Source organism: Schistocerca cancellata, chromosome 5, assembly GCF_023864275.1.
Source record: "Schistocerca cancellata isolate TAMUIC-IGC-003103 chromosome 5, iqSchCanc2.1, whole genome shotgun sequence".
Lineage (NCBI taxonomy): Eukaryota > Metazoa > Arthropoda > Insecta > Orthoptera > Acrididae > Schistocerca > Schistocerca cancellata.
The window spans coordinates 156956393-157028481 of NC_064630.1; positions in this window are offsets into that span (position 1 = coordinate 156956393).

The following is a 72089-nucleotide window of genomic DNA, read 5'->3' on the forward strand; positions in this document are numbered from 1 at the left end:
CAGATTGCGTTGCGCTAAAAATATTGTGTGTCAGTTTAGTGTTGATCAGAATAAGTAAAGAGCGGAATGTCTGAGTACGATCAGTTCTGCTCAGCTGTTTGAACATCAAATAACGTAAGGGGTTTATCAGCACAGTAATTCATTAATTCTTCTAAGGGGACGTTTCAAGCTCTGACGCCACATTCAATCACATTCCGGATGTGTTCGATCGGGTTCAGATCTGGTGAGTACATAAAATGAAACTCGTCACTGTGTTCCTTGAACCACTCCATCACACTCCTGGCCTTGTGACATGGCGCACATCTTGCTGAAAAATGCCACTGCCGTCGGGAAACATTATCATCATAAACGGGTTAGTGGTCTGCAACCAGCCTACGATACTCCTTGGCCGTCATGGTGCCTTGCACTAGCTCCACTGGACTCATGGATGCCCACGTGAAATTTCACCTGAGCATAATGGAGCTGCTGCCAGCTTTCGTCCGTCCCACAGTACAGGTGTCAAGCAGCTGTTCCCCTGGAAGATGACGGATTCGCGCACTCCCATCGGCATGATGAAGAAAATGTCGGGATTCGTCAGACCATGCAACGCTCTGTCACTGCGCCAATGTCCGGTGCCAATGGTCACGTGTCCATTTCAGTCGTAGTTGCCGATTTCGTGGCGTTAAGATTGACAAATGCGTGGGTCGTCAGCTGCGGTGGCCCATATTTAGGAGTGTTCGGTGCACTGTGTGTTCAGAAACACTTGTTCATTGCCCAGCATTAATGTCTGTTGTTAGTTCCGACATAGTTCACCGTCTGTCGTGTTTTACCGGTCTACTCAGGCTACGACGTCCGACACCTGTAATGACTGGTGACCGCCCATCCCCACGTCGTCTGGACGTAGTTTCACCTTGGTTTCGCCATGTGTTAAAGACATTCACCACAGCACCCCTCGAACACCCGACAAGTAGTGTGATTTCCGAAATGCTACTGCTGAGCCTCTGGGCATCACAATCTGCCCTCAGTCACACTCAGATAGATCGCTCGCCTTCCCCCACACTACAAACAGACAGCCCACTCACTGGTACTATATGCACCGTACAAACGTCTGACCACCAGTCATTCTTCGCCAGATGACGTTGCTATCGACTAGACGGGTTTAGGTCGACATAAGAAAAAAAAAAGCGACATACCACAAAGGCATTATCCGAATGGGATGGATGTCGGTCCATGTGACGTATAGACAAACAAATGATTAAAATTTCAGAAAAATTGATGAGTTATTCAAGAGAAAGTGCTTCACAAAGTGGGCAAGTCAAATAGCGCGCGGGTCCACCTATGATCCTTATACAACCAGTTACTCGGCTTCAAATTGATTGACAGAGAAGATACATGTCCTCCTTGGAGATTTGCCATATACTTCTGTCTAAAACAACTCTCGCGCTGCTGATCTATAGTGGGACGATGGTCTTTGGTGATGATTGCAAAGTGGGGCGAATGGCACTCCACTCTAACATAAGCAAATCTTCATCAGCGGTGTCATGTCTACGCCGATGTCTCTCATTCGTCGTTGCATCTGGCAGCGACTGTGGTTACTAGTAATTCTCTCACGAATCACCAACTTTGTCATGGTAGCTCGTTCTTCGGACAACACCACACCAGTGACGGGTGTTGGGACTACTGGCTGTTTAAATATTTGTGGAGTGACATTTTAATATCTTATCTTGCTTCTTCAGTTGAAACATCCAATCCTATTCTTACTGCTACATTTAAAAATATTTGTATCTTGTGAATTACAAATGGTTCATATGGCTCTGAGCACTATGGGACTTAACATCTGAGGTCATCAGTCCCCTAGACTTAGAACTACTTAAACCTAACTAACCTAAGGACATCACACACATCCATGCCCGAGATAGGATTCGAACCTGCGACCGTAGCATTAGGGCAGTTCCAGACTGAAGCGCCTAGAACCGCTCGGCCACACCGGCCGGCTGTGAATTACAACATTATAATTCACGTTAAATATTAACCTACAGGATAAGACTGAAACATCCTGGCAGATTAAAACTGTGTGCCGGACCGAGACTCGAACTCGGGTTGGTGAAACACTTGCCCGCGAAAGGCAAAGGTCTCGAGTTCGAGTCTCGGTCCGGCACACAGTTTTAATCTGCCAGGAAGTTTCATATCAGCGCACACTCCGCTGCAGAGTGAAAATCTCATTCTGGAAACATCCCCCAGGCTGTGCCTAAGCCATGTCTCCACAATATCCTTTCTTTCAGGAGTGCTAGTTCTGCAAGGTCTACAGGAGAGCTTCTGTTAAGTTTGGAAGGTAGGAGACGAGGTACTGCCAGAAGTAAAGCTGTGAGGACTGGGCGTGAGTCGTGCTTGGGTAGCTCAGTTGGTAGAGCACTTGCCCGCAAAAGGCAAAGGTACCGATTTCGAGTCTCGGTCCGGCACACAGTTTTAATCTGCCACGAAGTTTCATATCAGCCTACACTCCGCTGCAGAGTGAAAATCTCATTATGAAGACTGAAACAATTCTGCACATAGAAGAATGAATCTTCTGTCTGAGAGACAACGTAATTCCAATAATATAGTCGAGTATTGTATGTGTTGTTGAGAAAAAATAACGGAAGATCAACAGAGTCAATTGAGGACTGGGTAGAAACATGTGCTCTTTAGGTTGGATCTCGCACCGCAACTAGGCACCTATCACAGATGTCCAGCTCTTGTCACAAAGATTCCAACTAATGGAAACATCACCGCGGACTTATGCTCTGTACACACTGAGTGATGTGTGAAGTCTGCACCGACCTCTTAGACAAGAATGACTAAATTGAGGACTCATCGTATTTCGTTGTTTCCGTATTATAATTTGCATGCTATGAGAGCATGGCATTTCAAGGCAACGGCACTTCGAAGATTTATCACAAACACGTCACTCTACGTAAAATTTCTTGAAATATATCAGTTAATGACATATTGGCGATAAAAGCCCTTAGAAGATCATAAGATGAACGATAATAATGCTCAGAGTAGTATGAAATCGCTGTCTTCTTGTGGTTAGAGATGTCCATTGACGGAATCAAAGGAAGCAGGCTTGTGTCCTGGTAAATAATAACATACATTTTTTCGTCTTTGCATTTGTTACATGATCTTTTACTTTATTATTCATATAACAGAATTATGTTCTGCATTGTTCGATGTTATTTACACATAACAGCATGTTCTCTCAGGAACGAGTCTGTTCGATTCTGTGACTTTTGTCTGATTAAAAAACGAAAAATAAAACTGCTGCGATTGAAACAAACAGCAATGACATTTATATACTTTCTTGTCGTAAGCATTTGGCTGTTTTTTCCGAATTTATTGCGATTTATGAGGGTACGGTCAGGCAGGGACATAGGAATACAGCTTAGCAGTGACGTTTATATCTTTGCTTGTCACAATTATTTAGCCGCAGTCGAACTCGTAACATATATTTTGTAAATTTGGCAGTAAAGGTAAAAAAGATTGCACCACTTCAGGGAGCGAGGGAGGTAAAATTAACCGAACGTAGTTAGGGCGTCCTCATTTTAATTGCTCGTTCTAGACAGGCTCTGACCGTTCGCTTTTGAGCTAAGTGGAGTGGGGGTATGTGGAAGTTGAGTCGTTTTAGCACATTTGAGCATGAGACGCTGGGCAGTCGATTTGGTTGTGTGAATGCGGATACATAGTTGATTTAGTGACATCCCACCATTTCAGCTTAGTTTGTGTCTTGAAAGAGTTTAAACTATAATTTTCTGTCTTTTGAATTTAGGTATCTTTCTTCTTGTAGTTCATTATGTTTAGTTTATCTTTCCAAAATAAATTACTGTACAAATTACAAATGTGGTATTCATTCCGAGGAACACGGCATTCAGCCAAATGAATAATTAAATTTGGAGTCATCTCAACTCTCGATTAATGCTACGCATTTTTTATTATGTTATACTATTTAAAGGTACGCAAAGTTGTGCCACAAGCTCAACACTAGATTTCTTACCTAGTACCTTCGTGAGAATACATCTGGTGTTCACCCAGAATGCATAGGTGTGCTGCATTCTATGTTTGTATTAGTGGTTTATTTGTATAATACTTCCAGTACCTGTGCTAAATATTCTGGAAACGAGGAGAATCGTAAAAGCGGACTTTCAGTATCCCATGATTTGTAGGCAGTGTTGTTCTCAGTCATTGTCTAGTAGAATTGCATATTTGAAGCTTGCGGGAAGTGAGTTCTAAGGAGGAATGCGTGCTGTGCCTAAACAACAGTACATTTATTTAAGAATAGTACATTCAGTGTTCAGTTAGGATGAATGAAACCTCTTGTCTCTCCACTGTTCTGGTGGCGTTAGGATTTTGTAAACGTACTTTCATGCACAGTAATTTGGTCCTGATTACATTTAGATACACTATGTGATCAAAAGTATCTGGGCACCTGGCTGAAAATGACTTAAAAGTTCGTAGCGCCCTCCATCGGTAATGCTGGAATTCAATATGGTGTTGGCTCACCCTTAGCCTTGATTGCAGCTTTCACTGTCGCAGGCATACGTTCAATCAGGTGCTGGAAGGTTTCTTGGGGAATGGCAGCCCATTCTTCACGGAGTGCTGTACTGAGGAGAGATATCGATGTCAGTCGGTGAGACCTGGCACCAAGTCGGCGTTCCGAAACATTCCAAAGGTGTTCTACAGGATTCCCATTACAGGGATGTTTTGTTGGGTGACCACTCCGTCACAGGCCGTGCACTATGAACAGGTGCTCGATTGTGTTGAAAGATGCAGTCGCCATCCCCGAATTGCTCTTCAACAGTGGGAAGCAAGAAGGTGATTAAAACATCAGTGTAGGCCTGTGCTGTGATAATTTCACGCAAAACAATAAGGCGTGCAAGCCCCCTCCATGAAAAACACGACCACACCGTAACACCACCGCCTCCGAATTTTACTATTGGCACTACACACGCTGGCAGATGACGTTCACCGGCCTTCCGCAATACACACCCTGCCATCGGATCAGCACATTGTGTACCGTGATTCGTCACTCCACCCATCGTTTTTCCACTGTTCAATCATCCAATGTTTACGCTCCTTACACCAAGCGAGGCGTCGTTTGGCATTTACTGGCGTGATGTGTGGCTTATGAACAGCCGCTCGACCATGAAATCCAAGTTTTGTCGCCTCCCGCCTAACTGTCATAGTACTTGTAGTGGATTCTGATGCAGTTTGGAATTCCTGTGTGGTGGCCTGGATAGATGTCTGCCTATTACACATTACGACCCTCTTCAACTGTTGGCTGTCTCTGTCAGTCAACAGACGAGGTCGGTCTGTAAGCTTTAGTGCCGTACGTGTCCCTTCACGTTTCCACTTCACTATCACATCGGAAACAGTGGACCTAGGTATGTTTTGGAGTGTGGAAATCTCGTGTACAGACGTATGACACAAGTGTCACCCAGTCTCCTGACAACGTTCGAAGTCCGTGAGTTACGCGGAGCGCCCCAGTCTGCTTTCTCGCTACGTCTAATGACTACTGAGGTCACTGATATGGAGTACCTGGCAGTAGGTGGCAGCACAATGCACCTAATATGAAAAACGTATGATTTTGGGGGTGCCCGGATACTTTTGATCATAGTGTAGGTTCTTTCATCTTCACAGGGTTGCGCATTGTCAGATTCACTCTTTCAGGTTGGTCAGATAAAGTAACACGTTATGAACTCTGCTGCGTAGTGCAGGCTCTTATGGAACTTACTCATTAAAACAGTGTGTTGGAACAAGACTCGAACCCGGAACATTGCCTTTTACAGTCGAACTGAATGAGCTGTATATACACGATTCACTGTTCACCCTCAAGGCTTTACGTCTATCATTTTACAGCTTAAGACAAAAAGTCTCTATGGTACGAGTACCGGCCGGCCGGTGCGGCCGAGCGGTTCTACTGCTACGGTCGCAGGTTCGAACCCTGCCTCGAGCATGGGTGTGTGTGATGTCCTTCGGTTAGTTAGGTTTAAGTAGTTCTATGTCTACCGGACTGATGACCTCAGGTGTTAAGTCCCATAGTGCTTAGAGCCAGTTGATCCCTTTACATCCTGTCGCAAATCTGCTGTTTTCGTAATTTGTAATAACGCAAATGTGTTGTTGCAAAGTAGTTAGACTCTTGACTCTTATTGGTTTGGAAGGGAGGAAGGATTGAAGAAGGAACATTACACCGAGGTGACAAAAGTCATGGGATTCTTCCTAATATGTCGGACCCCCTTCTGCCTGTCGTAATGCAGCAGCTCAACGTGACATGGACTCAACAAATCGTTGCAAGTCCGCTGCCGAAATACTGAGCCATGCTACCTCTACAGCCCTCCATAAATGCGAAAGTTTTGGCAGTGCACGATTTTGTGTATGAACTGTCCTTTCGATTATGTCTAACAAATGTTCGACGGGACTCATATCGGGCGATTTGGATGGCCAAATCACTCCCTCGAAATGTTCAGAATGTTCTTTCAGACCAATCACAAACAATTAAGGCCTGGTGACATGACATCATCGTTCGCAAATGGTCTCCAAATAGCCGAACACAACCATTTTCACTCAATGATCGGTTCAGTTGGACCAGAGGACCCAGTGGATTCCATGTGAACACAGACCAAACCATTATCGAGCCACCATCAGCTTTCACAGTACCTTGTTCACAACTTGCGTCCATGGTTTCGCGAGATCAGTGCCACACGTGAACCCTACCAGCAGCTCTTACCAACTGAAATCGGGACTCATCTGACCAGGCCGCGGTTTTCCAGTCATCTAACGTCCAGCCGATGTTGTCAAGATCCCAGCAGAGGCGCTGCAGACAATGTCGTGCCGTTAGCAAACTCACTCGCGTTGGTATCTTCTGCCGTAGCCCATTAACGCCAAATTTCGCCGCACTGTTGAAAGGTCTCTGTTGGATTCCTTTCATGTGAATTTCTTAAATCTGTTGTCATTTACGGCATAAATTCCTCTTCTAAATTTACTGTGGCGTTTCTGACTATCTGGGAGGAGACTGAGTAGTGGAACGTGTTACTTTTACACATAAACAAGAACGATCTGTCACACTACTACACTTTAAAAACACAGTTTATATGTAATTCATGTCACACAGTCTCATACGGAACCTACATCCGCTTTCTTTTATATACTGTGTATGATAAGATACTGTCATCCCCCTTCCCTTCTATGTGAGAGGATGAATGAGCAAATGTATTTCTAGTTGCATGCTTGAGGGTATTAGACAAGCCTGTCTGCTAGAGAACAGTAGGACCAACGTCGGAACAGGTAGCTACGCTTTCTAAAAGCAAAGAGGTTTCTATCCGTAGTATGGTCCTGTCCGTCCGTTGTCATGTTGGTATAGGAAGCTGCCCCTCTGGCCACTTCCGTTTGTATTTGTGAGCACTCTCACGAAGGGGCCAGGGCAGTCGGTCCGTGGCGAGCGTCTGAAGTGGTAAGATCTCCGGCTAAGCGCGTCTCTGCTAAGTCCGCAGGACAATGGATTTCTTACGTTCAGCCTAAATGAAAATTTAATCACCTTTATTTCAGGTTTAGCTCTAAAATATCTAATGTTATCTTAAATTGCAGCGCAGTGTAATTCTCGTGTGAAGTTCAGAATATATTCCGGTAGTTGCTTTGTCACTACTTTGTGAGTAAAGTGGAACCACGTGTTGATCAGTAACTCTAACTAATTTCATCAATCTTAAATGCGAATGTGCGTGAGATTATAACGTCTCGTCTTGACAATATTTTTCAATATAGCAACTTTTCTTTATGTTCAACCCACGTGGGGTGTACTTTGTGAGACCACTAACACGTGCTTATACAATTGTTTGACCCATCAGGTTAATAGTAAGACGATAGTAACAAGTTCGAGGTTTTTCTTTTGTAAATTGCTTTTCGATCTAATTTATTTTAATTATCAAAATTATTGTGGAGTTACACTCTTTGTGTAAACCAAGTTGACCACGTGAAGCATGTGGTGTAATCATCAAAGTAGCCCTCAGCTATTCTTTTCGGGAAGATTTCGCAGAGAGTTAGTATGAATTTAGTATACCAGTGTGTGGTAATTACATGACGGACAGGATTGTGCTACGAACGTAACTTCTTTGGGTGAAAATGGAATCGGTTGGTTGTGGTTAATTTCCTCTTGCATATGTTTCAACGTTCTTCGTGTGTTATTTTATGAATGCACTGTTGTATGCAGTCTCCCAATCTTGGCTCCATATTTGATGTGTTCCGTAAGATTACAAACTCACATTTTCACAGTCCTAAATAAGGCACCAACTTAGTTATGACTCGCGTTTAATATGCTGAAATTTTAATGATCAATAAATTTCCAAATATAAACTGATTTATTTCTTTTTATTTAAATTCTCTTATATATATATATATATATATATATATAATCACCGGTTATCGTATGCCTATTAAATGATTATAATCCATGTTAGTCTGGTTGGGAATTTGGTAAGCTAAACTGGATACCTGGTGAAACAGTTGCTCAGTAATGCAAGATTAACTTCCCCAGACAGCTCACAGCTTTTAACTCGCTTTTATTGTCTATCAGTTCCGCTTACACCACAAAATAAAGCAACAACATTATACTGTCTTAAAGGATACGTTCGTCGTACATCCCACACTGATTTCTGCTGTTATTTGGAAATGGGAAATTTGTGGTAAGGACTATGGAACCAAACTGCTGAGGTCATCGGTCCCTAGGCTTACGTACTACTTAATCTAACTGAAACTAACTTACGCTAAGGACAACACACACACCAATGCCCAAGGGAGGACTCGAACCTCCGACGGGAGGATCCGCGCGGACTGTGACAAAACGCCCCAGACAGCACGGCTACCCCGCGCGGCTTGCGGTTGTTTCACGTAGTGCTTGCATGTCTTAGCGCTGACAGCTTAAGAAAACGTACCTGCTCTCGGTCATTAAGTGAAGGCCCTCGACCACTGCTTTGTCCCTGCTGAGAGATAATGCATTAGCCGGCTGGGATGGCCGAGCGGTTCTAGGCACTGCAGTCTGGAACCGCGCGACCGCTACGGTCGCAGGTTCGAATCCTGCCTCGGGCATCGATGTGTGTGATGTCCTTAGGTTAGTTAGATTTAAGTAGTTCTAAGTTCTATGGGACTGATGACCTCAGAAGATAAGTCCCATAGTGCTCAGAGCCAGCCAGATGATGCATTAATTTTGTTATTCTCGGCACGCTCTTTGACACTGTGGTCTCAGGATATTGAATTCCCCAACTATTTCCAAAATGGAATGGCGCTTGAGTCTAGCTCCAACTACCATTCCGCATTCAAAAGTCGTAATTCCCGTCGTGCGGCCATAATCAGGTCGGAAACCTTTTCACATAATCATATGGTCGCAAATGATAGCTCCGCCAATGCACGGTGTATTTGTGCATATCGCTATCCCATGACTTTTGTCACCTCAGTACAGACTGCAACGTCCTGTCGAGATGAGGTCATTAGAGACGGAGCACACGCTCGTATTAGAGAAGGAAATCAGCTGTGTCCTTTCAAATGAGCCATCCCGACGTTTGCTTTAATGGATGTAGGAAAATCACGGAAAACCCAAGTCTCGATGGCAGCACAGGAATCTGAACCATCGTCCTCCAGAATGCGAGGTACGTGTGATAACCATTGTATCATCTCGCTCGCTATTACTGTCGACTGGCCGTAGAAAGCAAATCTGCTTCAGCTCAATATTTGCGACTGTGCATGGTACCTCTCGACATGTTACCACGCGCACGCCACACGCGCCTTTCCAGCACAAGCTTCCATTAAAAACTTTCTGGCAGTTTAAAACTGTGTGTGTACCTGTTGTGTCTAGTCAAGATAGCCTAGACACAATGAGAGGAAGCCGAAAGGCACGCGCTTAAACTCACGCAGGCTGGCGTGAGGTCTGAAACAGGATACGTAATGAATGCTATAAAGAAAAGTACGTAGCTTCTGGAATACTTAACTTTAATCCACATTTGTAGAACATCGCTCTTGATGATACATTAATAGAATCTCAATATCACTTGAATACGGCGCGTTGCTAGGTCGTAGCAAATGTAGCTGAAGGCTATGCTAACTATCGTCTCGGCAAATGAGAGCGTAGTTGTCAGTGAACCATGGCTAGCAACGTCGGCTGTACAACTGGGGCGAGTGCTAGTACGTCTCTCTAGACCTGCGGTGTGGTGGCGCTCGGTCTGCAATTACTGACAGTGGCGGCACGCGGGTCCGTCGTATACTAGCGGACCGCGGCCGATTTAAATGCTACCACCTAGCAAGTGTGGTGTCTGGCGGTGACACCACAGTACCTATAGTCGAACCTGGAACCTTGCATTTTGTGGGCAAATCTCTTACCGGCTAAGCTATGCAAGCGCATCTCCTCGTTGTAGCTTCCCTTCTGCTGCTACCTCTGTCGAACTTCCGAAACTCCACAAAAGTTATCATAACTAGATGGATCGCGGAAGAAAGGATATCGCGGAGAAATGGCTTAGCTGCAGTAAGCACAATTTGCGTTGTTTGAAACTTCCTTACATATTAAAAATGAGAGCAACATCGGGACACAAAGCTGGAATCTTGTTTTTCTTCCGGGACTGCTGGTCTCTCTATGTACGTAGGAAGCTGTGAGGGTGGGTGATGAGTGTTCCCCAGATAGATCATTCGGTAAGAGCATCGCCTATGAAAGACAAGGTTTCCGTTACGATTAGCACAGTTTTAATCTGACAGCAAGTTTCAGAACAAAGCGCATCTTGTAAAAATTCCTTCTGGAAGTTTCCCTTGATATAGTGACAGATAGATTTTAGACATAGGCGAAGGTGGAGTACAGTGTACAAGATGGGGCACAGTGTAACACTTCTTTTTGTGTGTAAATTATCTTGTTGGTAGCCTTGTGTTTAATCTTTTTACAATTGTCATTTGTTACCAGTTTTGGCCAGTGAACTTTGGAAGCGATTAAAATTAATCTTTGGTGAGTAGCGAAAAAAAATTGTTTTGAGATATGTGAAGTAAGTTTTTGTGATGCTATAATATTCCCTCTGTTGTTTATGCTCATGACAAATTGCTGTAGTTTTATTATGACCATAGTCGTCTACTTGTGTACCATACTACACTGTGAAAATTTTTAATGTTTTACAGTCTACAAAATTATGTAAAGCTGCGCTATAGGGCACAGTGTAACATTTTAATGTGGGGCACAATGTAACACTGTTACAGTGATGTGAACAGTCCAGCCTCTGTTCTAGGAGCCACCGACAATGATGAGGGTCAAAGTGAGCACAGGAAGACCCTTCTACGTAATAATATATCAAGTGAGGAAGATGCATCATGCTAAGATTGGTTCGTTCTCATATTTTCCGAGGTTTTCCTAAAGCCCATGAAAGAATGAGCAACCAAAAACCGAGGAAGAGAGGAAAAAATTGCCTTACAACAGATAAGCCAGTTAAAAATGTGTTTGAAGATCATTCAAGACAGCGGGTGATCATACAGGAAAAGAAAACTAAAACCAACCAGAGAAAACTGTTTTCCAAAGAATCTGACTTGTCTGTAAATGAAAGACGAAATGTGTGATCCTTTAGAATACTCAGACAATGGAGTTATTAAAGGTCAAAATGAGGGCAGAGAAGAAAACATGAGACCAGCTGTCAGAATAGATTATTGTTTTAATAGGGTTTACTGGCAAGAACTAAGATCACTCTATTAGCAAAGCGATCAGGGATAACGATTATGATAGTGACCATGAAGTGATGTTTCTCCATAGCGGAACCAAAAATACAAACCCATCTGAATATCGACGTACAAGTGACGGAACATAAGTGCCAAAAAAAAGTGTACCATTGGTTTTTGTTAAAATATCCTGGGTTATTACGTCACGGTTGGATGAATTTATTGATGTTGGTTTAGAAAAGATATTCATCTGACCACAGAACAATGGACTGGAATATTTCAATGAGTGTGATATTTCCAGCCATGAAGGTACATTCTAGCAATGGTTTTACCAAAACCTGTATACTTGAGGAAAACCAAAAGGCACCAGTGATGCCTTAAATTCGATGAATATTGTAAAAGAATTGGAATTATTTTCAAAGATTTTAGATATAAATTTTGTCAGGCATTTATTTGTACCGAGTATTATAAAACAGTTGAATAAAACTTTTATCCATTATGGATGAGGAACACTGCGAGTGTGATGAATAAAGGTTACTTCAAACTACTGTGACCAGTCGCCTTTTGTTTTGGTCTTCAATTTTTTTATTATTCCATTACCGGATTCGAGCCGCCTAGAGCTTCATCATCAGATGGTGCATATTTGTTAATTGTCTGCTGCAGTGTGGGAGTCGTCGTAGAGTGATTAGTATGCGTTAGTTGGATGTTGGTGTACACAGTATTCTGGAAAACATAATGAATGTCTTCCAGTGACGTTAACTGTACTGCATTGTACACACACAGCCACAGGTAACACGTTCCACATGCTTTACAAAATGTAAATAAACCCAAGTGCTTATTTACGTTCTGTAAAGTGTTTTGAATGTGTTGTTTGTGGCTAAGTGTATAAAGTTCTGTACAATTAACGTCACTGGAAAATATTCATTATGTTTTCCAGAATACTGTGTAACCCTACACCAACATCCAACCAACGGATACTACTAATCACTCTATACGACTCCCACACTGCCGCAGACAATTAATAAGTAGGTAACATCTGATGATGAATCGCTAGGCGGTCCGAAACAGGTAATGGAATAAAAACACAAGGCGACAGGTTGCAGCAATTTAAAGGAACAGTTGAATAATGCAAGTTACGCAAGTATGGATGTAGTTTTTCATGCTTGATACATTTTACACCAGGATGTGTTACACTCTGCTCCAGACTGGTTCACATTGCTTACATTTAAAAATATATTTTTCAAAATTTAAGGAAACGTTTTTTTCTAATACATTGTGCCCCACCTTCCCGTACCTTTAGAAGCAGGATGCATTTCCGTGTGCTGTACAGTTGTTACTGTCGTTAATGCAGGAGACCTTGGCTGGGAGTGGAGGACGACTCCTTACCATCTCACGTCGGACGGGAGATCGGGTTGGCGCAACCACAGACGGCGTGGGAATCTGCTGAGTGTGCTGACGCTGCTGCCGTTGAAGGCGAGGTGTAGCGCGCGCCATTATGTGACAGATGGTATCAGCCGCCACCGTCACCTCGGCTCACCCAGCCGTGGGAGCCAGTCACCACAAGACGAATGAGGCAGTGAGACTTCCACGGTTCCGAGTCCACGCGGAGGCTATACAGCGCGTTAATGTCAGAGATAAATGTTTCTGTCTTACACCTCTACTCAAAGAGAATTTAGTAAGTAGATTATGCACTGCAATCAGTTAGTGAGTAGGTTTGGCAATGTTGTTGTTGTTGTTGTTGTCTTCAGTCTCAAGACTTCTCTGATGGAGCTTATCATGCTAGACTGTTCTACGCAAGCCTCTGCATAACTACTGCGGGGAGAGTTCAATATGTAATGCAACATATTTTTCTTCTCGGGCGATTTCCGTCGAGAAAATAAGGACTTTGGAGTGGACCACTGTGGAATATCCTCGCTTCTGCTCCCTTAGTTTCATAGAGTTTCGATAGATGGTGGCTGTAGCAGAGGGTGTAGGTTGCGGTTCCCACTCTCGGGTGAAGAAATTGGTACAGGGTGGGAATTCGTGGCGGGCCGCGTAAAACCAGTCATATCAGTGATGACGCAAAAAAATGAAATAACATACAATAAAACGAAAATAAAAAATAAAAATACGTAAATAGAGAAATAAATAAATAAAATAAACGGAGATGCGTCCCAAGCAAAGAGCTGTCATTGGGCTTCTTTTTGCAGAAAACAAGGGCATCGAAGATATTCATAGGCGTTTGTAGAATGTCTACTGAAACCTAGCAGTGAGCAAAAGCACGGCGAGTCGTCGGGCGAGGCGTTTGTCATCATCGCAACAAGGTGGCGCAAACCTGTCCAATCTTCCGCATGCCGGCCGGCCGCACACAGCTTTGACTCCTGCAATGATGGAACGTGCAGACACCCTCATTCGAGGTGATCGACGAATCACAGTCAAAAGACTTCGCTAAAAACTGGACCTCTCTGTTAGTAGTGCTGAGACACTAGTCCACCATTTGGGGTACTCAAAGGTGTGTGCTCGCTGAGTTCCTCGTGACCTAACAGTAAACCATAATGAGCAGCGAAGGGCCATCTGCGGGGAATTGCTTGCACCTTATCAGGCTGATCGTGACACCTTTTAATCGAAGAGTAGTACGTGGATAATGGGGAATAAGTTAATGCAGAAAGACGATGCCTCCGACGTCGACCAGCAGAGTGGTACCATGCAGACAGACAGGCATTCCCAGTAACGTGGCGTAAGGTCGTCGCATTGAACGGTGATTATATTGGAAAATAGGGTTTTGTAGCCAAACGAGCGGGGAAGAACATGGTGTGATGGAATCCTGAATAAAACAAACCTACTTTCAGAGAAAAAACGAGTTGCATAACATACTGAACGTTCTTGTACTTCCTGCATTCTTTAGGAGCAGTTTACTGTGGTAGAGCTTTAGTCTCCCTGTATTAATCTTATTCTATGCAGTTCCCTTCATTACCAAATTAACTATTCCTTGATGCCTTAGGAAGTCTCGTATCAAACGATTCCTTCTTTTAGTTGTACCATTAAAATCTTTTCGTCCAAATTCGATATACTGCCTCTTCATTAGTTAATCCGATCTACCATCTAATCTTCAGCATTCTCCTGTAGTACCACGTTACTATTCTTCTCGAACTGTTTATCGACCAAGTTTCACTACCGTACAAGGCTACACTTCGGACAAACACCTGCAGAAAAGAAGTTTTATATTACACTTTTTGCAAAAGTTCTCTTTCATATTTCTAGTCTGCATTTTATTTCCTTTCTACTCCTGTCACTGCCAGTTACTTTGCTGTTCAAATCGCGAAAATCATCAACTACTTTCAGCGTCAATTTACTAATCTGATTTCCTCAGCACATCGGCTTTAATTCGACTGTTTTCAATTAACCTTAATTTATTTTTGTTCAAATTCGTTTTTTAACGTTTTTTTAGGACTCTATCCATTCCAAAAGACGTGTGTACTGTCCCCTTACCCTCCCTGACTCTCTGAAAGAATTAGTGTCGTCTGTAAACATCATCTTTTTCATTTCACCTAGCTGACATCAGTTAACATTACTTTCAGATGGAGTTTGGTGGCGAGCCTTTATATTTTTCAAGTGTAGTGCTTCTGGCTCATTCTGCTGGGTATTAGAGACCAAAAGAAATTGACAGGTTTTACGTGGAAATGCGTGAGGCAGAGTTCCTCGACGTGGCACTCTACCAGCAACAGCTATGCGACCGCGCAATAATTATTTGATGCTGTGCTCTGCTACTGCAGACCCGTCCGCCTGGCCGATGCAGACGCTTCGTAGGTCCTCCAAGTGTGTCGCACACCTCGTACCCGCTATTGTAAACGCACGGCAATGATACCCCAAGTTATTCGTTGACAGAGCCCAGCGTGCCCTTGACTTTGCGCGTTGGATGGAATATGGTTCTTGTGTTTCGGCAGTGTCCCGGCAGCCCTGGATAAAGAGCTTACGGACTTCCTTAGGCCTCCAGCATCTCTCAACAGAACTGTTAGACAAAATTCAGTACATTTCTCACAATCAGCTAGTTTCGGCCTCTGTGACTATTTCGAATTGGTTATACGCAAAAAATCATCCAGAAAAATGCATCTGAAGTACGAGTTATTAATGAGTCTTTACATAGAGGTATCAGATTTTAATATTTTTGTGGGATCTAAAATTTAAAAACCTCTCTCACACCTGCCTGATTTAGCTTCACTGATCAGGATAGTAAAAAACATGCGTATATTAAGGGAATTTTCATTCAAAAAGCAGGCTTATCACATTCACACAGTTCAATACTGTTCTATCCTGATTAAATTGAGCTTAACTTAAATTCCATAAGGCAGTGAAGCAATTTCGAAGTCTCGGTGCGACGAAAATTGTCAGTCGATCTCCTGAAAACATTTGTAATAATTATTAACTTTCGGTGATCACTTGGGGAAGACCGGCGATCTGCTGGTAAGACCGTGTTAGCCTATTTATTGAAAGTAATAAGCTGGATATCTTGAGCATACAAAACGGCAGGTTCGTCCAGTGTAAATCAGACGTTCCCCACTGATCCCGTGGAACACAGCGTAGTAAGCAGACACTGTCAATAATAATCAGTTAAATAATACGAGAACACACTTACTTTAGTTTAGTTCATGTATTAAATTCCTTCTCATAAAGAATCTCATCAAGATGGCGGCTAGCTCAACAATACATACATATACATCTTCCTTCTTTCACGGCCAATCGGCAGGATCCCCTTCATTCTTTTCATAAGAGAAACCATAGATAGTAGAGAAGCTATTCCATGGAGTAAATGGGCGCTCCAAGGAATAATAGGGCTTGAAACTACTTTGCATTGATAATCATCGTATAGTAAAGTTTAGGAATCGGTAATATAAGAAGAGATATTTCGAGATATGTACTGAGTTATATAATTTATAAAATTTCTGAAAATATCGCGGAGAGACCGCTGCAAGACACATTACATCGCTCCTCGCAGCGAGCAAAGTTGATATGTATCCACTTTGCGAGCTAACTATTGGCTTAGCTAACTAGTTAGAATTTGTGGAACATACGTTCCTATAAATTTTAAGAAGTTAGTAAGATTTTTTGATTACAAGAATTGAAAGAGATTTGGTATAGGTAACACCAGATACTCAGGATTGTGGCATGAAACAATCGAAATTCGTCTAAGGAATGGTCAACTATTAAAGATTCCTGGAAGAGAAGGGTTAGTCGAATTTCTCCAGATTCATTCTGAAATATGGACCTGATCCATCCACTCTTCCATCTGAAGAATGGGAAAATCCATTCGTCTTATACTTTCCACACCTAGGTGTCTTAATCGATACTGTAGTTGCACAATATCACAACTCCAGATCGGAAAACAATTTTGAAAACACGGTTAATTTCATCCATCTTCTTGAGTAAGCCGAAAGGTACTAATCCTTTTTTTTTTTTTTTCTCCTTTCGTTGGCTTTTCCATGTGGAAGTAGATCTGAATCTTTCCTAATTTGGTTTCAAGTACGAATGTGGATAGCATGTCAGAATATTAAAAACTTTATTATTTGAGACAATTTCAAAAAAAATTATATCTTATTCATACATGATTACAATGAAATTTTTGCTGAAAGAGAACGTTTAATTAAGTCTTGCTGCATGTAATGTACAAACATATCCTCCAATAATTCCGGGCTTTTCATCGAAAACTGACTCATATTCTGTTAATATATTGAATAATTGTTCCCTCTGACTATCCGTTAGGCAATCTGACTCAGCAGTCTTCTGTTCGACTGTTTGTCTGAAATCCTCTGCTTGAATTGACTTGATCGGTAGTCGGTACTTATTATTATTTTCAGCACAAATCAACCGCACAGCAGCACCACGGAAATATCGCTCATACACTGCCTCCTTTCTCAGTAAGATCAGTGTTACAAATTGGTCTTCGATTTTAAAATGCACCTTTCCTTCTACCAAGTCCAACTATTATTTCACTAAGCTGTATTTATTGTCATATTTTCTGCCGATTTCGAAGCAGTTTACTGCTATGATCAATATGATACAAGCAACACAAGTGTATACTGTCATTCTGCAACAGCATCCTTTAGTGTGGTAACTTGTAAGACCAGAAGACTGTGCCTTATAGGGCGTTAGACAACAGCAGGAGGATATACTTCAGAGGTGTTTCACATTGATCAAAGTACTAAACTGCGTGAAGATGAAATCGTAGTTGCATCGATAGAAGCTAAAACAACAAACACAGTTCAGTGAAAGAAAAGTAACGAGGAAATAATCTAACTGGGAAATTCAAATAATTTAGGTACGAAATGAATCAAGATCTGTTTTCAGTCTCCGTTTTTCTAAGTCCCTCAGGCAGGATCGTTCTGTGTAGTCGTAGATACTTACTGTTTTACATGTGTAGTGACAATATGACTGTTTGTAAGCATTTGTTTTTGTTCCTCTTGTGTGGTACATAATTGTTCTATTCTACTTTTACTTGTAAGCAGTTTTTGCAAATTGCTTGGATAACTGTATTGTCTTTTACTCTTGGCTTTAATCTCTTTGCATCGTTCAGCTAAGAATGTCATTAACACATTCATGACATAAATTATGTGTTAAACAATTTTCCTTTCTTGTCTTTATGCTGATCTTGTATCTATGTATTAGTGAGGTTACACTGTCGCACTATTATGATAGTCGACAAGCGATGTATTGCACTCGACAAATGTCAAGCAGGATGTTAGATGTTTCTTTCTTTCGTTGAGCGGTCATGCCCGGCCAGTCCAGTGGAGCATAGCATGCTGTGTTTCCTGCGCGTACTGCTAATTGTGGTGATTGTGCCAGGTGGTCGATGAAGTGAATTAGTGTCCTCAGCGTGTTTCAGAATGTGACTTGCGTTATGTATGACGAACGTGGTAGGGAAGCTAGACATTGTGAAAAGTGAAATGCAAGGGCTGAGTATATATGTAGTGAGGGCCAGTGAAGTGAAATGGAAAGGCGATATGCATTTCTGGTTAGAATATTATGTAATGAAAACAGCAGTAGAAACTGGTGTAACGGGAGTAGGATACATTATAGATATGAAAGTAAGGTAGAGCGTGAGTTACTTTGAGCAATCATTTCTCATCAGAAGGGACAGAAAAGCAAAGCTGACAACAATAGTTAAGGTACTCACTCCAGCGTCACAAAAGATAGGCCAAGTGTACGAGGATGTTGAACGGTTAATTCAGTGTGTAAAAGGAGGTGATAGTCTAATAATCATGAGGGACTGAGACGCAATAGCAGGGGAAGGAACAGAAGAAAGAGTAGAGGGAGAATGTGGTTTTGGATTAGGAAAGGAGAAGAGAATGATTAATTGAGCTCTACAATAAATTTCAACTAGTAATAGCGAATACCCTGTTAAAGAATCACAAGAGGAGGAAGGGTACTTGGCGAAGGCCTGGAGATACTGGAAGACTCCCGCTGGATTACATCATGGCCAGGCAGAACGTCCGAAATCAGATCTTGGATTGTAAGGCGTACACATGGCCAGCAGTAGAATCGGATCACAATTTAGGAATGATGAAGAGTAGGCTGAAGCTTAAGGCTCTCGTCCGGAAGAAATTATGTGCCAGGATGTGGGATACTGAAGTAAGGAGGAATGATGAGAAATGTTTGAAGTTTTCTGAGGCTAGACATATCGCGATAATAATACCACAGTAGGTAGTTCTTCCGCAGAGGCATGGACGTCTACATAAATGGCAATCACAGTAGTTGGGCAGACAGTCGTAGGTATAAGAAAAATATCTGTGAAGAAACCTTGGGTAACGGAAGAAGTCTTCAGCTGATGGACGAAAGAAGGAAGTACAGCAATAGTATGGAAGATTCAAGAATTCAGTAATATAAATCTCTTAGGAGTAAGTAAGTAGGAAATGCAAAGAAGTTAAGGCGAAATAGCTGCGGGGAAGATTTGAAGAAATCGAAAAAGAAATCATCGTCGGGGGGACTGACTAAGCGTACAAAAAAATAACAACCTTCAATATTAAGAGTACAATGGGAAATCCACTGCCAAGCTCAGAAGAGAGTGCCATACATTGAAGATTACAATGGCAGGACTCGTCTCATGACGTTAGGACTTGACTCATGACGTCATTCAGGAAGAAATGGGAATCGATATGGAACACACAGGGGATCCATCATTAGTCGGAATTTAATAGAGCTTTGGAAGACTTACGATCAAATAAGTTAGAATAAATAGATAACATTCTTTCTGAATTTTTTAAATCGTTGATGGAAATGGCAAGCAAATGAAATTCAAGTTGGCATGTAGAGTCTGGAGGCGTACGATCAGACTTTCGGAAAAATATCATCAGTACAATCCGAAGATATCAAGGGCGGATAACTGTGAGAAATACCGCAAAATCAACGTTCCATACAACCGAGTTGCTGATAAGAATAATACACAGGAGAATGGAAAAGAAAATCGTGGAACTGTTAGATGAGATTCAATTTGGTTTTAGGAAAGGTAAAGTCACAAGAGAAGCGGTCCTGACTTGCTCTTGATAATGGAAGGAAGAATGAAGAAAAATTAAGACGTTTCATTGGTTTTGTTGACGTAGAAGAAGCGCTCTATGACGTAAAATGGCGAAAGATGTTCTAAATATTCAGAAAAATAGAATTAAGGTATAGGAAAAGACATGTACAAAAACTATGAGGGGAAAATACGAATGGAAAACCAAGGACGAGGTTATCGGATAAAAAGTACATAATACAGGGACATAGTCTTTCACCCCTACTGTTCAATGTATAAATCCAACAATCAATGGAGGAATTAATATAAATGTTCCTGAATGAAATTAAAATGGATAACGAAAGGATGTCTATGATAAGATTCCTTTGTGACATTGCTATTCTCCGTGAAAGCGAAGAAGAATTACAGGATGTGTTGAATGGAATGAATAGTCAAATGAGTACAGAATGTGACTTGAGAGCAAAGAGAAGAAAGCCGAAAGTAATGAAGAGTAGCACAAATGGGATTAGTGACAAACTTAACATCAAAATTTGGAACCACTAAGTAGACATAGTGAAAGAATTTTGTTACCTTTGAAGCATAATAAGATATGACGGACGAAGGAAGGAGAACTGAAGACGGAGATTAGCAGAAGCAAAGGAGACATCTCTGGCCAATAGAATTCTACTAGTATCAAAAATAGGCCTAAATATGAGGAAAAAATTCTGATAATGTACGTTTGGCCCACAACATTGCGTGATAGCGATTCATGGACAGTAGAGAAACAGAAAAAGAATAGAATCGAAGTGTTGAATATGAAGTGCCATAGAAGGGTTGCCAATTAGTTGGAGTGATAAGACAGGAGACGAAAGAACATATGGAGAACACTGGCAAGAAGAAGGGACAAGATGATAGGAAATGAGTGTTAACTCCCTTGGTAATAGAAGGAGCTGTAGAGGGTAAGAACTGTAAGGGAAGACAGAGATCCAAGTACATCCAACAAATAAATACATTCAACAAAAAATGGAGGAAGAGGTTCGTACAATACAGGAATTCGTGTTCGTGGCGGGCAGCATCGAACCAATCGAACCAGTTAAAAGACTGATAACTAAAAAAATGCAAACTAGACCATTTTTAATCATGACACCGGTACAGTTCCGCTACTTTGATTTAGTGAATTTTCTTCGTGAGCTACGTACTAGGTGATTCTTAAGAATGTTTAAAAACCCCCCAAGCGACATAGATGACGCTGAGACAAGTAATTTAAAAACACATGGTGTCACAAAAATAGATTATAAATGTTGAATATGTGATGTCAACAGAAGACGTATCTGACCGCAAGTGCAGTGGTTGCGCTTGGACGTGAAGAGATGATTGAGAAATGCAATGCTTGCACTCCAGCACTTGGTGCAAATTTCTAACACCTTTGTAAATGTGACCTGTCATAAACAAAGAAGGTACGAAATTATTGTCCTCGCTGCAACCAAGTACAAGCTGTTCTTATGTTCCATTTCTTTCCTTCTCTGCCTTCTTTTTTTATTTACGAGCATTAGTTAGAAAAAAAGTAGGTAATTTATTGTTAAGGACGCAATTCAGGAGCGTATTCATTTACTTGTGACGCAATGCAGTATTTTTTCGTTGTACTGTAGTTTGCAATAAACCAGTGGATACCATGACGATGATGATGAAGTCCCATACTCCGTAACAGAGCGTAGGGGACGATGCGGGAGACCAGCACCGCCGTAGTAGGCAAGGTCCTAGTGGAGGTGGTTTGCCATTGCCTTCCTCCGACCGTAATGGGAATGAATGATGATGATGAAGACGATACAACAACACCCAGTCATCTCGAGGCAGGTGAAAATCCCTGACCCCGCAGGGAATCGAAGCGGGGACCCCGTGCTCGGGAAGCGAGAAAGCTACCGCGGGACCATGAGTTGCGGACAGTGGAGACCATGAGACAGTAAATAAAATAATAAATCTTGCCTCACTGTAAACACATAACTGTTTCACGCAATGAACAAGATATCGCCTGTGAGACGTCAGACGCGAACCCTGAGCTCCACGCGCTGGAAGTCGCGCATGTAGGCCCAGAGCCACATTGACGCGAATACCTGGGTTGGGGTGATAGGTGCGGCGGACTGATAGGCTCAACCTCTGCGCATGCTGCGAGGTACGTCATGTGGTGATGTCACACGTCCCGACATTTGCGACCCCATGTGTCTCAAATTACTTGTCTCACCGCCATCTTCGTCACTTCGGAGATTTTTTAACTTAAATAAGAATCACACTGAATATTATGTGCGTGTTTTAGTAGCTTTTAGCCTAAGCCGTGTCTTATTCAACGGCAGGCCACTTGAAGTTGGTAATTTAGAACGAAACTTGTGGCCTGTTGAACGAACCTGGAATACAGTTCTGGTGGTTTTTATCACTGAGGAAAACCTTTCTTTGAACAACTGAAGCCATTACATCTTCATCTTCCGCTCGCCGAATAGAAGTGTGGCGAAACAAGGCAACTGCAAGAAACAAACAAAACAGAAAGGATTAACCTGCCGCTGGTTTCCAACTACCCTACCAGACGTGGAAGACTTTGAACAGGCTGCGAATTGGAGTCACGCAGTACAAACAAAACTTGAAGCGGCGGTGCTGGATTACTGGAGATACAATGTGGTGAACTTGAAGACAGTGAACACTTCTTAGTCTGCTGGACGTTGCCTGGAGCCTGCGCGCTGGAGGATGTACGAGGCGTGTTTTTTAAGTAAGTACCGTTTTGAAATTAAAAAAAGACGTGCTAAGGTATCTCAATAATTTTATTTTTACATGAAAGCCTGTACCTTAATCTACTTTTCTAATTAATTTCCGTCAATGTTGAGGCACTTGTCATAACGTTGTACCAGTTTTTGAATACTCTCATAGAAGTCTGCCACCTGTCTTGTTAACCACTGCATCACCACTGTTTTGACTTTGTCATCGTCTTGAAGACACTGAGCGCCCAGGTGTTTCTTCAAGTGCAGGAATAGATGTTAGTCACTGGGTGAAAGATCGGAGCTGTACGGAGGATGATCTAGAGTTTCCCCACTAAAAGATGTGATGAGATCTTTGGTCTGATTAGCCACATGCGGACGGGCAAAAGCAAAACGATGCCATTGCTCAACTTCCATGGACTGTTGCTTTGATTTTGGTGTGACGTAGGCCACCCATGTTCCATCGCCCGTAACAATTTGGCTTAAGAAATTATCACCATTGTTGTGGTACCGCTCAAGGAAACTCATTGCACTGTCTAAACGTTTGTTTTTTTGTGCACATCCGTCAACATTTTCGGTACCCAACGTGCGCACAATTTTCGGTAATTCAAGTGCTCGGTCACAATGCCATACAAAACACTACGAGAAACATTAGGAAAGTCGTCCCGCAAGAAGGAAATCGTAAAGCGTCTGTTTTCTCTCGCCTTATTGTCCACTTCCTGCACCAAACTTTCATTAACGACCGAAGGACGCCCACTCCGTTGTTCATCATGCACATTTGTGCTGCCATCTTTAAATGCTCTCACCCACTTTCTTACCATTCCATCACTCATACTGTTTTCTCCGTAAACTGCACAGATCTCGCGATGAATATCAATAGCTTTTAGGCCTTTAGCACTAAGAAATCTTATAACAGCCTGTACTTCACAGTCGGCGGGACTCACGATAATCAGAGGCATCTTAAACACTCAGTATACGACGTAAACAAGGAAGAATAAGACTGTAATGGGGTTAGAGCGTAGATTAAGGTACAGGCTTTAATGTAAAAATAAAACTATTGAGATATCTTAGCACGTCTTTTATTATTTCAAAACGGTACTTACTTAAAAAACAATCCTCGTAGTTTCATAAAATGCCCCAACGATCATGACTGCTGAATTTTGGGCCAGAAAATCAGTCTGACATGCATTAAGTCTACTGTATATATTGTAAATGTACTGTATTGTATTATTATGAATTTGGGGAGTCATAAAATGATTAAGACTGTAGTAAGAGAACTGCCTTTATTCTCCATAACAAAGTAAATATTTTTGACATGGCTTCTGCTATTTTTTCAGAGTAGTAAGAGAACTGCCTTTATTCTCCATAACAAAGTAAATATTTTTGCCATGGCTTCTGCTATTTTTGCCCGAAGCTCGTGGTCGTGCGGTAGTGTTCTCGCTTCCCATGCCCGGGTTCCCGGGTTCGATTCCCGGCGGGGTCAGGGATTTTCTCTGCCTCGTGATGGCTGGGTGTTGTGTGCTGTCCTTAGGTTAGTTAGGTTTAAGTAGTTCTAAGTTCTAGGGGACTGATGACCATAGATGTTAAGTCCCATAGTGCTCAGAGCCATTCTGCTATTTTTTCAGGCGCGATCTCCCACCGATTCTCCTGCGTCCAAAAGGCTTGCTGTCAATGTTTCGGTCCGTTGTCTACACAAACTTAGATCTATATTTTTCAACAGAGGGCAAAGGCAGCAACGTACATTCGTGGTATGGGGAAGTAGTGGCCCGTTACTAGACAGGATGTGGCAGCTCGGTGCTGTGGCCGCTTGTCTGGCCCACTGGACGCCTGGCGGCGCAGTCGAGCAGTCCGGAGGCGGCGCCGGGGGCAGTTCGATTTGATTTGGGGGGCGGTGGGGGCGGCGTCGGCGAGCAGTGTGCGGCCCCCGCCCGCGCCCGCGGGCTGCCGGTCCTGCGCCGGACCTCCTTTGATGTCGGCCGACTCGCGTATTTGCTGTCAGCCATGCGAGAGGAGCGGCACGCCGGCCGCGCTTGTATCGCGCTCTTTAAATCGGAAATTTCGAATTAAAATTAAAATAAACAAAAGGAACAACTCGCGATTCGGAGCGCGCGGCGCCGTGCCGCTGTTTCGCTTTCACGGAAGACTTATTAGGCAGTTCGTTAATTTGTTTGCCGTGCCGAATCCGAAATTAAAAACTCGCTTTCGCCTCTCGCGGTGCTGTTATCCAAAGAGTCGGAATAATTGTGTATTTAACGGACCAGCTTTTGTGCCACGGCGCCGCCACAGGTTGACTGCGCGAACAGTCCGGCATGAATGTAAAGGTTTCGGAACGTCATGCATTGCGACAGAAACAATTCGTGAATATATTTCAAAGTGTGTTACTTTGAAATTGCAATTTTGGAATAGGCCATACGAACGTTTATGTCGCTTGTTTGAAATGCGTGTCGGCTTGTGTGTGTGTGGGGGGGGGGGGGGTAGGTGTGTAGAGACAGAGAGAGATAGAGAGAGAGAAAAGAGAGAGAGATAGAGAGAGGGAGAGGGAGAGGGAGAGGGAGAGGGAGAGGGAGAGGGAGAGGGAGAGGGAGAGGGAGGGGGAGTGAGAGAGAGGGAGGGAGAGAGTGTGTGTGAGACATGATGATGATGATGAGGAGGAGGATGGACGTATGGGTATCAGGAGAGGCTGAGATGGGGAATGGGTGGGCAGTGAGGCATGGAATGGAGAGGAGTTACTTCTTTAACGATTTTTATTATTTTTTTACATAAAATTCATTTCGTCTTAGGTCTCAAGAGAAGGATGTTTTTCGGTTCGAAATGCACGATCTCTTGTTCTCTAGTGTCGTCAGTAGCTTGGGAAATATATTACACAAAATATACAGGGTGAGGAAGTAAGACAGACCATCCTAAATATGTCCAAAATAGGCGGCTGATGTGGCCGAGTGGTTCTAGGCACTTCAGTTTGGAACCGCGTGACCGCTACGGTCGCAGGTTCGAATCCTGCCTCGGGCATGGATGTGTGTGATGTCCTCAGGTTAGTTAGGTTTAAGTAGTTCTAAGTTCTAGGGGACGTCCTCAGATGTTAAGTTCCTTAGTGCTCAGAGCGATTTGAACCATTTTGTCCATAATAAATAAATAAATCGCGGTGCGGTTTTCGCCGAGTTATAGCGCACGATATGGGAATTTCCTGAAGTTAGAAGTAATTTTTATCGCTTATAGACGCCAAATTACGAGATCGAATTTATCTTTTTCTAAAGGAACAATGTACTTTTTTCTGTGACATTTGAAAGAAATTTCGAAGAGAGCTACAACGATATAACATATACAGGACTTGGTCAAACAGTGTTGATGTAACAGGACCGTAGAATACCGATCGGTCATCAGGAGAAGAGATTCCACAAACGTCTACCCTATTATACCAACTGTAAGCAAAGATGTAACTCAGGTATGGTTCTTTGGTCTACCTGTACGCTTGCAGCCCATCAGTCTGTGTTATGCTGCTATAACAATCAGATTATTTGCTCGTAAAGCTATTGAGACACTCACAGTGTACACGAGAGTCGAAAAATTGGATATCGTTTACAACGAATATCGCCAAACTATTAGAGCATCGGCGCGGTTGTATGTTGAAGAGTATCCAGATCGTGTCAAGCACTCACGATCTGTTTTTGCAAACATTATAAAAAAGAAAAAAGTTCTAGAAACTGGATATGTGGAGAAGAAAATAGGCCATGGAGAAGTAAGAGCAACTAATGAAAGAAATGAAACTAATGTTTCAGCAGCAGTAGCCCACAGCTCAAATGTCACCGACAGGCTTCTCGAAGCGCGAGAGGGATCAACGAAACGAGTGCTCTGCGAACACTACGTTCCGTTGCAATACAGCTTCTTTGCGTTCTGCTGAAACACAGTTTCATGGTAATGGTCCAAAGTTAGTCGACATTCGTTTTATCGATATGTACTAACAGTGACAGTAAAAGACGAAGAATAATCAGTACTCCAGGAGCAACAGCACCGCCCTGACCCCATTGGCGACTAACGCGCCGATCAGCAGCGCTATTCAGTCGCTGCTGGACTACTGATTATTCTTCGTGTTTCAGTGCCCCTGTTAATACGGCCCACACCATGTAAACAAACCTTCTGGAGCCCCCACCAGCTTACAATAGGTCTTGTTGACAACTTGGGCCAATGGCATCGTGGTGTCTGCTACACTCGAACCCTACCATCAACTTTTACCGATGGAAATCGGGACTCGTCTGACCAGGCCACGGTTTCCAGTCGTCAAGGGCCCATCCGGCGCGGTCATGAGCCTGGGAGAGGCGCTGCAGGCGATGTCGTGCTGTTGGCAACGGCACTATCGTTGGTCGTCTGCTGCCATAGCCCGTTAACGACAAATATCACTGCACTGTCCTAATGGATTCATTCGTCCTACGTCCCACATTGATTTCTGCGGGTATTTCGCTCAGGGTTGCTTGTCTCTTAGTACTGACAGCTCTGCGCAAACGCCGCTGCTCTCGTTCGTTAAGTGAAGGCCGTTGGCCGTGCTTTGTTCGTGGTGAGAGGCAATACCTGAAATTTGATATTCTTGGCACACCTTGACACTGTGGATCTCGTGTAAGTAGGGTGTTTTGGTTTTTATGTTGGTAACACGACGTAGTGCTCTGTATGTAAATCGCTGACTTTTGAACGCTATTAAGGTAAATACATTGTTTGTTCTCTATCAAAACCTTTCATTTGCTAACTGTGCCTATCAGTAGTTAGTGCCTTCAGTAGTTAGAATCTTTTATTTAGCTGGCAGTATTGGCGCTCACTGTATTGCAGTAGTTCGAGTACCCGCGCGGGATATAATCCCGTCTCCGGCCATCCTGATTTAGTTTTTCCGTGATTTCCCTAACATCGTTTCAGGCAAATGCCGGGATGGTTCCTTTGAAAGGGCACGGCCGATTTCCTTCCCAATCCTTCCCTAACCCGAGCTTGCGCTCCGTCTCTAATGACCTCGTTGTCGACGGGACGTTAAACACTAACCACCACCACCACCACCCGCGCGGGATTAGCCGAGCGGTCTCCGGCGCTGCAGTCGTGGACTGTGCGGCTGGTCCCGGCGGAGGTTCGAGACCTCCCTCCGGCATGGGTGTGTGTGTTTGTCCTTAGGATGATTTAGGTTAAGTAGTGTGTAAGCTTATGGACTGATGACCTTATCAGTTAAGTCCCATAAGATTTCACACACATTTCAACATTTTCAGTAGTTCGAGTAACGAAGATTTTTGTGAGGTAAGTGATTCATGAAAGGTATAGGTTGTTAGTCAGGGCCATTCTTTTGTAGGGATTATTGAAAGTCAGACTGCGTTGCGCAAAAAATTTTATGTATCAGTTTAGTGATGATCAGAATAAGTAAAGAGAGAACTCTCTGAGTACGTTCAGTTTTACTCAGCTGTCTCTGTATCAAATAACGTAAGAGTTTTTCCAGCATTGTCATTCTTAATTTTTCAAAGGGGACGTTTCACTCGGAATGCTGAATTCCCTAATGATGCCCGGATTGAAATATCCCATGCATCTAGCTCCAACTACCATTCCGCGTTCAGAGTCGTTCATTTTAGTCGCGCGGTCGTAGCATTGACGGACACTTTTGACGCGAATCAACTGAGTGCAAATGACAGCTCCGCCATTGCACTATCCTTTTATACCTTGTGCACACGACACTACCGTTATGTATATATGTACATATCACTATCCCACAACTTTTGTTCCTAAGTGTACAAGTCGCCATAAAAGGCAACAGAGTGAGGAGACAATAACTAACTAACCGTCTTCACAGCGAACAATGTGTTTAAATATAATTTTAGTACAGTTACAGTTAATCACTTAATAGAGGAAAGACCTCTGGTCCAGACTGTATACCAGTTAGGATAATTTCAGAGTATGCTTATGTAACAGCTCCAGAATTACCAATCACATACAGCCGCTCCCTCGCCGAAAATTCTATACTCAAAGACTGGAAAGTGGCACAGGCCGCACCAATACTCAAGAAACGAAATAGGAGTAATCCACTGGATTACGGACACGTATCACCTGGGCCGACTTGCAGTAGGGTTTTGGAACATATACTGTATTCTAACGTTATGAATTACATCTAAGAAAACGGTTTATTGACAAACAGCCAACACGGATTCGGAAAATATCGTACTTGTGAGGCACAACAAAGTCTTTATTCTCATGGAGTAATGATTGCTAGCGGCAGGGAATGTGAGATTGTTCTAAAACTTTTAGGTTTCCAAAATGCTTTTGACGCCGTAGCACGCAAACGACTTCTAATCAAATTGCGTGCCGACTGATTATCGTCACAGTCGTGCGACTGGATTCGTGACTTCCCGTCAGAAAGTTATGGTTTGTAGTAATTGACGGAAAGTATTGAACAAAACAGAAGTAATATCTGGCGCTCCCCAAGGAAGTGCTAGGTAAGATATCTGTATGGTGCGCAAAGTGGTAATGGACTCTAAACAGTGGAAAGTGTGAAGTCATCTACATGAATATCAAAAGATATCCGCTAAATTTCGGTTACACGATAAATCACACAAATCTAATTCCTCTAAATTCAACTAAATAGTAAGGGATTACAATTACGAATAACTTATGTTTGAACACTCACAGAGATAATGTTGTGGGTAATACGAACTAAACACTACGATTTATTCACAGAACACTGAGAAAATACAACAGGTCTATCAAAGAGGCTGCCTATGCTGCGCTTGTCCGCCCGCTTCTGGAGTGTTGCTGCACGGTGTGGGATCCGAATCAGATAGAACTGACGGAAGACATCGGAAAAATTCAAAGAAGGGCAGCTCGTTTCGTGCTATCGTGAAATAGAGGGGAGAATGTCAAGGAAATGATACGCAAACTGTGGTGGCGCCGTGCTACAAAGGGAGAAATGATCATAATCGTAAAGCAAGAGAAATCAAAAATGGCATGAAAAGATTTAAGTGTTCATTTTTCCCTCGCGCTGCTCGATAGTGGCACGGTAGAGAAATGTCTTGACGGTAGTCGATGAACCCTCTGCGAGGCACGTAATTGTGATTTGCAGGGTAATCTTATAGATGTAGTCGAAATAATACGGTTAGAGTTGAGACTGATAGCATTTTTCGAATGAGTCTCTTCCAAGTTTTGCAGTTCGTAGCGAAATGTCGGAAACCATGTAGAGGAACTATGATTAATGCTGGGACTACCTGCTGACAACCAAAAATCGGCCAATGGACATAAATTGGTGGAGCATGTGATCAGACAGCCCTCAACTGCATCTAGGACATCAAACAATCTATAGGAAACGGAGAAGTCGCAGTAAGAGTCACTGGAAGATTCAAGACAGTGTTATTCACCTTCCCTACCCCTCCCCATGTATTAAGTAGTTTAATAAACATTCATTAGACCAATTATTTAGCACTGTTCGTCGGTGTGGGACCAAGCAGTGAGCCAAAGGAGAGTGGCATACCGCATGGGTTCGTTTAGGAGGCGAGACGGAAATGCTTAATATACTACGCTGAAGAGTCAAAGAAACTGGTACACCTACCTAATATCGCGTAGAGCCCACGCGAGCACGCAGAAGTTCCACGACACGAGGTGGAATGGACTCGATTAATGTGTGCAATAGTGCTGGAGGAGACTGACACAATGAGTCCTGCAGGGCTGTACTTAAATTCGTAACCGTACGAGGGGGTGGAGACCTCTATTGGACAGCGCATTGCAAGGCATCCCAGATATGCTCAATAATGCTCATGTCTGGGAAGTTTGGTGGCCAGCGAAAATGTTTATACTCAGAAGAGTGTTCCTCGAGCCACTCTGTAGCAATTCTGGACGTGTGGGGTGTCGCATTGTCCTGCTGGAATTGCCCAAGTCAATCGGAATGCATAATGTACATGAATGGATGCAGGTGATCAGACAGGATGCCTACGTACGTGTCACCTGTCAGAGTCGTATCTATACGTATCAGGGGCCCCATATCATTCCAACTGCAACCCCCCCCCCCCCCCCACACACACACCATTACAGAGCCTCTACCGGCTTGAACCGTCCCCTGCTGACATGCAGGGCCCGTGTATTCATGAGGTCGTCTCTATATCAGCACATGTCCATTCGCTCGATACAATTTGAAACGAGACTCGTCCGACCATGCAACAGGTTTCCAAATATCAAGAGTCCAATGTCGGTGTTGACGGGCCCAGGCGAGGCTGAAGCTTTCTGTCGTGCACCGTCAAGGGTACACGAGTGAGCCTTCGGTACCCAACGCCCATATCGATGATGTTTCGTTGAATGGTTCGCACGCTGATACTTGTCGATGTATTGAAAGCAGCAGCAATTTGCGGAAGGGTAGCACTTCTGTCACGTTGAACGATTCTCTTCAGTCTTCATTGGTCCCGTTCTAGCCTGATGTTTTTCCGTCTGCAGCGATGTGGATGATTTGATGTTTTACCGTTCTACCTGATTCCTAATATTCACGGTACACTCATGAACTGGTTGTACGGGAAAATACCTACTTCATCGCTACCTCTGTGATGCTGTGTCCCATCGCTCGTGCGTCGACTATAACACCACGTTAAAACTCAATTAAATCGTGATCACCTGCCATTGTAGCAGCAGTAGCCGATCTAACAACTATGCCAGACACTTGTTATTTTACATAGGCGTTGCCGAAGGCAGCGCCGTATTGTGGCTGTTTACATATCTCTGCATTTGAATACGAATGCCTATACCAGTTTCTTTGGCACTTCAGTGTAAAACGCCAGACGCTACAGGTGAGACATTGTACACCGCGTGGTCAATATTTCGGGTGCGTAAGTCCATCGGAAAGTCAGTTAAGACAATACCCCTTCCTCCGACATACATCACGAGTAATGATCACACACTGAGAGTAATCGGCAGCAGTTTTTCCCATACCCCATTACCTAGTGAAACAGGAACAAGAATGAGCAAATGGGGGAGGGGGGACATAGTGGTATCGGAAGTACCCACTGCCGTTCTCCAAAAGATGGCTTGCGAAATGTGGGTTTAGATAAAACAAATTAAAAATAATTTGAAACTTTTTTAAGATTGTTATCTTTCAACAGTGAAATCCGTTAGTACAGTTTACTCAGCTGGAGACCTATCTCCATGGCTGAGAAAGACAGTGGTAGCCTGTTGCCCGTTTACATGGTGTGCTATTCCTGTTAATTGGCGGTGTGGAAATATCTTGAAAGGGTTGCTGGTCTCTTGAAGTTAACCCTCTCGGAAGGTACTAGAGCTGTCACAGCAATGGGACGTATCAGCGGATCTGAACAGGCTCTTCTGGTTCATTGACGGGCTGGCTTTGTGTGACGACCGCCGAGCCCTGCTGCTCACCCCTGAGTGGCAGCTGCCAGCAGCTGTCAAAACAGCGACCCTCCTGTCGTGTCGCTGTCTTGCACCCTCGTGTCCCGCTCCAGGGGGACAAATGTTGTCAACTTAAGTACACGAACTGCGGAATTCCAAACTGGCCCGCATTCACTACGAACTGATTTATGGATATCTGAGGTAATGAGAAAGGTGTTAAAGAAAAGTGACTATGACACAAGGGTAGTGCATTCTTACTGGTCACATCTACATCTACACTCCGCCAGCCGCATTACACTGTGTGGCTTAGGGTACTTCTGACACCACTACCATTTCACCTCTCCATATGAGATTTAATTTTTCTGATTTTCTCGTCGTTGTGAATTCGTAAGACGTATGTGAGAGAAAGTAACAAAAAAATGGTTCAAATGGCTCTGAGCACTACGGGACTCAACATCTTAGGTCATAAGTCCCCTAGAACTTAGAACTACTTAAACCTAACTAACCTAAGGACATCACACACACCCATGCCCGAGGCAGGATTCGAACCTGCGACCGTAGCGGTCCCGCGGTTCCGGACTGCAGCGCCAGAACCGCACGGCCACCGCGGCCGGCGAGAAAGTAACACACTCGGCAACACTACTTGGAACGTATGCTTTCGATATTTCAATAGAAAACCCCTCCGTGATACACGACTCTCTTGTGTCTACCTCTGGAGTTTGTTGAGGATTTCTGTAACGCTCTCGCGCTTATTAAACGATCCCATGACGAAACATTCCGCTCTTCCTGGGATCATTTCCACCTGTTCTAATGATTCAACCTCGAAAGGTACCAAACTGACGAGCAGTACTGACGAATCGGTCGAAGAACTGTAGTGTAAGCCACTGCTTTCGTAGGTGAATAACTTCTCTCTAACGGTGTTCCAGAGAATTTCAACTCTGTATCTGCTCTTCCTACAATTTTTTATAGGGTCATTTCATTTTATAACTCTTTTTGTGGGAACTCCTACATATTTTACGGTTGTTGCTATTTCTGGTTATTTGTCGCGATAGTGTGAACTATCAGTTATGGATTTTTTGCCTATTTATGCTTGATACGATTACATTATATTTACATTTATTTACGTCCAGCATCCACTGCTAATCTCTACACTATCGTCGACCCTCTGCAGGTCTTCCTTGGATCATATACACCGGTGTGCGAAACGTAATTAGCTTTCACTGCCAAGCAACGTTGTTCACAGAAACATGGAACACATATAGAAAGAATTGCTGGAATATAATGAAGATGGTTACTGAAAGAAATACGCAATGACACGAACAGAAATAACACTTTTATTTAAAGGCAATAATTACACTGAAGTCAACGCGCTTTGTGATAGTTGCCTGGACGTTATAAAAGACATGAAATAGTTGTTAATATCTCTACTGATCCATCGTGGATACGGGACAGCGGCCGGTCAGTGCTTCGATTCTCTTCTGCTCTGGTTTTCCCAAAGTCCATATTTCACTGCCATGCAATGCTGTGCTCCAAACGTATATTCTCAGAAATTTCTTCCTCAAATTAAGGCCTATGTTTGATACTAGCAGACTTCTCTTGGCCAGGAACGCCCCTTTTGCCAGTGATAGTCTGCTTTTGATGTCCTCCTTTCTCCGTCCGTCATTGGTTATTTTACTCCCTACGTATTAGGATTCCTTTACTTCATCTACATCGTGACCATCAATCCCGATGTTAAATTTCTAGCTGTTCTCATTTCTGCTACTTCTCATTACTTTCGCCTTTGTTCGATATATTCTCAACCCATATTCTGTACTCATTAGATTGTTTATTACATTCAGCAGATCATGTGATTCTTCTTCACTTTCACTCAGCATAGCAATGTCATCCACGAATAGTATCACTGAAATCCTATCATCTCCGATTTTAAAACCATTTTTGAACCATTCTGCTATTTCCATCATTGCTTTCTCCACCAGATGGTGCATAGACGTTGAAGATACTGACGCCACTAAACGGGAGAGCCATACCTCCGCCATCAAGGAGACAGACAAGTATATCAGCAACGATACCGTCACGTAGGAGGATCGCCACCCCGCTACAAGTAGGGGAAGCGTGAGAGACATGTACTTTAAATCCATGTTGCCTCCTCATTGGTTTTAGTGCGTGTGAGAGTGCCTGTGCGATATAGCAATTGTGTGGCCATTTCGTGTACGTCCGTGAACGACAGCTCTCGTTCTTATCCACATTCGTTTATTTTAATCATTGTTAGGGCGCTGATAACCTCGCCGTTGGGAGCCCATAAGATCCCCAAACCACACACACACGCGCGAATGTTTGTCTGTTCTTGAGGCTGGCTGCCTTGGCCGAGCGGTTCTAGGCGCTTCAGTCTGGAACCGCGCTGGTGTTACGGTCGCAGGTTCAAATCCTGCCTCAGGCATGGATGTGTGTGATGTCCTTAGATTAGTTAGGTTTAAGTAGTTCTAAGTCTAGGGGACTGATGACCTTAGATGTTAAGTCCCATAGTGCTTAGAGCCATTTGAACCATGAGTGGCAGCAGCGGCGTTTATCGATAGCGAGTACTGTGGTATTATCCTTGGAGCGACCTCCAGTATTTCTAGGTCGTCGTGTGTCGGAGTTTAGTTGGGGACGGAACAGCAGTGAGCTCCGCACAGCCAGTTCTCGCCCGACCGCTAGCGACATACACGCACTGCCCGGGGGAAGGATATGGTCGTGAGAGTGCACGACCACGTCAAGGACCGGATTCAGCGAGTTTAAGTTCAATGGATTGTTATATTCCAGTAGTGCAAACTTCACTTGCGTGTGGGTCTCCGTTCGTCGAAGTGACCTCATAGCAATAAGTTGTCAGTCGACGATTCATACTGGGACCTTTCTGTGCCTGACTTGAGCGGGAACGACCGTTGGTTGCTCGTTCGATCGGTCGTCTCAGCGGACGACGTGTATTTGATTTTCCGACCGCTTCTGGCTCTTCTGTGTTTGTGTCGACTTGTAATTGGTCCCGTTGCTCCCCAGTGACTGGTTTGAGTTGTTTGTAGAATTGTTTTCGCGGATCTGTGTGTATCTTGTGTGGTTTGCATGAGCTGTTTGTGTGCTGGATTAGGGAGTTCAGTTGAGGACGGGCAGCAGTGAGGTCCGCACAACACCGGTACTCGCCACCACCGCTGCCGACACATGCGCACTGCTCAATCGAAGGATGTGATCGCCATGGAGGACCACCACGTCGGGGAGCCGATTCACCTAGATCACGTTGAATGGATGGTTAAATTCGAGTAGCGAAACCATTGTGTGTGTGTCCTTCCGTCGAAGTGACCTCATGCCATCAAGCTGTCAGTTGGTGGTTTTATACTCCGACGTTTCTCTTACCTGCCTTGATTGGCAATGACCGATGTTTGGTCGTTCGGTCGGTCGTCTCAGTGGAAGACGTGTATCTGGTCTTTTGACTGTTTCTGTGTTCTTCGCGTTCATGTCTGCGTGTAGTTCGTCTTGTTGCTGTACAGTGACTGTTTTAGCATTGTCTGAGTTGTTTGTGGAATTGTCTTTTGCGGTTCCATGTGCATCTAGTCAGATTTTGAATAGGCAGTTTGGTCTTAACCCTGTCTGCATACTAGGATTTGGTGGAGCCAACTTGTGTAATTAAATGCTTGTCATTTGACGATGTTAACCGTTATTCTATCGTAGTATTAGTTATCGCATCTTAGGTGGATTTAGCGAGAGTGTTGGTCTTGCGTTTAAGCTGTGACTGGTTTAGTATAACACTGGGCTGCCTGTCCCACCTTACTTACGTTTGAGGGACTTTCCCAGGTCGACCCTTGGAGCACTGTCTCAGGACCACTTCCCCTTGATTTGATCTGATCGTGATGATTGTTAAAAAAATTTTGATTTGGACTGTTATTATGGATTTTTTTTTTAAAAAACTTGCTATCCAGACCTTCAGCTGTCAATTTGTTTGAGTTTTTACTGCTATTGTGGCCTTCAGATGACAAATATTTGAATTTCTTGTTAATATGACCGTCAGCTGTGAAAGCAATTTTGACATAAGAATTTTTAATTAGATATTGTCTCTTAGTATGATTGTCCTTTTATAATATTTTAGTAAGAATTTGCTATGTAGGCCTTCAGCCGTAAAATTGTTTGGAGTAGTTATATTGGGACCTTCAGCATGACAAATAATTCGAATATCTGGTCAATAAGGCCTTCAGCAGTGACTGCAATTTGTTTAAAGAAATTTTAATTAGATATTGTCTTAACAGTCAAATTTCATAATTGTTTCTTGTTGTCCGCATTATGTGCAACTGGTTCCAAATAATGTGTATGTAAAAAAAAATAAAAAAAACTGAGCAACCAAAGGTAACTGAGTAAGGCGCCATCCACACCTTTTCCTGCCTTCCCTGAGTCCCATCTTACAGTAAGAGAACGAAAATTTTCAATAATTTATTTTGAAATTTTCTGTCCTTTTCCTTCCCAAGCAGCTGGCTACCCTACATCATATAATAGGAACATAAAAGGTTTTAGCTCAAAAGGATGTCGTACTGTCAGCTAGTGGGACTGCACGACATTGTAAATGTTAAAAACCTATTGGTTTCACTGATGAAGAATTACTGAGGATGCTGGAAGAATCTGATTGTAATGTTGATGATGCGGCAATATTGGAGTTTTCTGATGAAGAAGATGCATTTCTGGACACAGCTGAGAGCGACAACAATGACGTTGGAAACGATACTGTTGGACACAGTGGCAGCAATGGCCTGCAAGAAGCTTGCAGCAAGTGGAACTGTAAGAACCCACAACTGCAGCCAAGACTAAACTGATAACACCTCGGCAAAGAAGAGCGGCGCGTTTCGTCACAGGGTTATTTGGTAACCGTGATAGCGTTACGGAGATGTTTAACAAACTCAAGTGGCAGACTCTGCAAGAGAGGCGCTCTGCATCGCGGTGTAGCTTGCTCGCTAGGTTTCGAGAGGGTTCGTTTCTGGATGAGGTATCGAATATATTGCTTCCCCCTACTTATACCTCCCGAGGAGATCACGAATGTAAAATTAGAGAGATTAGAGCGCGCACAGAGGCTTTCAGACAGTCGTTCTTCCCGCGAACCATACGCGACTGGAACAGGAAAGGGACGTAATGACAGTGGCACGTAAAGTACCCTCCGCCACACACCGTTGGGTGGCTTGCGGAGTATAAATGTAGATGTAGAATGTAGATGTAGAAATCGAGATTCCATTTGCAAGCCACGTTCACCCGCAGTATATATTTCATCAACTTGCTGCAAGTGACTGTGATTGTACTGGGTGCTTATAATTAAAGTGAAGCTACTCAAGGAGGTCCAGTGTGGGTTGCAATTACCATATGACAGGGAAAAGTGTCAATACTGAACCGATTTGCACTGGGAAAAAAATTGGTTCCAATTTTTGTCACCAAGTGCAAAGCTGGCACTTTACAGCATCTCGTCGAGGTCTCCGGTGCTCGACTGAACAAACTGTGTGAGCGGAGATTCATAACAGCATCAATATTATGCCTTTCTCGCTTGTTTGACCTTTTCTGCCAACTTTCCATTTGTAATACATTACATGTGAAAACATTTCTACATGTATTTCTTGCATTTACAGCGACAGATTTGCACCTAGTCGTCAAAATTGGAACTAATTTTTTTTTCAGTATAAATCGGTTGCGCGTTTACTCATTAGAATAAGTACCAAATTTCGCTGCCATACGATAATTACAGTCCAGACCTCTAAGAACAGCCGCACTTTAATTATAATCACCTGTTATCACAAACACACCATTGACATATACTGTACTAAAAGAGTGGAGAATGTGACTGATGGGCACACGGTGTCAGGCGTGAGGCTTTTCTGTGTCCGCGAACTGCCTCGTGGCAGTCAACTTGTTAAGGAGAGCAGAGTACCTGTAACACTTTCTTGGGGAACCTCAGATTGCCCGCATCTCGTGGTCGTGCGGTAGCGTTCTCGCTTCCCACGCCCGGGTTCCCGGGTTCGATTCCCGGCGGGGTCAGGGATTTTCTCTGCCTCGTGATGGCTGGGTGTTGTGTGCTGTCCTTAGGTTAGTTAGGTTTAAGTAGTTCTAAGTTCTAGGGAACTTATGACCACAGCAGTTGAGTCCCATAGTGCTCAGAGCCATTTGAACCATTTTGAACCTCAGATATCACGTCAATTTTAAAAGATGATTCCCGTGAATTACTACAGGTAGTCACGAATCCAGTCGCACAACCGAAACGATACTCCAGGTATACAATTTGATTAGAGAACATTTGTGAGGAATGGCACCAAGAGCCTTCTGGATATTTAGAACCATCGAATCAGCCTGAGACCACTTATCGGTAGCACTAATTACTTCGTGTGAAAAAAAGCGATTCGTCACAGCAGATGTTGGCTTTCTCGTCGTTATCTTAGGCATCTCTAGTTGTCGTAAAGAAACCATCTGCGCGATCTTTACATAAAGAAAGTGACGAGGAGAGGCAGAATGTTGCTGTCCTGCAGCGATGGTCGTCAACAGTTGGACTGCGTGTTGGATGGGGCTGCTCCTGCGGAGAAAAATAGCAGACTGGCGATAGCGATCTGCGCGGATGCCGGTGACGGGTCGGCAGTGTTTATTGAGAAGTCCGGCGCGGTCGTTATCTGCGCCAGCCACCGAATAGCGTCGCCTTGTTTACTGTCCGCGGCCCGCGCCGGTAACGAACGCCGCCCCTGGCTGGGCCAGCCGGCCATTGTGTCCGACGCGCCCGGGAGAGCGGGCCGGTCCAGACCCTTCCCTTCGTTAGCCACTCGCCGCGCCCCAGGCATCACGGTGGAAGACGCACACCTGCTGGACAAAATTACGCGGGCGTCGGCCTTATAAGGTGTGGAGGTCCTCTTTGGCACCCAAAACCATCTTGTTGCTCCAGGATATCGACGCATGTACACTTTACGCAAAAAAAAAAGACTCACCTCGAAAGAATTATCCGAATGGGACGGAAATCCGTAGATGTGATGTACATGTGCATTTACAAACTAAGAAATTTTACAGTAATATGAAAAGTGGATAATCTATCCAAGAGTAAGAGCTTCACAAATTGGGCAAGTCAATAAAGCGTTGGTCCACCTCTGGCTCTTATACAGATAATTATTCGGCTTGCCATTGTTTTTTTTTTTTAGTCACCAGTTGTCTGACTGGTTTGATACAGCCCGCCAAGAATTCCTGTCCTCCCTCTAGTACAGTGGAAGTTATTCCCCGATGATGATGTAACAAATGTCTCATCATTCTGTCCCTTCTTCTTCTCAGTGTTTTCCACGTATTCTTACTTCGCCGATTCTGCACAGAACCTCCTCATTCCTTTCTTTGTCAACCCACCTAATTTTCAACATTCGTCCGTAGCACCACACCTCAAACGCTTCGATTCTCTTCTGTTATACACTACTGGCGATTAAAATTGATACACCACGAAGATGACGTGCTACAGACGCGAAAATTAACCGACAGGAAGAAGATGTTGTGATATGCAAAAGATTAGCTTTTCAGAGCATTCACACAAGGTTGGCGCCGGTGGCGACACCTACAACGTGCTGACATGAGGAAAGTTTCCGGCCGATTTCTCGTACACAAACAGCAGTTGACCGGCGTTGTCTGGTGAAACGTTGTTGTGATGCCTCGTGTAAGGAGGAGAAATGCGTACCATCACGTTTCCGTCTTTGATAAACGTCGGATTGTAGCCTATCGCGATTGCGGTTTATCGTATCGCGACATCGCTGCTCGCGTTGGTCGAGATCCAATGACTGTTAGCAGAATATGGAATCGGTGGGTTCAGGAGGGTAATACGGAACGTCGTGCTGGATCCCAACGGCCTCGTATCACTAGTAGTCGAGATGACAGGCATCTAGGCATCTTATCCGCATGGCTGCAACGGATCGTGTAGCCACATCTAGATCCGTAAGTCAACAGATGTGGACGTTTGCAAGACAACAACCATCTGCACGAACAGTTCGACGACGTTTGCAGCAGCATGGACTATCAGCTCGGAGACCATGGATTGACGCTGCATCACAGACAGGAGCGCCTACGATGGTGTACTCAGCGACGAACCTGGGTGCACGAATGGGAAACGTCATTTTTTCGGATGAATCCAGGTTCTGTTTACAGCATCATGATGGTCGCATCCGTGTTTGGTGACGTCGCGATGAACGCACATTGGAAGCGTGTATTCGTCATGCCCATACTAGTGTATCACTCGGCGTCATGGTATGGGGTGCCATTGGTTACACGTCTCGGTCACCTCTTGTTCGCATTGACGGCACTTTGAACAGCGGACGTTACATTCCAGATATGTTACGACCCTTGGCTCTACCCTTCATTCGATCCCTGCGAAACCCTACATTTCAGCAGGATAATGCACGACCGCATGTTGCAGGTCCTGTACTGGCCTTTCTGGATACAGAAAATGTTCGACTGCTGCCCTGGCCAGAACATTCTCCAGATCTCTCACCAATTGAAAACGTCTGGTCAGTGATGACCGAGCAACTGGCTCGTCACAATACGCCAGTCACTACGCTTGATGAACTGTGGTATCGTGTTGAATCTGCATGGGCAGCTGTACCTGTACACGCCATCCAAGCTCTGTTTGACTTAATGCCCAGGCGTATCAAGGCCGTTATTACGGCCAGAGTTGGTTGTTCTGGGTACTGATTTCTCAGAATCTATGCACCCAAATTGCGTGAAAATGTAATCACATGTCAGATCTAGTATATTTGTCCAATGGAGACCCGTTTATCATCTACATTTCTTCTTGGTGTAGCAATTTTGATGTTTAGTAGTGTAGTTTTCACAAAGATAATGTTTCACTAACGCCAACGGCCTTGCCGCAGGGGTAAACCCTGTACCCGTCAGATCACCGAAGTTAAGCGCTGTCGGGCTTGGCTAACAGTTGGATGGGTGACCGACCAGAATGCCGACCTCTGTTGGCAAGCGGGGAGCACTCAGCCTTAGTGAGGCAAAGTGACGAGCTGCTTGACTGAAGCAGCGGCTCCTGTCACGAAAAGTGACAACGGCCGGGAGAGCGGTGTGCTGACCACATGCCCCTCCATATCTGCATATAAACCGAGGATGACATGGTAGTCGGTCAGCACCGCCCGACCCTCCGAGGCCTGTTCGGAAGGAGCTTAGTATATTTCACTACCATACAATGCGTGCTCCAAACGTACATTTTCCTCAAATTAAGGCCTACGTTTGATACAAGTAGACTTCTCTTGGTTACGAATGCCATTTTTTCCCGTGCTAGTCTGCTTTTGGTGTCCTTCTTTCTCCGTCCTTCATTGGCTATTTTGCTGTCTAGGTAATAGAAATCCTTAGCTTCATCCATTTCGTGACCATCAGTCCTGATATTAAGCTTCTCTGTGTTCTCTTTTCTGATGCTTCCCATTACTTACGTCTTTCTTCGATTTACTATCAATCCCTATTTTGTACTCATTAGACTGTTCATTCTATTCAGCAGATCATGTAATTCTTCTTCACTTTCACTCAGGTTAGCAATGTCAACGGCGAATCGCGTTACTAAAATCCTTTCACCTAGTGTTTTAATTCCATTCTCAAAACATTCTTTTATTTCCATTATTGCTTCTTCGGTGTACAGATTGAGCGATAGGGGCGAAAGACTGCATCCCTATCTTACATCTTTTTAATCCGAGCACTTCATACTTGGTTTTCCTCTCTTGTTATTCACTGTTGGCTCTCGTACATGCTGTATATTACCCGTCTCTCCCTATAGCTTATCCCCGTTTTCCTCAGAATTTCTAACATCTTCCATCATTTGACATTGTCGACCTTTTTTCCATTCAACATATCCTATGAAAATGTCTTGATTTTTGTTTGGTCTTGCTTCCATTATCAACCGCAACGTCAGAACTTCCTCTATGGTGCCTTCACCATTCCTTAAGCCAAACTAATCGTCATCTAACACATCCGCAATTTTCTTTTCCATCCTTCTGTATGTTATTCTTGTTAGCAACTTGGATGCAAGATCAGTTAATCGGATTGTGCGGTAATTCTCAACTTGTCAGCTCTTGCAGACCTCAGAATTGTGTGGATGATATTTTTCGTACAGTCAGTTGGTATATCGCCAGACTAATACATTCTACACACCAACGTGAATAGACATTTTGTTGCCACTCCCCCAATGATTTTAGAAAATCTGATGGAACGTTATCTATCCCTTCTGCCTTATTTGATCTTAAGTCTTCCAAAGATCTTCTAAATTCTAATTCTAGTATCGGATCCCGTATCTCTTCTAAATTTACTCATGTTTTTTCTTCTATTGCGTCAGACAAATCTTCCCCGTCATAGAGGCTTTCTATGAACTCTTTTCACCTATCCGCTCTCTCCTTTGCATTTAACAGTGGATTCTCGTTTCACTCTTAATTTTACCACCTTTGCTTTTGATTTTACCAAAGGTTGTTTTGACTTTCCTATATGATGAGTCAATCCTTCTGACAATCATTTCCTTTTCGGTTTCTTCACATTTTTCATACAGCCATTTCGTCTTAAGTACCCTGCTCTTCCTATTTGTTTCATTCCTCAGTCACTTGTATTTCCGTATTCCTGAATTTCCCTGAAAATTTTGTGCTTCCTTCTTTCATCGATCAACTGAAGTATTTCTTCTGTTACCCATGGTTTCTTCGCAGTTATGTTGTTTGTACCAATTTTTTTCTTTCCAACTTCTGTGACTGCCATTTTTAGAGTCAACTCTTCGAAGGAAGCACAAGAGAATTCATGACATCAAGAAACAGATGCTCCCAGTAAGCCAGTACAGATAGTTTTTGAGAGGTGTGTATGGGGCCTGAAGATAGAATTTAGAATTGCCGAAACTGGTAGCGAACTTTTCAATTTACACGGCTGTTTGGCGAATTTCTTCGTTAAAAAAATTTAGAGATGTTGTAACGTCCCCTTACAAAAATTATAAATGACAGTGCTAGAAAACCTCTTACGTTATTTGGTTTTCAAACAGCTGAGCAAAGCTGAACGTACTCACACATTTCTCTCTTTACTTATTCTGATCATCACTGAACTGACACACAATATTTTTAGCGCAACGCAATCTGACTTTCAATAATCCCTACACTTTTCATGAATCACTTACCTGACAAAAATCTTCGTTACTCGAACTACTGCAATACAGCGAGCGCCAATACTGCCAGCTAAATAAAAGATTCTAACTACTGAAGGCACTAACTACAGATAGGCATACTTAGCAAATGGAAGATTTTGATGGAGAACGCCGGCCGCGGTGGTCTAGCGGTTCTAGGCGCTCAGTCCGGAACCGCGGGACTGCTGCGGTCGCAGGTTCGAATTCTGCCTCGGGCATGGGTGTGTGTGATGTCCTTAGGTTAGTTAGGTTTAGTTAGTTCTAAGTTCTAGGCGACTAATGACCTCAGAAGTTAAGTCGCATAGTGCTCAGAGCCATTTGAACAATTTTTTTTGATGGAGAACAAACAATGTATTTACCTTAATAGTGGTCAAAAGTTATCATATATCTATCTATCAATTCATGACATCCATCCTTACAAATTTCCTTTTCCTGGTGGATTCTCGTCCAGATCGTCCGCTTATACCAACCTCTCAAAACTCTGGCATGTCTCTCTCCACATCCATCACTGCTGGCGGCTCACGTCCAACTGCGCAACGCTACTCGCTGTTCCCATACTCTGGAACCATGCGACCGCTACGGTCGCAGGTTCGAATCCTGCCTCGGGCATAGATGTGTGTGATGCCCTTAGGTTAGTTCGGTTTAAGTAGTTCTAAGTACTAGGGGAGTCATGACCTCCGAAGTTAATGGCTTAGAGCCATTTTTTTTGTTCCCATCCAACTGTCCAACACTACAGTAGCCAATATTCCAACAGTGAGTCCAACCAGCCACAGACTGCACACAGCACAGTCAGTGATTTTCATACAGAGCGCTACGTGGCGTTACCAACATAAAAACCTAGACAGCCTACTTACAATGTCTATTCTTCTTCAACTGTACTGTCTCCCGAGCTATTTCTTATTGCAATTCCTATAACCTCAGAGAAATTCTAACGTATCTCTTTATTCCTTAGTACTTCCGTATCCCACTTGTTTGCTTACTGATTCTCCCTGAGGGATACCGTGCCGAATTCTGTCCAATCGGCACGCTAGATCGTCAAAATTTCGAGTTATTTGGAGGGGCCTGCCCATAATGCTACAAACGTTCTCAGTTGGGGAGGGATCCGGCGCCCTTGGTGACCATGGTAGGGCTTGACAAGCACGAAGAAAAGCAGTAGAAACTGTCGTTGTGTGCATTCGGCGTTATCTTCCTGAAATGTAAGGCCAGGATTTCTGACTATGAAGGGCTACAAAAAGGGGTGTAGAATACCATCGATATAGCCTATGCTTTAAGGTTGCCACGGATGACGACCAAAGGAGTCCTGCTATGAAAAGAAATGACACCCCTGACCATCACTGCTGGTTGTCGTGCCATATAGCGGGCAACAGTCAGGTTCGTATCCCACCAGTGTCTGAGACATTTACTGACACATCTTCGGCCTGGAATCTCATTGGCTGGAGTAGGATAGCCTTCAGTGATGAATCCCGCTTAGAATTGAGACGGATGACCAGCGAAGACGTGTCTGGGGATGCTGCGGACAGCGGTGGCATACCAACTTGATCGTCGAACGCCGCACAGTCCAACAACCACGAGTGATGGTATGGGCTGCCATTCCTTTTCATAGCAACGCCCCTTTTTGTTGACATACGCGGCACCCTTACAGCACAGTGGTACGTCGAATATATTCTACCCCAGTTTTGTTGCCCTTCATCTTACAGTTCAGTGATGTAATGCCTAACCGAGCAGTCTAAGGCGCTACAGTCATGGACTGTGCGGCTGGTCCCGGTGGAGATTCGAGTCCTCCCTCGGGCATGGGTGTGTGTGTTTGTCCTTAGGATAATTTAGGTTAAGTAGTATGTAAGCTTACGGACTGATGACCTTAGCAGTTAAGTCCCATAAGATTTCACACACATTCTAACATTCGAAATGATGCCTGCCTGCAACCGGTGAGAGCTTTCAGTACTTTTCTTCGTGCTTGCCTAATCCTACATTGGCCAGCAAGGTCGCCTGATCTCTCTCCGACTGAGAAAGTTTGGGGCATTACGGGTGAGCCCACTAGCTCTGTATTTTGACGATCTTACACGCCAATTGGACAGATTTTGGCACATCCCTCAGGAGGAAAAACACTCTGTCACTTAATGTCAAGCCGAACAGCGGCTTGCACAAGGGCCAGATGCGGACCAACTAGTTATTGACTTGTTCAATTTGTGAAGCTCATCCCTATTGAATTAATCATCCAAGTTTTCTCAAATCGTAATCATTTGTTTGTCTGTACATGTACATGAGATTTTCCGATTTCCACCCCATTCGGATACTTCTTTCGTGGTGCGCCGTTTTTTTGTGATATAATGTAAATTCTTAGCCACGTAAAATGAGATTTTTATGCCGTTTTCACGTAGATTCAAAATGGTTCAAATGGCTAGATTCAAAATGGTTCAAATGGCTCTGAGCACTATGGGACTTAACATCTGAGGTCATGAGTCCCCTAGAACTTAGAACTACTTAAACCTAACTAACCTAAGGACTGAAGCGCCTAGAACAGCTCGGCCACCGCGGCCGGCTTTCACGTAGAAAAAATGTTGGACGGGAATAGAGTGCCTGTAACTCTTTCAATGATACGAACTGTATTGTCTTTATAATTGTCAAATCTGGTAATAGTGAAGCTCTGCATATCCGCGTTTCTTCGTGCTTATGTTCATAAATCCAGTAAAACTGAGTCGCCGCATGTTACGGGAAGATTTGTCCCTTTTGGAGATGTGCCCGAATGTTGCGGTTTTATGCGATGCATGGCGCGAGTCTAGAGGCGAAATCTAATTAATGTCTTACCAACAGAAGTGTAGTGAGTAAGGCCGCATGTTAATCGAATATTACTCGTCGATCTGGAATCCGTTCCAGATAGGACTCAGGAAGGAAGTAGAGAAGACCCAAAGCAGAGAGCACGTTTCGTTACAGGTTCATTTAGTAAAGGTGAAAGCGTCACGGAGGGCGTTCTCCAATCATTTTCTGTAGATGCTCACGGTGGTGACACGCGAGTAGCCGACCACCTTTGCCGTTTCGGAAATACTCTTTAGCAGGCACCGGGACACAACAACTACCTTTTGCCAAATTACGTCTCTAATGACAGTAAAACGTCTATATCAAATTTACCATCTTTTAAAAGCGACTGAAATAAATAAAGCTTTTTTCTTTTAAATTTTCATCTGAAAGTGACAATAATGTCACTTTGTAGTGGCAATAGTGGTGGTGTTGTTGGGTGTAGTGGTATTAATACTAGTCGCAGGGCTAATCTGTCATGTCCGTCCAAGTTAATTAGTTTATTAACTGTCATGGCTATCAAGTTTGATTAGTCTGAGCGTACACTAGAAACTGCAGGACAAGTGGGTACGTAAGTGGCCTTGCTGCAGTAAACATATCCATAAGAAAATGAGTCGTCGCTGACGGTTACCGGATACGATTCTAAAAGTGAGGCTCTATATATGTTACACTGGCACAGGCGGCCGCTGCATCACGGAAGTGGTAACGAAATACCCAGATCCGAACATTCCTTTAACCGAGGATGGAAGTTTTGTAGAACTTACGGGAAACAATCAGCGAAAGTTGTAAAGAAGTGACAAGATACACAGACGCGGAACTAGCAGTCAATAGTAAATTATAAATGGGAACCGTAGCGAAGAAGCGGCTGTTAGTTAACCGTGATGAGATACGCAATAGTCAGAAAACTCATAGCAACAAAACCTTCACCTCGATGTCGCAGAACTCAGAGCTATACAGAAGTAACCATTCTACAAAGGAGTCTTATTCCATTTTGGTGAGAAGCTGACTTAGACTACTAAAAGTATTGGGTGTCTTTGTCTGTGTGTCATATAACAAAAGAACAAGAGTAGTCTCTACTAGTGAGCTAACACAGATAGACACGTAAAGATGTGGAACGAGTAGTGGTCGTTTCTCGTAAAGTTTAGTAGTTAAGGGAACAGGTAGAGGCATTCGTATTACCTGCAGATAAGTAGGACGAGTCAATGGAATCTTTCATCTCTGGTAGTTAGGAACCAATGTTATTAAAGTAATCAGAACAGTTCGCTATAGAGTAATCGGTAAGCATGCGACAGCATGCGGTACCAATTTGTTTCAAAATGCCACGCATAAAAACGGGTTCATACCTCGGGTTTCATTGATAATATGAAGGTGGGATCAAGAGTTTTAGATAGCCCTTCGGCTGGGGACCATTTGTATACCCAACAGAAGGATCGTCTTACTGTAACAATCCTACAGTACAGCGTCAGAGTTTGAGTATTACACACTTGCTCCATTTTCGGTAAATGGAGCAATCCGGTTGGCTTTTTGCATAATGCGTGGTATATGGTGCGCCTCAAGGGGCTTATGCAGGCACCGTTTAGTTCTAGGGCTGTACCGAAACTGAAGCACGGGTTCCAAGACTGCTTTTGCAGAGTAAATGGCTGAAATTTTTACTATATATTCCTAACATCCTGACCTCGAACAGCCTTGTGAGTTACCCTACTTATAAATGTAATAGACGCATGTAAAAAGTTTATTAAGTATTGTAGCACAAGGAGAAGTATGCTGTAAAACGTGTCTGTTTTCATCAGAAGGATTCTGGGAACCCCGTATTCTAATACTGAAGCACATGGAAAATTTCTTTGCGTGTAAAATTTGACCTGAGGTGAAAAATTAGTTTTGTGTTATTTCAATTTCAAATAAATGAACTATCAATGTTTTAGACAAGGAGAAATCAGGGCTTCAGCCACCTATGTGTACTGTAATATACCAATAGTGAAGGTTGAAAACTTGTGCCAATGGGGATTCGGTCCCAGATGCTCTACTTCTCTAGAACAGTTAACCGCCTCGGCCATCCGCACACACTTCCTGTCAGCCCAAATTCTCAGTCTGTCACGCACAAGTTGCAAAATGGTTCAAATGGCTCTAAGCACTATGGGACATAAGAGCTGGGGTCATCAGTCCCCTAAACATAGAACTAATTAAACCTAACTAACCTAAGGACACCACACACATCCATGCTTGACGCAGGATTCGAACCTGCGACCGGAGCAGCCGCGTGGTTCCGGACTGAAACGCCTGGAACCGCTCGGTCACCGCGGCTGGCTGCGCAAGTTGCACCCCCATCCATTAGCCCCTCCGCTCGTAGCTGTATCACCAGCGGTGTCTGCTCTGTCGGACGTGTCCGACAGAACAGAGGCGACATACCAATAAATATGAAAATTTTACTGATCCATAAAGCTCGTTTCATATGAGCAACATGTCCTGCTGTAACAGGGAAAAGAAGGGAAACAGTGGAAAAATGCTTCTATCGGGGCACAAAAAGGTGAATATGCACCTGTCTAAAAGACTGACTGAAAAGTGGGCTACCAGCTGCATCATTCTACCTACCTCACAGCTTTAAAAATTTTCACAGAAATTTTGGTGTGTGAACACATGTGTGATTCTTTGTGCGGAGAGAGAAGGAGACAGTGACAGTGGGAATGGAACGGGAAAGTAATAAATAAGGGAAGGTAGTAGTCAGTAGCCGTGGTGCAGAAAGAGCGAAGGAAACAATGGCAGTAAGAGAGAGAGAGAGAGAGAGAGAGAGAGAGAGAGAGAGAGAGAGAGAGAGCGTGTGGAGGGGGTGGAGGGGGTGGTCACAGTGGCTGTGGAACATAGTTGACAGTGATAGAACAGTGCTAGGAAAGGAGTGGAGGAGGGAGTGCCAGTGGGAGAGGAATGAAGAGAAGAAGAAAGTGGAAGTTGGTGAGAGCCACTGATAAACAGAGACAGCGATGAAGAAAGAGTTAGTGACAGTGAGAGGGGCAGCAACCGTGGAAAGGAATGAATGAGTTAGTATCAGTAAGAGAGAACGAGAGGGAGATAGTGACAGTGAGACAAGACAGTAGTAGGAGGATAGAACGAAAGAGACTATGGGTGTGAGGCAGGAGATAGTGACAAAGAGATAACACAAAGAGATATTGACAGTGTGTTGGGCTCAATGAGTGAGTAGGGGCGGGGAAGTGGGAGCGGATGGTGGGAGCGACTTGCAGCGATTGACTGATGGGTGTGAACGACTAACAGTTAGAGGAGCCTTTGGGAATTGGAGATGAGTTACATGTGAAAAAGAGCGCGAATATGTGCGCATGCCAAAATTTCTGGGAAAATCTTTAGAGGTGCTGAGGAAGATCGAATGAAGCAGCTAGTACCCCACTTTTCGCATTATTTGTGCTCTGATGAGAGCATTTTTCGGCTGATTATGTGTTTAAGGAGATAGGCCCCTCGAGTCATAAAGGTGAAGCCACTGTATGACATCTCTCCCAACAGTGTAAATATCTACGAGATAAATTGGCGAATGAGTCAAACATCACCTATTTACTTCCTAGTCTGACAATAACTGTCTCCGTTCTCCCCACTTACTCTCAGTAATTGAGCAAGGTTCATACTCCCTCTCACTCCCCTAACGTTACGAAAATAAAGAATTGTCACTCAAGTCCTGCCAATAACTTACAGGAATGCGACAAATCGCCATAGTAGAAGCTGTCGAATGTGATATCTTTAATGATGAAAAGCAGTATTGGAAATACAGCTGCTTTATTTCGGGAATGCACAGTAACAATCAGCTTCTCGTACAATAATTACGGAAATTTTTGTAAAGCCCTGTAGTGTATGCATCATATGGAGTGTATATGTGTGGTTGCCTAATGTTGTCTCCGCAATCGAATTCTCACGCCTACAAATGATTAAAATGAACTTGCCATTGACAGCCTACAGCTAGGGGTTTCCATAAAACGAAGTATCGTGTTGTGCTTTTAGTTCACTTCAGTTTAGCACTTTAAACCAATTGTTCCTACTGGGATGCTACTAAACGATTCACAAGATGGATACCGTAAATTATTTATTCTCAAAAATATGTAGAGTGCAAAAAATTGTGTAAATATGAAGTACACAGTATGGGATTCTACCCTACATGTAATTTCGGGTTTGGCGGGACATATGTTTGACTTTCTTTAGACCATGTCCTCTATTATTAGATGGGCATAAAGTTGGTTAATACTGACTGTCACTTTCAGAAAAAACTCAGTATGCAAGCAAATGGAACTCAACACATTTACTGTGAGTTTCCCTATCCGCCGACCCGGAGTGCTCGTGTCCCTTTTGAAGTATAGACAGCAGTTGTTATACTGATGATCTGCTCGTTGGGGTGTTGGCCTCTATGCAGATGATGCACATGGCAAATCTGCAATTCTCTGCCGCGCGGGATAGCCGAGCGGTCTAGGGCGCTGCAGTCATGGACTGTGCGGCTGGTCCCGGCGGAGGTTGGAGTCCTCCCTCGGGCATGGGTGTATGTGTTTGTCTTTAGGATAATTTAGGTTAAGTAGTGTGTAAGCTTAGGGACTGATGACCTTAGCAGTTAAGTCCCATAAGATTTCACACACATTTGAACATTTGCAATTCTCTCCCTACACAGCGGACACAATAAGCCGTCCGCAAATGCCTAGGGCTGACATTACCTCAGTGCAAGACAGAACACATGTCAAGATTTACGCTTGCTCACTAACAAGAAATTCGACTCACGGATTGTCTTATAAAGAAGCGTTTATGTATCAGGCTCCAAAGACAGCTAAAGAATCATCACTGAAATAAACAGAATAACAATTCTGTTCACAGAGAAACAACTTCACGCGCCCCTTGCGAAGCAGGCAATACCGCTCATAACATAATTGCCAGATTCTCCACTGTGGCTCTCGCCAGTGAAGTATGTAGGTCGATCCCAGAGGGAGGTCTCTTTGATTGATCCCCAGAGTATAAAGCCTCGATCAGTCCCCGCAGGGGAGCCCCACAAGACCACACCATACCTCGTTCCTTCCTGGACAAGTTACATTTACGTTTGTGCTCTGGCGCTGAGTCACAGGCCTTTAAAAAACATTTTCTGGTCATGAATCTGCCTGCCAATCACCTGAAGTCATACATATTTCAGAAAATTTTCTGGAAGTTTCAGTTTCTCCTCCTGCATCTTATCACTCCGGCAATCAAATACATGTCTCTGCTTTTGGGCAGGATGCGTGCCCTGGCGCTTTCCGTGAGAAGATTCATCAGACACCTGCTCGTGACCATCATCTGTGACTCTGCGCATTCGAAAAGAATGCCTTTTCGCCTTTTTCCACCCTGACTCTCTTTCAGCGGGCCGGTGTGGCCGAGCGGTTCTAGGCGCTTCAGTCTGGACCCCGTGACCGCTAAGGTCGCAAGTTCGAATCCTGCATCGGGCATGGATGTGTGTGATGTCCTTAGGTTAGTTAGGTTTAAGTAGTTCTAAGTTCTAGGGGACTGATGACCTCGGATGTTAAGTCCCATAGTGCTCAGAGCCATTTGAATCATTTGACTCTCTTTCTGAATATATGCCATTCTGAAATTTTTTTTCTGTTCCACCGGAGTTCAACCTCTCACCCACACTATCGACATTACAGGGGTTCTGCGGCCTCCAGCATCGTAAACCACCGACTCCTCGCTCTGCACTCTGTCAGGGCAATAAATGTCACCCCTGCAGAACACAAGTCTCTTCCCACGCCCTCTTTAGCCGATAACAGCTTCTGAGGAACGTGTATCTCACGTCGCCCTTTCTGTCAGGGCTGAGCTCTAATTAACTCCCAGACATGAAGCACTATAGAAATTAGTTTCCTTTAATTTACGTCTATGGTCACATACTTTTTGTAAACAGATTACCGGTTTCGGTCTTTAATGACCATCATCAGATCTGTTTCATAAAAGCAAAGTCCTAATATACTGCAGCCATAGTGGCATCGTCAAGTGTTAATTGCCACTATGGCTGTGGTACATTAGGACTTTGTTTTTCTGAAACAGTTCTGCTGATGGTCATTAAAGACCGAAGCCGGTAATCTGTTAACAAAAAGTTTGTGACCATAGACGTAAATTAAAGGAAACTTATTACATATACGGGTCACTGTTTTTTCGCGACGATGTCGCAGCTTGTAATACTATAGAAATTGTAAGTATCTGTTGTTAGCCACTATCAGCCTATGAAGTAATTAATAATCCGATCTTAAACAATGATCAAATAAAAATTGAGACGAATATAAAAATATTAAATGATTGGTGACAAAACCCACCCACCTTACAAGCTGATAAATGTCAGTGTTATAACAGTACGAAAGTTGAGTATACTGTTCGAGACGAAAGGGTTTGTGGCATTTCCCTACGAGATAGACTGTAAATCAGGGTAAGTAAACAACTCCGGGCCTGTCGGCACAGCTGCGGCCCGCGCGCCCGAAGAAATTGCAGTCTCCACGTCGGCCCAGCGGAGCCGCCCTGGCCGGCTATTTACAATGCAGATGGGCCGGGGCGCTGCTGTCACGCGGCCAGAGGAGCGTCGGATGGCCGGCGGCCGCCCCGTGTAAGCGGCCCAGCAGACGCGAACGTGTGTCGCGGGGACACCACTGAATAAAGCGCGCGCATTTGCATACAATGCCGCGAGCCGAGCAGCGCCGCGCCGCGCCGAGTCGCCCGCTTCGGCAGGATGCAGATGTGCGGCAATACATCGTGGCCGGGAGCGGCCGGCGGGCCGGCACGGGGTAGGGCAGGCTAGGGTAGCGCAGGGTGGCATTCCGGGACCGCGGGCTCCGTCCGCCCGCAGCGGGACGGCGCTCCTTCGACAGGCTCGCTGCGGCCACTTCACGCCACACAGGGCGGCGACACTTCCACTGCGGTGGGGGGCAGTCCGAAATCTCTATGATGTCATCCACCTTGAAACATTACAGCCTCCACCTGCAGTCGCGGTGGCACTAACATCGGGGAATTCTGCCGTCCACCGGCAGCGGCCGAAGATGACTAATCCTTTCAAATCAGCACACCAGTACGTGCGCAGTCAGTGCAGCCAAACACATCCTCTGAACATACAGACCGAGTCACGATCGCTGGAATTCAGTTTGCTTTTTCGGCATAATGGGCCGACATTTGCACCACAAAATATGGATTGAGAGGAACGTTTAAGTTAAGCACTAGAAAGAAAGAGTATGGTGCAGCCTGAGGGTAAGAAATATGATATAAGGGATATGTCTCGGAATCTGTGGTCTGAAATAAACTGAAGAACCAAAGAAACTGGTACACCTGCCTAATATCGTGTAGGGCCCCCGTGAGCATGCAGAAGTGCCGCAACACGACGTGGCATGCACTCGACTAATGTCTGAAGTAGTGCTGAAGGGAGTTGACACCATGAATACTGCAGGGTTCTCCATAAATCCGTAAGAGTACAAAGGAGTAGAGATCTCCTGTGAATAGAATGTTGCAAGGCATCCGGCATATGCTCAATAATGTTCGTGTATGGGTAGTTTGGTGGGCAGCTGAAGTTTTTAAACTCAGAAGAGTGTTCATCGAGCCACTCTGAAGCAATTCTAGACCTGTGGGGTGTCGGTCGCATCGTCCTCCTGGAATTTCGCAAGTCCGTCGGAATGCATAATGGACTTGAATGGATGCCGGTGATCAGACAGGATGCTTACCTACGTGTTACCTGTCAGGTCGTACCTAGACATATCAGGGGTCCTATATCACACCAGGCACCATTACAGAGCCTCCATCAGCTTGAACAGTCCCCTGCTGCCATGCAGGTTTAATAGATTCATGAGGCAGTTCCTATACACAACCGCTCAATACAATTTGAAACGAGACTCGTCCGACCAGGCAACATATTTCCAGTCATCAGTAGTCCAGTGACGGTGTTGACGGGTCCAGGCGAGAGTTAAAACTTTGTGTCGTGCAGTCAGCAAGAGTACATGAGTGGGCCTTTGGCTCCGAAAGTCCATATCGATGGTTGAATGGTTCGCACGCTGATACTTAATGAAGGCCCGGCATTGAAATCTGCAGCAATCTGCGGAAGGGTTACACTTCCGAATCGTTGAACGATTCTCTTCAGTCGTCGTTGGTCGCGCTCTTGCAGGAACTTTCTCCGGCCACAGCGACGTCGGAGATTTGATGTTTTACCGGATTCCTGATGTTCTCATTACACTCGTGAAATGGTCGTACGGGAAAATCCCCACTTAATCCACCTCGGAGTTGCTGTGCCCCTTCGCTCGTGCACCGAATATAACACCACGTTCAAACTCACTTAAATCTTAATAATCTACCATTGTAGCAGCAGTAACCGATCTAACCGCCAGACACTTATATAGACGTCGCCGACCGCAACGCCGTATTCTGCCTATTTACATATCTCTATATTTGAATACCCATGCCTATACCAGTTTCATGGCGCTTCAGTGTAGCTACTTTATTGGAAACCACGAGTTTTGAACAAGTTAAAATAATAATATTAAACTGAACCTTACCTCATATATCTAATATGTTCTGCAGCGATCAAGTTATTTCAACATTATGTCATCTACAACATAGGCAAAATCTATGGTATTGTTGAGAAATCGTGGTGCCACATCAAAGTTGGCAACACTTATCGATACCACGGACGTTAGCGAGGGCTCGCTGTATTCCTCAACGAGATTTGGAAGGCGCTCCTGAAGACCATGCCTCTCCCCCAGCGCTCAGAGTCATCGCACTGGAGGTCAATATACAGTCAAGCACTGAAGGACTCTGTCCAGTTCCTGACCTCAGTTGTAGCAGTCAGCATCATCGTCTAGGACCAACGAATTGTTTAAGTTTCAGATGAGCTTGTAATCTTGTAAATTTCGAAGACTGTACCTCAAAAGAACAAGTTGTCACTTAGGTCATCAGTGATGCTTTCATAATCAATGTCAGTTGTAAATTATCAGTCAATCTTGTGAAAAAGAACTGTGTCAAAGTGAATCAAATCTTTTATTCATTTATGTAATAAAGTTAAAGAATATTTCACGTGTTCTAGTTTGATGAGTCTTCTCCAGAGCAATAAAAGAACTCACTGTTATGACCAGAAGAAAGTAATATCGTCTGTTTGTGTGACCATCATCCGCAGCAAGCACAGAAATATTCGTTTTGTAAATAAAAGCCACCTTTTCTTGCTGCAATGTAATCTGTTCCTTCCACATGCGTTTCACCTTTTATTTTAAGGCATTGTCAGTGGAATGATTCTTCACGTTTTTGGTTGATATCGGCATCTCCAGTCAGTTGTGGTCACATGGTATAAGTCGCACTATAACTTCACTATACGTAAGCTCATTTTCATGTTATGAAGTCTTTTCTTCATAATTTTGGCATTGTTTACCGTAACTGCGTGGACCTGTTCAAAATGTGTATCAAATCTTATGGGACTTAACTGCTAAGGTCATCAGTCCCTAAGCCTACACACTACTTAATCTAAATTATCCTAAGGACAAACACACACACACATGCCCGAGGGAGGACTCGAACCTCCGCCGCGACCAGCCGTGGACCTCTATCAATCTTCTGTCACTAGTTGTAGACATTTTACCGAAAACTGTGCTCTACGGCTATGGAGCATCGGCTGTAGACAAATGTCTACAACTAGTTAGGGCCAACAATATGAAAATTATGAAAAAAGTTCATAACATGAAAATGTGCTTATTTGTCTTAAGTGAAGTTATAGTGAAACCTACACCTTGTGACCGCATGACAGGAGACGGAACCAAAAAAACGAAGAACTATCCCACCGACGATGCCTTAAAGTAAAAGCCGAGACGCGCCTGGAAGAAATAAAATACATTGCAGCAAGAAAAGGCAGTTTTTACTTACGAACGAAAGTAGCATCGTTTCGTCACAAGAAAATCTGTATCGGAAATTTTAGGCCTAGATTGTAACCACAAAAAATTACGTGTTCAAATGAGATAGGTGGCGTATGTTACTTTCTATGCTTTTTGGGTTGTAGTGTCTTTCACACATATGCTGAATCACACTCATTGAAGAATAACTGACATACGTCCGTTCAGCTGAATTTATTTGAAGATGTGCCGAGTATTTCTTGCTTTCCACAGACACCACGAATCATCTCCACTACATAACAGAACGGTTTTCTCTATATCCTACGTACCCGTAAAACCCGTTATTCCAGTAACTGAGAAAAGAGCGTACACTTGTTATTTTAAAGACAATTGTAGAATAGAATAGATTCTAACCTCTTTGCTAAAATAGATTCTAACCTTCAATCCTGCCAAAAGGCGGCGAACAATATCGGACGCACTGTGACGAAGCAGTCGGACGATATTATCTGGTGACGTTTGGCACCACCGTAAACGCAGCCTTAGTAGGCCATTAAGAACACGAGTGTGTATGCTTTGCAGAGGCTAAAAACCACACAACAAACCGTGAATTAATAATTTCCTGTACACCGAACCCAATTAAAAGCTTTCAGATTAACAATAGCTGACCGCTATAAGAATTTCAGTTCTTTACTTGAAATTATGTCTAAGATAGGCAGACTTACCTAAAACATAAAATTATACTTCCTTGTTACAACCAACGTTCTGCCACAAATGTTTATGTGAATGCATCAGAAGAGATAATTACACAGTATTTTATTCAGAAAACTATACATTACATAAATTTTCGGTTTCAAATCATTATTACTATTTTCGTTTATTTGGCATTATTATTTTAATTTATTATGCTGTCCGAGTTACTGTTGGGGTGGATGCAGCGAGTGTACGACGTATGAATCTTGGAATGTGTTGATAATTAATTATGAGTGAATCAGTGAGCCGCCCGCTGTGGCCGAGCGGTTCTAGGCGCTTCAGTCCGGATTCGCGCTGCTGCTACGGTCGCAGGTTCAAATCCTGCTTCGGGCATGGATGAGTTTGATCTCCTTGGGTTAGTTAGGTTTAAGTAGTTCTAAGTCTAGGGGACTGATGACCTCAGATGTTAAGTCCCATAGTGCTTAGAGCCATTTGAGCCGTTTTGAATCAGTGAATCACTGTGTGTAATAGTGCAGTAAATCACACAAATGGCATAAAATGATTATTGTAATGTCGCCACTCTAGGTGTTCAAGAAAGAAAATACATACTTCTGTCCTTAAGAGGACTGTTGATGGTGTTTAAATAATTTAAAGCCATATGCCTTCTCAATCGAGCGTCACCGTTTCAAAAATATACATAGGTGTTTCATAGACGACAACCAGTCACAAATTTTTGCTGACTTACTTAAAATATTCAATAAAGCAGTATGTTTTGAGGTACAAGTCTCATCTTCAGGTTACAGTGGCAGTACAAAACCATTTAAGAGAAGTCACAAAGCTATTAAAGTCGTTCTTTAGAGCCTTAACATGTGCTGTCGCCATCCTGTGGAGAAAGAGAAGGATAACCTAATATGAGGGAATATTTACTTCTTTTGTTAGTCTGACGTTCACATATTTTTTTTAATAATCGCTTTGTTCACATGAAATGGCTGTCTTCATGTGGTTGTTTTAGTTACATCCACTGTGACATGTCCTTGGATCTTGTTAACAACTATTTCTAAATTTGCTAAGGACACTCACAGCACATCATCACAATCATCTTCAGTGTGCAGCAGAAACAAGATGACGATCAGTACAAAGCTTGTTTACATTTGGCTGTTGCTGTGGCGATCCTAGTGTTCAATGTCACCTGCAACATTCTGACGGTTACACCAGCATTTCACATTTGCGATGTCTTCTCTCGCTCCTATCGTCTAGGGTTACCATCTCTGATTAGTAATCAAAACGTCCTGAGGAGACAGAAGACAATAGAAACCACTGAATTAAAGACACACGACGTGCATCCACAGGACATGTGGACATGTGGCCTGTGATTGGAAAAGTGTCATGACGATTTCTCCATAAACAAAAGATTCCGGAATAGTCCCATCGTCCTCCATTCGGATCTCTGGGAGTGGACTGCGAGGGGGGGGGGGGGTACGGAAGTACTAAGGAATGAAGAGATACGCTTGAAGTTCTCTGAGGCTATAGATACAGCTATAAGGAATAGCTCAGTAGACAGTACAGTTGAAGAAGAATGGCCATCACAGAAGTTGGAAATAAATAAATAGGTACATAGAAGGTAGCTGCTGAGAAACCATGGGTGGCGGAAGGAATACATTACTTGATCGATGAAAGGAGGAAGTACACAAAAGTTCCAGGAAACTCAGGAATACAGAACTATAAGTAGCTGAGGAATGAAATAAATAGGAAGTACAGGGAAGCTTAGACGCAATGGCTGCATGAAAAATGTAAAGAAAAAGAAGTGATTGTCGGAAGGACGGACTCACCATACAGGAAAGACAAAACAACCTTCGGTGACATTAAAAGCAACGATGGAAACATTAAGAGGAGAGAGCGAACAGTGGGGGAAGATTTGTCTGAAGTGATAGAAGAAGAAACAGGAGTAGATTTAGAAGACAGGGAATTCAGTATTTGAATCAGAATTTAAAAGAGCTTTGGACGACTTAGGATCAAACTAAGAAATGAGGGATAGATAACATTCCATCAGAACTTCTAAAATCATTCTGCGAAGTGGCAACAAAACGACTAATCGCGTTGGTGTTTAGAATGTTTGAGTCTGGCGATATGCCATCTGACTTTTGGAAAATATCATCCACACAATTCCGAAGACTGCAAGAGCTGACAGGTGCGAGGATTATCGCACAATCAGCTTAACAGCTCATGCATCCAAATTGCTTACAAGAATAATACAAAAAACAATGGAAAAGAAAATTGAGGACTTGCTAGATGACGATCAGTTTGGGCTTAGGTGAAGGCACCAGAGAGGCGATTCTGACGTTTCGGTTAATAATGGAAGTAAGACTAAAGAAAAATCAAGACACCTATCGTAAGATTTGTCGACCTGGAAAAAGCGTTCAACAGTGTAAAATGGTGCAAGATGTTCGAAATTCTGAGAAAAATGGGGGACGCTATAGGCAGAGACGAGTGACGTACAATATATACAAGAGCCAAGAGGGAATAGTAAGAGTGAACGATCAAGAAGGAAGTGCTCGGATTATAAAGGGTGTAAGACATGGGTGTAGTCTTTCGCCCCTACTGTTCAATCTGTATATCGAAGGAGCAATTATGGAAATGAAAGAAGGGTTTAGGAGTGGAATTAAAATTCAAGGTGAAAGGATATCGATGGTAGGATTCGCTCATGACATTGCTATCCTGAGTGAAAGTCAAGAAGAATTACATGATAAGCTGAATGGACTGACACTCTAGTGAGCACAGAATATAGGTTGAGAGTAAATCGAAGAAAGACGAAAGTAATGAGAAGTAGCAAAAACGATAACAGCAAGAAACTTAACATCAGGATTGATGATCACGAAGTAGATGAAGTTAAGGAATTCTTCTATCTAGGCAGTAAAATAACCAATGAGGGACGGAGTAAGGAGGACATCAAAAGCAGATTAACAATGGTAAAAAGGGCATTCCTGGCCAAGAGAACCCTACTAGTATCAAACATAGGCCTTAATTTGAAGAAAATTTTCTGTGAATGCACGTCTTGAGTGCAGCATTATATGGTAGTGAAACATGGGCTGTGGGAAAACCGGATTAGAAGAGAATCGAAGCATTATAGATGTGGTGCCACATACGAATGTTGAAAATTAGGTTGACTGACAAAGTAAGGCATGAGGAGGTTCTGCGCAGAATCGGAGAGTAAAGCAGTATGTGGAAAACACTGATAAGAAGTACTGGTTCGCCCCAGATGACCTTACAAGAGGGCACCGAAATGAAATAGCAACAAGTGGAATGGATGTCTAGAATGATCTACAACCCACCATCACCTCCACTCTATCCCATACAAACAACATGCAGAAGAGCACAATCTCCATGTATATACCAACTACGCATAAACAAGCCAAATTCACAGTGATCTCACAATTAAAAATGCAGAACAATAACGGTACACTCAGATAGCAAAATGGTATGCCGTGCATGTTTACTTAAACACAATTGTGGTATAATCAAATTCCTCATTCCTTCGCCGTGCTTCTTCACAACAAAAAACAACAATTGGCCTACTTCACCGAACCCACACACGCCACCATACTGTATTTTATTCGGTCAGTACTCTGTTAACTACTTATAGCCACGAACTGCAATTAAGACATCAAGAAACACGTATCACTTAATGCTCTGTATTGTACTGCTGTGACCATAAGTCTCCACCGTCTTTCCTATCTACGAGCTGCCATCTTCTTATGGATAGCAGAAGAAAGACGATGCCTGCGTTGCAGTTGTTCATGCTCCACAGTGACTGTTGCAGTCCAATTCCGGTGATTCCAGACTGCTCTCGGTCCCACAGCACTCCGCTTCGCCGAGAGAAATGACCTAGTGGTTAATATTCTGGACTCGCATTTGGGATGGACGCTTCACACCAGCTTCCAGCCATTCTGCGCTAGATACTCCGTACTTTCCCTAAATCACTTCAGGCAAATTCCGCGATAGTTCCTTTGAAAGGGCACGGCCGCCTTCCTTCCCTAATTCGATAGAACTGATCACCTCATTGTTTTGTCCCCTGCACGAAATCAACCAATTAATCACTCCGCTCCACCAGGATATGTTTTTCGTAGGGGTTATCAACGAAATCTAGACTACTACACCAGATTCCATTCTGTGGCCACACTCTCGACCAGCCGCCCCGAATCTAAACAAGTCCAGGTTGCATGCTTGTCTGCTGCTGCCCAAAACAGCCTCTGGTACTGGCTTAAGTCGATGTTTCCGTTTCTGGTCTGTACTTTCGACTGACAACTGCTTTGTTGTGTTATCACAGGAAGGCTTGTTGTGGTGTTGCCCCTGTCAACTCAGTGCCACAGGCACTCTCTGGCGAGACTAGTGCTCGTGGGGCCTATTGGGCGGGCAGGAAGACAAATGTGCCAATGTGCCACACAAAATTTCAGTTTCATGTCGGAAACTCTTCCCCCCCCCCCCCTACTCCCCCTACAAAACTGATCACCAGCCCTACCTTACAAAGAGAGTGACAACCACCAGACATGTACTGGGTGGCCCAAAAAGGATGGTCGGATTTGAACTGCGTAGTACCATTGAAAGGTGAGGAGGGGGGACCACTGCCGGCCGTCTGCAAGTCGGCCATTACACCCAGTTTGCCACGAGATGGCGCAGTGGACGGTCGAGCATCGTGTTTTTGCTGTGGAACAGTTTTTCAGAAATGATGAATCGTTTATTACTGTGCAACGATTGTTTCGACAACGTTTTGGTGTAGCGCGTGATGGACCCATTCCAGATCGCAGATCCATATCACGTTGGGTGACTGCATTCCGGACAACAGGGTCTGTCAAAAGTGGTAAATCTACAGGGCGCACACGTACGGCAGTTACTCCACAGAACATTGATGATGTTAGAGCGTCAGTGCTGCAAAGCCCGCGTCGTTCCACTAGGCGTCGTGCTCAAACTTTAGGCCTCAGCCGTAGTTCGTTGCAGCGTATTTTAAGCCGTGAGTTACAGTTTCACCCATACAAAATTATGATCACGCAAAAGCTGTATGATCGTGATTCTGAGCAGCGAAGACGATTTTGTGAATCAATGCTTGACATTTTGTACTCTAATAATGATGTTGTGCTTCTTATGTCAGATGAAGCCCATTTCCATTTAGACGGCTATGTCAATAAACAAAACTGCCGGTATTGGGCAGCAGATAATCCCAGAGAATTGCACCAAAAGCCTCTTCATAGTGCTAAGGTAACAGTCTGGTGTGGAATTTCAAGATTGGGGATTGTTGGTCCTTATTTTTTTGAGGAGAACAACGCTACAGTCACAGTGAACTCGAAACGTTACGTTAACATGCTACGTAGCTTTTTGGTGCCGAAACTGCGAGAGTTACATGTAAATCGAGATCGAATTTGGTTTCAACAGGACGGGGCCACGGCCCACACAGCCAATGATTCCATGTGTGTTTTAAGGCGGATGTTCCCCCACCACATCATCTCGCGTTTTGGAGATGTCCACTGACCTGCGAGATCACCTGACCTCTCAGCCTGTGATTTTTTTCTTTGGGGATACCTAAAGTCAAATGTCTACGTACAGAAGCCCCGAAACTTAATTGATCTGAAGGAGGCAATCAGTGCGGAAATTATGGCAATTCAAGAAGAAACAGTAGTGAAAGTGATGGAAAATTTCGAGGAAAGACTTGTGGAATGCATCACCGAGGAAGGACACCATCTTCCGGAAGTCATTTTCCGTACATGATTTTTTGTGGTTAGTTCTTGTAATTGGGTGCCTGGGAGCATTTAGTTACGTAATTGAATAAAATTAATTTGTAAAACTGATGGAGTTATAGTTATTTAAAATGTGACCATCCTTTTTGGGCCACCCTGTACTACAAATAAAACTAACATATTTATTTAGTATAGAATCTATGTCTCACTCCTTCATGAAGTTATTTAATTTTCTTTATGTTTCTGCCAAATAGAGAGTTCACAGTCACGAATTCTTTCGTCGAAATCGGACGGAAATTGCAGGCGGCGAAATATTTTCTCCGAGCCTATTCTACTGGTAAATGCATGATAAACTACGGTCCCTTAGGAAATTCATACTGAGCTATCCTAAAATAATTATATTTTGAATAGGCATTTACTCTCCTCTGGAATGCAACTTCCGACTGATCAGACGATCCAACAAGAAACAGCCAAACACGGTCGGCGTTCGCAAATATATTTCCACCGCTGATTATAGCTATATGTTACAGCACAAAAGTAAACATGTTGTTATAATTAGCGACTACGAACGGGGACATTTATAACTGTATGTTTATGTATACACCTTACGTAATTATGGTTCAGGGTGCTAACACAAAGCCGAATACCACACTAGATGGCAGTACTCTGCAAGTCGTAGATAACTTCTGCTATCTTTTGGATCTACTATAGAATCAAACATGTCTGTTGACAAGGAAATTGATCCTTGCATTGGAAGAGCTGCGACAACTTTTGGCAAACTCTCTACACGTGTTTGGAAAAACAACAAACTCTCTTTGACTACCAAAGTTCTTGTATATCAAACTCGCGTCCTCAGCATCCTTTTGTATGCATCGGAAACATGGACTACCTATGCCAAACAAGAACGTCGCCTTAATACTTTCCATATGCGGTGCCTGAGATCCATCCTCGGAGTAACGTGGAAGGACCGAGTGACAAACGAAACAGTGCTATCTAAAACTAACTGCAACAGTATTTCAGCTATCTTGAAGCAGAGACGACTCCGCTGGCTGGGACACGTCCACGGTATGGATCCTGACAGAGTACCACGTGAGGTGATGTTTGGAGAGATCTCTATAGCCAAAAGACCTGTAGGACGTCCTTTATTGAGGTTCAAGGACTCCTGTAAACGAGATATGGAGAGCTTTGGAATCGACACTAACAGATGGGAGGCACGGGCTAGTATGACACCAGAGTGGCGTGATGATATATATATATATATATATATATATATATATATATATATATAAGACGCTGATATATATATATATATAAGACGCTGATCAAACAAAAAATTCAATCATGACGTAAGAGAGGATCTGTTAGAGCACTTTTATCTGTCGTGTAGGGCAATGAAAAGCCAAACCCCCTTAGCATTTCCTACTCAAGAATGGCACTCGCTGCTCTTTACTAAACTGCCCCTCTCATGTACGTACAACATTTGTAGTCTCTCCACATCACTCATACCGACCACATGTTTTTGTTCATTTAAGGCTACCGCGTAACACAGATACTTCGTCATTTCTGGTATTGAATCTACAGACAACTCGCAATTATTCGTCATTCTTACTAATGGATATGGAAATTTAGCAGACTGATCACCCCTCCCTTTGTTTTCCAACTGTAGTGCCTTAGCTGTCCTACCTGATTAATATACTGACTCAGTTTCTCATCTAGATGTCAGCTGGCGCACACTGGTTTCTTCCATGAGTTTTTGCAGGGCCAAAAGTGATTCTGATAGTTCTTTTCTTAAAACAGTTTCGTTATTTTGTCTGAAATGTTGGATAAATATAGTATTGTTATATCGTAAGGTTTCTGCATGTGATTTTGGGTAGTGGTCTTGTCAGTTGTTTACTTCTCTTGTTATGTGTTGTGGAAGTACACCTATATCATGTTCAGGACATAAATTGGTACGTGCAATGTATTTGTTTGTATTCGTTTATGTCACAGCAGTAAGTGGGAATTTTTGTGCTCTGCATAAAAAATATCTGAATGCAGCTTCTTTAAGTGAGTTAGGGTGTATGAAGGACTCATTGCGGTAGTTTGGTTTCTATGTACATTGATGTTCAGAGTCTCATTTATTTCGGTTGTTGCCTCGTCTAAAAATTATTTTATTATCTTTGCGGAATGGTGAAGTTAATGTTTTATGTAAACTATTGAACGTTCGTAATACAGTTTCCGCTTTTTCTTCAATCCTATTATATATCGTGACTGTGTCATCTACATGACTTCAGTAGTGTACACTTTTCTGGGTGATATTATCTTTCTAGTTCAAAAATGTATTTTCAGTGTTGTTAATGAAAATTTCTGCAATGATCTCACTAAGTGGACTGTCTATTCCTAGGCTTACATCCTATTTATACGTTATGCCAGTGATTGTGAAACAGCTGTGGGAGAGGACAAGATGTAGTAATTCTATTAGTTTAATTATTTTAGCTTTGAGTAGTGTTTGGTATTACGATAAATTACGTTTCATTATGTCTATAGCTGCTCTGATGGTGATACTGCTATGTACGTCTACCATATCTAGGAAGATAAGTTTTACAATCAATCTTACAAAACCAATATAAATTTGAAACCTCATTCAAAAATTTAAAAGAAGTAGTCCTTCATGAGGCAGATAACGCTTCAGCCTAAGCATTTACTATAAATTTTTAACGAGGTTTGCCAGTTCATGAAAACTTCATTTTCATTCAAGTGCGGACGATCGCTAACTAACGTCGTATCTACTAGAAAATAGTGTTCTTTTATTAGGAAGAAACTGCTCAGTCCCATTACTGATCATGCGTGTGATATAACTGATTCATACTTGAACCATTCCGTACTTCCATTTAATGGTTCTGCCTCACAATGTTTTGTATTGATTATCTCAATTTCTTATTGTAAACCAAATCAGGATGAAAAAAGGTCGATGGCTCTTGGAAACAGGCACCATAAATGATATTTTAGTTCTTCTAGAGGGAGAAGAGACCTAACAATCGACAACCCGATATGACGGAATGTTAAAATCCAGATACTGCAGGTAATAATTGACTAGATCCAAGAATATCGATACGAAACCTCTATAATCGATACAAACTCACATGCTACAGTCCGCCATCTTGTGTTGTGTGTATAACATCGAAGCAATTTGTGCAGTGGCAATCAGTGACAAAATATAATGTGCAATAGTGTAATGTCAATCAACAGCTCCTCTATTACACCAGTGATGCAAGTGAAGCAGCAAGAGGATGAAATTGTAAGTGATCAACTGTCATATGAAAACCTTTCACACTATTTTCATAACACATAACTGAAACAAATCTATCTACATCCTTTACAGGCTGTAATGTACATAGTCAACAAAGAAGAAGAAAACAGCAGAAGATATCACTGATTTCGATTTCTAGATATACACTGCCCTCCTCCTTCCCCCCAAATGCCACACCAGCAGCTACATTAAAAAATTAAAAAACAATGGACAAAGTGTTCTAGTCTAAGGCTGTTTATTTTTAAGCAACATTTCTCTATGTATGTATGTGTGTATTTATGTATGTACTAATGCTTGAAAATGAACAGAACATGTTCGAAACGCGTTGCATTATGTTAGATTAAGCATAAAATAAAATAAAAGTGACTGGTAGCAGAAACTTGAAATAAATAATTGTCTTGGATTACTCTGATTGATATTTGTTAGAGACAGAATTTGTCGAACTGTGAATAGAATTTTGATCCTGAACTGTGCTAGATGCTGAGGGAAGGAAATAATTCTCCTGAAACGTTAGTATACTGCGCATGTGAAACGCATTAAACTTGAACACACGTATGTGTTCTTGGAATGTTGACCAAATTATTACAATAGATACTTCCTCAGGACCACGTAGTGTTAAGTAAGAGTTTTTTTTCACGTGTTGAGAGCTGTAAAACGTGGAAAAAGTGAGATGGAGCCTACCGGTTACTCAGAACGATATTCAGGTTATCTACCTCAGTAGTCTACAGACTCTTGTCGCATGGTGGACAATAAGTACGAAGACAAGGCCGAAAAGACAAAAACTAAAATCTGACCACCCACACCTCCACAACATATGTGAACAATACCGGAAGAAATAAATCGTGTCCTATAAACAGAGACGTTGCCCTATCTACGACCGCAACGTGCCCTCGGAATTGAAAGGGTTGCTATGGTCAGAGTTGGGCTGCAGAATGGAACGGCTAGGCTTGCTCTACTCTGCTGTCTTGGACGTTACTTCGCAACCATGTTACTTAACAAATTTGGCCTGCGACTGGTGAATGATTTCAGTTAAAGAGGTTGAAGTAAACATCCAGCCTCTTTTAGGCAATTAATGAATTTGTCATGTAGATTTAATATTTTTCGAAGTTAAATCTTTTTATGAAGCTTCTCTTCCCGTTATCCTACTGAACCTCAATTTCACACGACTTGTTTGTATGTGGTGGACTCAGACTAAGTGGTAATGCAAGAAAAATTATCCAGAATTACAAAAAGAACCATATAAGCGTCACTGTAATCCAGCTTAATCGTTTAAAAGTGAAATTAACAGGAAGTGAAAAGAAACTACATCAGAATGAAAGAGAGAAATAAATAAACGCACTAAGCAACAGATGATTGTTGTGAAATTTTATGGTGTACACAGGAGGATGGAATGGAATATCGCAAATGTAAAAATTAAAGATGTTGACCTATGTGTCGTAGATGGGAAATCTCTACGAAATGGAGAAGGAACCAGAAACAGATGGCAAAAGTACGTCGAAGTCCTGGTCGGTGGTGAAGAACTTTCCCAGAGCTTGAATTCAGAGAAGGTTGATGTGGAGAAGCAAGAGATACAGTATCCCTGCTAGAGTCTGGCAGGACAGTGAACAATCAGAGATTAAACAAGACTGCTGAAGCAGATAATATACCCTTTGAGTTAGTCGAATCGATAAAATGAATATGAAAACTACCGAACGATCACGCATGTTTACTTTCGATTAAAGATAATGTACGACATAACAGAAACGAAGTTTGAGAATTTGGACGAAAGACAGTTCGGTTTCCGGTAACGAAAAGTTACCAAAGAAGCAATTCTGAGACTGCGTTGGGTAACGGATGGAAGACTTAAGAAGACTCAAAAATCCTCACAGCATTTTTGCACTAACGTTCTCGCAAACATTCGTCAGTAAGGTGGAATGTGATGTTCAAAGTTATGAGGCGAATAAGGAAAAAATAAGGAAACAGACGAATAGTCTACATCATCCACAACACAAAGGAAGGGTAATAAAACAGGACGAGAAGGGTTAGGATACCAGAAAGTGGAAGAGAGGGATAAACTTACGGTCATCAAACAGTACGCCAATATCCTGAGTTAAATATTATATCTCTTCACAGTATTATGAAGTCAATGTAACACCGTTGACGGTGATCCAAACATCAAGTGGGGTTTTAAGCTCGAAGATCCCCTTGACGCTATTTGCGAGGGGGAAACTACGACACGGCACAGGGTTTCACTCTGTTTCACTATCTCTTCTCTTAGACCTCATCAAGTACATAAACATCATATTCACATGTAAAATATTCACTGAGACACAAGAGACAGAAGTTATCCAAATGGTGTCGACTGGAGAGACTTGTACCAACCCTAGAGCTATATCAGCAAATAGAACCCTCCCTTACTGAGTACGGGACCTTATGTTACTTCCTGGGATGACCTATATGTTTGGGAGCAATGGGTGGCGAATGGATGAGCAACCAGTAGGTCAGCGCTCATCCTGGCCATTAAATTCTGCTGTTGCCTGGCAATATAATCTAAATAATTGTAGAAAGCGTATTTGGAATGTGGCTCTTAAGAAAGGAAGTAAACAGTGGTTAGATGTTTAAAATAAGAGCGGCAGCCTCAAAACAGACAACGTACATCATGTAAACGGCCCTCAAAGGCAGGCATAGGATGAAGGTGGTAAATTAGAGTAGCCTTTTCCCTGGCTGTTTTCAGTTGTCTCTCCACACCCAGAGTTCTAACAATATCATTTCTGTACCAAGTCTTCTCTAATTTACATACACGCCCTCGCAAACACACACTCACACACACACACACACACACACACACACACACACACACACATGCAGACATGAATCCGAAAGAATACTAAAAACATTAGTCTTCATTCAATAGATGGATCACCATCAACACAGTCACACGTGCTCACTCCATAAGAGGTGTAGATTCGTTGGAAAGCAGGAATTTTACGCCACCACTTCTACAATGGCTCTGAACACTATGGGACTTAAGATCTGAGGTCATCAGTCCCCTAGAACTTAGAACTACTTAAACCTAACTAACCTAAGGACAGCACACACATCCATGCCCGAGGCAGGATTCGAACCTGCTACCGTAGCAGGCACTCGGTTCCAGACTGAAGCGCCTAGAGCCGCCCGGCCACGCCGGCTGCCACCACTTCTATTTCCCACGCCAACCAAATAGTGGATGTGATTCAAACCTACCTCCGAAACGAAAGCCATTACAAAAGTATGCGCTAGAGACCTCTGCTTTGGTGGGAGGTTGCAATAAGATGTTAGTAGTAATTTTACGGAGTGGAAAAATGTGCTACTAGGTATTTGGTGCTCCAAATCGACGCGGTGACGTACTTGTCGACTGAGTGGTAATTACATATTGCTGAAATTTGATCGAGCTGGAGTCACTGTTTATGATCAAACTCTATGTTGTAATTTTCAAATGACACCTCTGTGTGACCAAGTAAGTCCACTGGTATAATGAACGACGCTATAATGACATTTGGAAAACGCACCTTCTCGGATGTGTGCAGCCAGCAAGGACAGTAGCACAGAACAGCTGTGTGTGATATTGTGGTATTATATACATTGGACGAAGTGGGAGAAAGAGTGTTCTGAGTTCTCAAAATTTTATAGCTCGAATATGGTCACCCAACTTGTAGAAAGGCGAATAATCCAAACAGATTAATAGGACTTCAAATGGGGATGAGGGGCAGTCACTGATGTATACTGACCTGTGGTGGGTGGGGCCTCTATGGTGTCTAGGTGGTGATGTGGCGGGTTGTAAAGGCGGTCATGCTGGCTATGGATGGCTAGGAAAACTACGTTGCAAGATAAATCATATTTTATTTCATCTTTGTGCTGCGACTCCTCTGGATATAACTTCTGCAGGTCTGGGATCTAGGCAGGACTGCTGACGTCAGAAGGTCAATGAGGTGAGCTGGCCATTTAATGTCCACATACTGTTGCTGCCACTGTTTACCCCACTCAGCAGCACGTGCCTGAATTAGTACTGTGTGGCCCTGAGTGACCAGTGCCAGCGACTTATTCGCTGAATTCTCATAGGCGTCCACTGCTACCATTTTGAGAGCTTGACATGGTACAGAAGGATGGCAGCAGTACCTAGCTGCAAACTGCTGCCTTCCAAGGCAGAATTCTGGTGTTGCCGTGGAACCTGGGAGCTGCTCTTCAGTTGTATTGTCCATCAGTCCGACCTGTGTGCCCAGAACCGTAATATGGTCTGGCGGAGCTGGCTGTCCAGACTGGCGTTGGCTGCTGGCTGTTCCAAAATGCTATGGAGACTTGCATGGACGTGACGTGGAGGAGGGTGCTGCCAGACCGAACATAGCTTGCTAGAATCAGAGGGTTTTTATAGCGGTTAATAGTACACTTGTTGTGCTGATACATTGGTTCCGGGCATCTTCAAATCAAGATCCCTGTGTCTCCTTGTTGTGGAAATACACTGCAGTCCAGCTCATAGTTACATGGCCTTTCTGCAGTTTCACCACAACTGTGCCACTTGGCCCAGCCGCTTTGTGATATGCAAACAGGCTTGCTTGTGAAATTACATATCAGCCCTTGTGTGCATACTTTTTTGCCTCACACACGGCCGCAATGGAACTACTTTTAATTTGGCAACGGACAAAATTTACTGATGGCGCTGCATACCTCCCCTCTTTGAAAACCCAGATACCAGGTAAAAACCCGTGACCAGTCTGCAACAGAAGATTGCACACACATTTCCTCTTACATTAAGCGACAAAAATCAGAAGGCGGGACACATTCCCTCTACGATTCTAATCCCATCGACTCGTTCAACCGTACTTACTTATACTACATAAAACTTCTGTCCTCTTAAACATTTACTCCTGCAGAACGTTAAACAGCTAGTCGTGCATTATCCTGCTGAAATGTAGGTTTTCGTAGGGATCGAATGAAGGGTAGAGCCACGGGTCGTAACACATCTGAAATGTAACGTCCACTGTTCGAAGTGCCGTCATTGCGTACAAGAGGTGACCGAGACGTGTAACCAATGACACCCCATACCATCACGCCGGGTGATACGCCAGTATGGCGATGACGAATACACGCTTCCAATGTGCGTTCAACGCGATGTCGCCAAACACGAATGCGACCATCATGATTCTATAAACAGAACCTGGATTCATCCGAAAAAATGACGTTTTGCCATTCGCGCACCCAGGTTCGTCGTTGAGTACACCATAGCAGGCGCTCCTGTCTGCGATGCAGTGTCAAGTGCAACTTCAGCCATGGTCTTCGAGCTGATAGTCCATGCTGCTGCAAACGTCATCGAACTGTTCATGCCGATGGTTGTTGTCTTGCAAACGTCCCCATCTGTTGACTCAGGGATCGAGACGTGGCTGCACGATCCGTTACAGCCATGCGCATAAGATGCCTGTTATCTCGACTGCCGTTGATACGAGGCCGTTGGGATCCAGCACGGCGTTCCGTATTACCCTCCTGAACTCACCGATTCCATGTTCTGCTAACAGTCATTGGATCTCGACCAACGCGAGCAGCAATGTCGCTATACGATAAACCGCATTCGCGATATGCTACAATCCGACCTTTATCAAAGTCGGAAACGTGATGGTATGCATTTCTCCTCCTTACACGAGGCATCAAAACAACGTTTCATCAGGCAACGCCGGTCAACTGCTGTTTGTGTATGAGAAATCGGTTGGAAACTTTCCTCATGTCAGCACGTTGTAGGTGTTGCCACCGGCGTCAACCTTGTGTGAATGCTCTGAAAAGCTAATCATTTGTGTATCACAGCATCTTTTTCCTGTCGGTAAATTTCGCGTCTGTACCACGTCATCTTCGTAGTGCAGCAGTTTTAATGGCCAGTAGTGTACGTCCCTCGTGCGTGTCTGTTAGCCAGTTTAAGAGCAGGATTAGGTTAGGATCCAACGTTTCATTCATGTAGGTCAGATTTCTCACTGGAAGGATCGCTATTGGCTTCTCACGCCAATGCAGTTGTGACTGCGTAATGTTCAACTTTGTTTCTCCTGTAACACATGCTGACAGGTGACAGGTCTGCCCTCTTATATCACAGTCCGTCCTGTTAATAATCGCCGGCCGCGGTGGTCTAGCGGTTCTAGGCGCTCCGTCCGGAGCCGCGCGACTGCTACGGTCGCAGATTCGAATCCTGCCTCGGGCATGGATGTGTGTGATGTCCTTAGGTTAGTTAGGTTTAAGTAGTTCTAAGTTCTAGGGGACTGATGACCATAGATGTCAAGTCCCATAGTGCTCAGAGCCATTTTTTGTTAATAATCATTCCACTCCCGTGTATTCTACATGCAATCAGCTGAAGATTGCAAAAATTTTGCTATTGCCATTCTTGTACCCACAGTATCTATCCGCTATAT